We start from the raw sequence: 72,089 nt of genomic DNA, 5'->3' as shown, positions 1-72,089 counted from the left end.
GCCTGCAGTTGTAGCTCTGATTCAGCCCCTAGCCTTGGAACTTTCATATGCCATAGGCATGGCCCTAAAATTAAAAAAAAAAAAAAAAACGGGGTGGTTCTATATAAAAGTATGTATTTTTTTTTTTTCAGAGTAAAATTGTTCATTGGAGGTGAAAGGTTGAAGAATCAAAAGAAACCACGGTGCTACCCACTTTTTCTTTTAACCTTTTCAGGTTGAAATTGGATGTTTTCTACTAGTTTTATTGTGAGGACCCAAAGACAGACTGGCTTGTTTGTCAACTCAGCCTTCTGGCATTGTCTTGATCATTCTGAGCAATTGAAAATGGAGGCAAGAATACACAATGGAGAAAAGATAGCCTGTTCAATAAGTGGTGCTGGGAAGACTAATTTCATTCATGTAAAAGAATGAAATTAGAACACTCCTTAACGCCATACACAAAAAGAAACTCCAAATGGATGAAAGACCTAGATATAAGACCAGACACTATAAAACTCTTAGAGGAAAACATAGGCCAAACACTCTCCAACATAAACGACAGCAACATCTTCTCAGATCCACCTCTTAGAGTAATGACAGTAAACACAAAAATGAACAAATGGGACCTAATTAAACTTAAAAGTTTCTGCACAGCAAAGGAAATCCTAAACAAATGAAAAGACAACCCACAGAATGGGAGAAAATCTTTGCAAGTGAATCAACTGACTAGGGATTCATCTCCAAAATTTATAAACACCTTCTGCAGCTCAATACCAAAAAAAAAAAAAAAAAAAAAAAAAAACCCCATCAAAAAGCGGGCAGAAGATCTAAACAGACAGTTCTCCAACGAAGACATACAGATGGCCGAGAAACACATGAAAAGATGTGCAACATCACTCATTATTAGAGAAATGCAAATCAAAACCACTATAACGTACCACCTTACACCAGCCAGAATGGCCAGCATCCAAAAGTCTACAAACAATAAGTGCTGGAGAGGGTGTGGAGAAAAAGGAACCCTATGACACTGTTTTTGGGATTGTAAATTGGTGCAACCACTGTGGAAAACAGTATGGATAGTCCCCAGAAAACTAAAAATAGAACTACCATTTGATCCAGCCATCCCACTCCTGGGCATCTATCCAGAGAAAACCATGACTTGCAAAGACACATGTACTCCAATGTTCATTGCAGCACTATTTTCAATAGCCAAGACATGGAAACAACCTAAATGTCCATCGACAGAGAAGTGGAGCAAAAAGATGTGGTACAAAAAAAAAAAAAAAAAAAAAAAAGGTGTGGTACATATACATGATGGAGTATTACTCAGTCATTAAAAGGAATGAAATATTGGCATTTTAAGCAACATGGATGGACCTAGAAATTATCATGCTAAGTGAAGTCAGTGATACAATGAGATACCAACATCAAATGGTTTCACTGACACGTGGAATCTGAAAAAAGGACAGAATGAACTTCTTTGCAGAACAGATACTGACTCACAGACTTTGAAAAACTTATGGTTTCCAAAGGAGAAAGGTTGGGGGGTGGGGGGACATGCTGGGGGTGTGGGATGGAAATCCTATAAAACTGGATTGTGATGATCATTGTACAACTATAAATGTAATAAATTCGAGCAATAAAAAATTAAAATTAAAATAAAAAAAAGAAAAAGAAAATGAATTCCATATGGCCCTTACTTTATCTCCAGTCTTTACCCACCTGACTTGTTCCATGTCCAGCTGAAGAACCCTGCCTGTGCTAGCCATTCCTCATGAGGCAATTTGAGTAAGAGAATGATTGGATCACTACCAAATCACCTCTGTGGTTAGGACAAAAAAAAAAAAATTAAACATGCGCCATATTTGTCCTGAGTCAGCAGCTTCCTTTGAAGAGCAGGGTAATTTGGAAGAGCAGAGAAGGGAACTTAACGAGGAGGGCAACGATTTATTGCAACCTCCTTTTTAGTTTTCTCAGGTGAGATAATTCAGGTGCTATATATTTGAGTTTTGCTTTACCTAAATAGACAGTTCTTTCTCCCACACCCTATTGGACTAGTCATTCTTTCTTTTTTATAGCACAGTCTTCATTTTAAATTAGTTTTAGATTTACAGAAAAGTTGTAAAGAGAATACAAAGAGTTCTGTATGCCCCGCACTGTTTAGGCTGTTGTTAGCAACGCAACGTAACTGTGGTTCACTTGTCACAACTAAAGGAACAACACTGATACATTAATGTTAAGTAAGTTCTGTCCAGTATTTGCATTTTCTTAGCTTTTACCTAACGTCCACTCTTTGTCTCAGGTTTTCATCCAAGGCCCCACAATACACTTGGTGTTCATGACTCCTTAGTTTCCCCTGGACTGTGATAGTTTCTCAAATTTTCTGAGATTTTTATGATTTAGTCATTCTTTTTTGATCGATTAATTGGTCAAGAGGAAGAGGTGACCAAATAAAATAGGAAATGATATACACATATCAATGGAAAAGAAACAGAAAAGAATAAATTGATTTTCAAAAGGATTTGCAATACCCCTGGTTGACCTCTAGTATATCAAAACTTGGATTTTGGAGAAACTAGAGACAATGATCAGCATTCTCATTAATTTAGGTAGGTTCTGCACTGTTACTTAAAAATGGAATTTTCTGGTCCTCTGTATATACCCTTCCCATAGTAGATAAAAGTAGACACCATTTTTTCCCCTAACTAGTCTTCCAAACATATGATTTTCCTGGATCATCTTGAACTATACTTTATATTGATGATTCAACTATAAAGCCTGACCTTGAGAGATAGCATGTTCTTCTGCTTGAGAATAAGTTTTTATGGAAATAATCAACTAGTATGATATTAGCATTCTTGTTTAAATGCACATCTCAAAAAAGATAAAAAATAAAATAAAAGGAGTTCCTTCGTGGCTCAGCAATTAACAAACCCAATTAGGATCCATGAGGATGTAGATTCAATCCCTGGCCTTGCTCAGTGGGTTAAGGATCTGGCGCTGCTGTGAGCTGTGGTGTAGGTTGCAGATGCAGCTCAGATCCTGTGTTGCTGTGGCTGTGATATAGGCCAGCAGCTGTAGCTCCAATTTGATCCCTAGCCTGGGAACTTCCAAATGCTATAAGTGCGGCCCTAAAAAGCAAAAAAATAAAAAATAAAAATAAAAAATTGCACATCTCACTGTTGACTCAGTTGTTTTAGCAACCTCTTGAACCAGGGAAAATAAACATTATACTCAACTCTGTCAACATGTATTTGCATTTTAGGATCTAATATGGTGTTGATAACTTTGAAAGAAATGTTCAAATTGCTGTCTATGAGATAGCAGAGTTTTTTTTTTTTTTGTATTTTAACTTGATTTGCAAATGTAATTGATTATGTACCCACAAAAGCCATCTGTGGGTATAATCAAACAGAGTAAAGAGTAGAGACGAAAGTGAGCTTAGGCAACAGTTGTAATCTCTGCTGATTTCATGGTTTTGTTGCAAGCCCATCACAGGAAAAATGTTCTGAATTCAGATATTAGACGCTATAAGTCTCTCTGATTTTGAGATGCTCTTTGTAATTGAGCATGAATATCATCTCAGTCTTGTGTTTGATCCTTTATTTCTCTGAGTCTCCTTTATTATAAACCCCAAAGAGAGTTTCACATATCAGCCTCTCAGACCACGATGTATTATGGTGGACAGGAGAAAATATTTAGGACCATATAGACCCAAGTTCAAGTTCTACTTCTACTATTAGGTAGCTGTTGACTCACTGGAAACTTCTTGGATTCTGTTCAATATATTTTTTTTAAGTTTTATTGAAGAATAGTTGATTTACAAGGCTGTGATCATTTCTGCTGTACAGCAAAGTGATTCAGGAATATATATGATCCCTGTCTTGAAGGTATATAATATCTATTTGAAAAGGAAATACACTGAAGAAGGCATCACATGGTAATCACTCAAAATGCTTTTACTTTTTCTAGGAAAAAAATAAATCCAGTTTATCCAAATACATTCAAAGTAAAGTTATATATTCAATTTAAACAGCAAAATATATCATTTTATTTTATCTTATCAACTGAAGACCTGAAGGATGTTAGCACATTAGCCATAATATTTACTTAATCTGTTTCCAAGATGTGTATTTTATACATATGGGAATCCTCAATAAGACTTTAGATCTAATTTTCATGGATATGTTTGATCAGACTTTTCTTCTGGAACCAGAAGCATTATCACATATGCAAATGATGAAGTCCCAAGAAAACAAGCTTATGTGCCCCTCTGCTTGCCCCTCTGCCCCAAAACTTTAGCTCATGTCATGTCCAGTGCATGAATTATAAATGAAATGCATCCATATAATTGAAAAGTATCTTCAAATGCCCTTTATTAGCCATCATGTTAACTTTTTTCCTATTCTCCATCAACTCTCCAACTCGTAGCAACAATTTTCACTTTCCTTTGCAATGAGATGTCATCGTGGCAAGAGATGATGAATGATACTCAGAGAACTGTTCCCTGAAGTATTTTTGGAAAGGCCATGTGTTCAGCATAGTTTATGTCAAAAAGTACAGACCACAAATCCAGATTCTCTCCATATGCTTGAAGGTCAGACAATGGCAATGAACAGTAAAAGAAAGACACCTCTTGTCACTGCTTCTATTTATGATTCGTCCTTATGAAAAGCTCATTTTAGAGTGCTTTTCTGAGAAGAGTTTAGAGTAAAAAAGTAGAAGTCATCCGTTTTAAAGTGTTTTTCGGGTTGAAGAATAGCATTTGTCCTGTTCATTGGAGAAAGTTGCTTGTAAGTCAGGATAAGTTCATTTATTTTTTTTAATTGATTTACAATGTTGTGTTAACATATACATATATACATTCTTTTAAAAATATTCTTTTCCATGATGGTTTATCACAGTATATTGAATATCGTTCCCTGTGCTAAATAGTAGGACCTTGTTATTTATCTATTCTATATATATAATAGTTTACATCTGCTAACACCAACCTCCCACTCCACCCCTTCCCCACTTTTTATGTTTTAAGAGGAAAACTTCTTTTTTTCTTTCTCTTTTTGCCTTTTCTAGAGCCACTATCATGGCATATGGAGGTTCCCAGGCTAGGGGTCAAATCGGAGCTACACCTGCCAGCCTACACCACAGTCACAGCAACGTGGGATCTGAGCCGCGTCTGCGATCTACACCTGAGCTCCGGGCAACACTGGATCCTTAACCCACTACGCAAGGCCAGGCATCGAACCTGCAACCTCATGGTTCCTAGTTGGATTCATTAACCACTGAGCCACGACGGGAACTCCTAGAGGAAAACTCTTAACTCCAATTTTAGTTAGCTTAAATAAAAATCCTTGATCATTTAATAAATAGTGATATGTAGCTTTAAAATGTCCACATCTTAATTCTACTCGCCAGAGGCTCTTTCTATTTTGCATTACTTTCATAAGAACTGTTAACAGCATATTTATCAGAGTTCCTTTGTATATTTTTTAGAAGTACTAAAAAATTGATAGAGTGACAATTATGTAATACATATAATTTATGTCTATTTTTAATATGTCCTGGACTCTGACAATGTGCTAAATTGCATGGGTATCCCTTTAATCAAGACTCCAACCCTAAAATATGACTGATGGAAATTCAATCATAAGAACAAGTTACCTGAGAAATGAAGTCTGTGATCTCTATGCCCAGCTTATCACAACCCTCTCTGGAAACCATATGATGTGTGAGGACACTTAAGTGCCAAAAGCACTCAGAGGTGACTTTCTGGCCACCACACTGATCTCCTAGTAAGAAAACAAAGAGAGACTACTAACTATGAAAACCCCTCATGGAAGAGAGAGCTAACCATAGCACGATAGCTTGTGAGGACAAAAGCCTTCAGTCAAAAAGAAAGGAGGAGAAAGAGAAGAGAAGAAGTGGAGGAAGTTGTAGGTCAACCTTGAGCTTATATTTTATTTTCAGAAGATGAAAATAGTCTTTAGGAGCTGTGGGTTCGCCATTTGTCTTCAAACTGGTAGAACTGAAGTCTTTTTTTTTTTTTTTTTTTTTTTGCAATGCCATATTTCTTCTTGCTTTATGCCATACCATCTTCTTCCCCACAAAACATTCCAAGGTTTTGGTCAGTTTCTTTTTCCTAGTGTCCTGCCCCAGTGGATAGATCAATTTGTGTCTGTAGCTCTCCCTGCTACTGTTACGTGAAAGTTTGCTTCCCATTTGCTGCCTTTCCTTATGAACTTCATTGTCAATGACCCTCTCCTGCTTCCTGCCTTACCTCTGTCTTATAAAACCAAACTGAAATTCTTTTCATATTTTTTAATTCAGAAAACCAAAAAAACGTCTTAAAGCGTTCATTTACATTAGGTTAAAAGAGGCAGGAGACTCTGGGATGAAAAGAAACAAAAGCACCCTACGAAGTACATGGACGTGACCATAACTCAGTAGAGCAAATCCAGCACAGTCTATGCATTTTCCAAGCCTTGGGGAGTCTGATGCCTGGTGACCGACTATCTTGCTTCTTTTTCATGATAGTTGAATAACCTTAAATAGAGCTCATATGAAACAGTCTTAGCTGCACCACCACACCCCTGACCAAGTCTACCAGGAAGTTAGATTTTTTTCTCCCAAAGTAGAATTCCTCCCCAGTGTCCCCTGATCATCTGGGGGCAACACTCCACTTCTTGCTACCCTCTCCCTGATCGTTCAGATTACTTATTACCCGTCTGATAGCGTCTCTGCTAGTCTATCCATACTTCTTCTGGGCATAAACTTTCTTGGTCAAAACTATGCTGCTGGAGTTCCCATCATGACTTAGTGGAAACAACTAATATCCATGAGGATGTGGGTTCGATCCCTGGCCTTGCTCAGTGGGTTAAAGGATCCCACATTGCTGTGGCTGTGGTGTAGACCGGCAGCTGCAGCTCTGATTCAACCCATAGGCCGGGAACTTCCTTATGCCACAGACACAGCCCTAAAAAAAGACCAAAAAAAAAAAAAAAAAAAAAAAAAAGCCAAAACAAAAAACAACCAAAAAACTATACTGCTGATACAACAACAACTACTTTGCATGACGTGACACAGGGTATACATTAATACAAGTTGGTTAAAGAAAAACACAGAGAGTTCCCGTCATGGCGCAGTGGTTAACAAATCTGACTAGGAACCATGAGGTTGTGGGTTCCATCCCTGGCCTTGCTCAGTGGGTTAAGGATCCGGCGTTGCCGTGAGCTGTGGTGTAGGTTGCAGATGCGGCTCAGATCTTGCATTGCTGTGGCTCTGGCGTAAGCTGGCAGCTACAGCTCTGATTAGACCCCTAACCTGGGAACCCCCATATGCCACGGGAGCGGCCCAAAGAAATAGCAAAAAGACAAAAAGAAAAAAGAAAAAAGAAAAACACAGATGTATCTAGATAAAAAACGAAAGTACCAGTTGACACTGGTATAATATGTTTACTAGATCATAGACCCCCTACATTTTTTACCATTTTTAACATGTATTCCTTTATGTGTTTATGCATGTGTACAGCGTTCTATGCAGTTTTATCCCATGTATAGATTTGTGTCATTACCACCATAGTCAGGATACAGAGCTGTTCCTTCACCCCAAAGGAATACCCTGCCTTACCCCATTTATGTTTGTGCAAACATCTTCTTTCCTCCCCCAGCCTATTCCTGGCGTAGTCCCCTGGTAACCCCTAATTTGTTCTCCATCTGTATACTACTTTTGTCATTTTGAGAATGATAAATAAACGCAATCTTATAGTACGTAATCTTAAGAGACTGACTTCACTAAGCGTAATACCCGTGAGAGTCATCAAGATTGCTGCATGTTTCCTATTTTGTTCTCCTTTTTTGTTGACTAGAAATTCATTGTATGGGTGTACCAGCACTTATTAAACCATTCACCTGTTGAAGAACATTTGGGTTGTTTCAGGCTTTTGCTATTAGAAACAAAGCTGCTAGGCGCAGTTGTAAAAAAAAATAATAATCTTGCATATCAGATCAATCTCGCTGTCACTCTAAGGTAACCACTGTATAAAAAAATGCGTATACTTCTAGACATTAGAAATGTAAATATGGAGAGTTCCCACCGTGGCGCAGCAGAAACGGATTTGACTAGTATGCTAGTATCCATGAGGGTGTGGGTTCGATCCCTGGTCTCCCTCAGAGGGTTAAGATCTGACATTGCTGCAAGCTGTGGTGTAGGTCTCAGATGTGGCTTGGATCCCACATTGCTGTGGCTATGACACAGGCCTGCAGTTGCAGCTCCGATTCAACCCCTAGCCTGGGAACTTCCATATGCCATAGGTGTGGCCCTAAAAAGTGGAAAAAAAAAAGGTAAACATGTACATTATGCATATAGATTACATTACTGCTTGTTTAGAAATCAAATCATTGTATAGTCAGGTGATTTTATTTTTTCCTTTTTAAAGCCTCACCTGTGGCATATGAAAGCTCCAAGGCCGGGAGTCGGATAGGAGCTGTAGCTGTGACCTACACCACAGCTTGTGGCAATGCCAGATCCTTAACCCACTGAGTGAGGCCAGGGATTGAACCCACATCCTCACAGAGGCAACACTGAGTCTTTAACCCACTGAGCCATAATAGGAACTCCTTAGGTGATTTTTAAAATTAAAAGCATATCTGGGGTATTTTTACAAGTCAGAATGTATAGATTTACCTCATTTGTTTCTGTTTTATAATATACTATAGGGCCAACCCTATCGAACATCATTTTATGAACATTTATTAGGTTTTAAATATTTTATATTAAAAATAAAGATGTAGTGAACATTCTCCCTTTTGTTCACATATATTACATATTGTTAAATTGAGTCACCAAAGTGAAATTACCAGATTAATGCATTTGTGCTCTTTATAATTTAGTAGACATCAAGTTGCAAACCAAAAATATTGTACCAAGGTGAAATCCATTGATAGTAAATAGTAATTTCCACATATCTTTCTATCATTGACCAATACTGACCTTTTTAATATTATTAGTATTATTTTTTGCGTTTTAGGGCTGCACCTGCGGCATATGGAGGTTCCCAGGCTAGGGGTCGAATCCGAGCTATAGCTGCCAGCCTATACCACAGCTCACCGCAACACTGAATCCTTAACCCAGGGATCAAACCTACAACCTCATGGTTCCTAGTAGGATTCATTTCTGCTGTGCCACAACAGGAACTCCTAGTATTATTAAAGGATAAAAATACAACTCAGTGTTGTTTCTAAATGCACTTCTGAGAGTGATTTTAGAATCTTCCAATATATACTTAAAACTTTTTTTTCTGTCTCGAATTGTCCGTATCTTTTGCTTATCTTTTCATTGGTCTACTTGTCACAGAGTTTTTATCTAAGCTCCCAATTGTCTGCATGCATAGGTCTTTGTCTTTTTCCAGTAGAACCTGTTTTGTCCATAAAATAACTTCATGTTCTCAGGACAGTTTCCCCATTGAGTGTACCACTTAGTTTTTGGTCTTTTTTTTCAAAATATATGGCCATACAAAGTACAGAAGACTATCTCGATGTGCTATTTTTAATGTAAGAAAGAAAGGATTAGGAAAAAGGCCTTAATTCTATACATCCTGCTTCAGAACAATGTCTAACATGTAGCAGAGTTTCAGCAAACACCTGCTGAATGAATGAGTGAATAAATGGAGGCGGGCACTTGTGGAAATTAAATGAGACACAGGACTTGAAATCACTGAAAAAAATGAATGACTTTGCTGTAAATGCACATTACAGGAACAAATTACCAAAGTTCAAACACTTATGAGGAGTTCCTGTTGTGGCTCAGTGGAAATGAATCTGATTAGCATCCATGAGGACGCAGGTTCGATCCCTGGCCTTGCTCAGTGGGTTAAGGATCTGGCATTGCTGTGAACTGTGGTGTAGGTTGCAGACACAGCTTGGATCTGGCATTGCTGTGGCTGTGGTGTAGCTGGCAGTTACAGCTCCGATTTGACCCCTAGCCTGGGAACCTCCATTTGCCATGGGTTTGGCCCTAAAAAACAAAAAGATTTAAAAAAATAATAAAACACTTATAAGATAGTCAGGGTTTGCCCATATTTTTCTTTTAATTTTAGGAATATCAGAAGAATTCGCTGGGGAGAAGAGGGATATGAGAGCCCAGAACTCCCTTTCTTCGCCTCTAGATTTAAGTACATTTATCTTTTGTATACTAGGTTTCCCATAGACTTCAAAAAAGGGGAGGGAGTCAGTTGTTAAACATGCACAGCTTCATAATGAGGACAGGAATAAAAAAAACACAACTCCCAAGAAGTAAACACCGTATAAGAAATAAATATGGTTGTAGTTTAGACTTAAATCAGACTAGAAACCTGCCATCCAAGCAGAGGTCTCGATGTCTGAAATCGCTGAAGGAATCGAATCCAAAGGAGGGTGTTCATCCAAGTACCGTTGTCAGAATCAGGTCAAACAAGGGAGTTTCTGTTGTGGCACAGCGGAAATGAATCCGACTAGTATCCATGAGGACGCAGGTTCGATCCCTGGCCTCGCTCAGTGGGTTAAGGATCTGGCGTTGCTGTGAGCTGTAGTATAGGTTGCAGATGTGGCTCAGATCTGGCATTGCTGTGGCTGTGGTGTAGGCCAAAAGCTACAGCTCTGATTTGACCCCTAGCCTGGGAACTTCCACATGCTTCAGGTGTGGCCCTAAAAAGCAAAAAAAAAAGAATCAGGTAATCAAGTCAAACAAAAGGGATGATGTTCAAAATTAAGCATCAGCTACACAAACCAATTAGTGACCAGGCTGTCCTAGATCTCAAAATGCAGGATGATTTTTTGGTAAGACCTGGGTAAATAGGAACCAGGCAGTGTGCAGAAAGCGAATGAGCAGGACAAATGAAGCAGAGAAATAGACGTAAGTCACTGGTAAGAAGGAAGCACACTGACAACGGAGGCAGAGAGTTGCCTTGGCTTCTGGGCTTTGGTGTCTGTCCTAGGAGGAATCAATTCTAGCCTGGTGGCTCTTGGGCAAGAGGATGATTGGGAAGGACTGTTTGGGGTTGTGTGGTGTGGGTAGAAGCAGGCAGGGTTTGACATCAAACAGATCATACGACATGGACAAAAAGACCAATTTGTGGCTCTCGCAGAATTGAATTTTTCTAAACTTTTCTTACTTGATCCAGGTCTGAACAGCTGCACAACTTGAAAATAGACATCCTTTTTTGACCATGCCTGCAACATGTGGAAGCTCCCAGGCTAGGGATTGAAGCTGTGTCACAGCAGCCATTCCACACAAGTAACAATGCCAGATCCTTAACCTGTTGCACCACAAGGGAACTCTGAGAATTTCTGAGTTTTTGTTCATGTCATGCTAATAACTCTCTAAGGTAGATAGATTTTGTGTGTGTGTGTGTGTGTATTTAAAGGTGGGTGAAATGTGAATACAGTCGTGTGTCTGCATGTTTACTTATTAATTTCATTTATTTATTTATTTTGTCTGCACCCTTTGGCATATGGAAGTTCCCAGGCCAGGGACTGAACTTGTGCCCAAGAGTGAGAATGCCAGATTCTTGACCCACTGAGCCATCAGGGAACTCCTTTTTAAAAAATATAATACTTATAACATAAATATTATATACAACTTATATATATGTGTATATATACATATTTACATATATTATCTTTACTTCAAATTTGGAAAATGAGGCACAGAAATGTTAAATCACATCCTGAAATTCACACAGCTAGAAAGCAATTGAGATAGAATTCAAGCAGAGGATTCAGGCAGGAGAACAACAAGTGTAAAAGCAAGTGTAACAAGCATACAGTCTCAGGAAATGGAAGGAAGGTCAGTGTGGTGGGAGCCGAACTCAGGCGGGCAGAGCACTAGGAGACCAGATGGGTGCTCGTTCTTTTAAATGGACTTGGAGAATAGACTTGTGGTTGCCAAGGGGGAGGGGGAGGGAGTGGGATGGATGGGGTGCTTGGGGTTAATAGATGCCTTTGGAATGGATTAGTAATAAGATCCTGCTGTGTAGCACTGGGAACTATGTCTAGTCACTTACGATGGAACATGATAATGTGAGAAAAAAGAATGTATGTGTAACTGGGTCACCGTGCTGTACAGTAGAAAATTTACAGAACACTGTAAACCAGCTATAATGGAAAAAAATAAAAATATTTAGGGAGTTCCTGTCGTGGCGCAGTGGTTAACGAATCCGACTAGGAACCATGAGGTTGCGGGTTCGGTCCCTGCCCTTGCTCAGTGGGTTAACGATCCAGCATTGCCGTGAGCTGTGGTGTAGGTTGCAGACGTGGCTCGGATCCCGTGTTGCTGTGGCTCTGGCGTAGGCCGGTGGCTACAGCTCTGATTCGACCCCTAGCCCTGGGACTTCCATATGCTGTGGGAGCGGCCCAAAGAAATAGCAAAAAGACAAAAAAAAAAAAAAAAAAAAAAAAAAAAATTTATACATACAAAAAACCTCCATGTAGTTTATTTCCTTATTTTTGCTTTGAAGAAACTGACCAATCAGCAAGGGATTTAAATGCCTTTACACAAGAACTGATCAGGCACAGCTCCACAACCCAAAGGTTTTCCAAACATGAGTGTATCCTTTTCCATGTTAATGCACGCTTATGCTGTTTTACATTCCATCCCTCCAAAAATACTGTCTGTATAGATAAGTCCTAAGGAACTTTCCTCTGGATTTCACTTCTACATGACTTTCACTGAATGTTGAAAATTGAAAGTTCACTCATCCCCTCCAATTAGTTTCTCTCAAACTTGACATTATTTGATCTTCCTTTTAGGTTCTTTCAACAGCCCCCTTTCCGTGATGTCATTATTGTTCTAGTATAGGACATAACTCTTTTTCTTTTTTACCATTTCTTCAATCTCTTCTATCTAATTGTTATTTAATCTTTCTTTTTTTTTCCTTCTGAAATGCACCTTCAGTTTTAGTTAGCACAGACTTAAGTATTTCCTTACCACTTGAGGCAGTGATCATGAAAAGCTGGCTTCTCACTCAGCCTCATGGTAGTAAGTCCATTTGCCTCTGTCCTTTCCTTCCCTTCCAAGCTCACCCTGGATCTTCTTGCCAGAATCATCCTTCTTAGTGGTCAGTTGCTCTAGTATGATATATATTTGCATCAGCCCACTGAACACAAACATCTAAATGTCTGAACTGCTATATCACTAGGACTACTCTATATGAGAAAGCATACATTCTGCTCTATGGTTCATCATTACCTATTGTGATAATGAGATTTCTCATGTATAGCAGTGGCAGTAGATTCAATGTTTATGGTTAGACATGTTTAAGGATCAAGATGATTTGCTTGAAAATACTTCCTTAATAATAAATCAGCAAAAAACCCACAGTTATTAGTGAGGCTTTTCAAAAGGCTAATCCTTTGAGACAGAGATTATTGCTTCATATCTTGGTATCTACTCTTCCCCCCTCCCTGGCTAACTGCACAATCCATCCCAGGTGTCAGAGCCTATCTCCCTCTAAGGCTGAAAATCCCTGGCCCATTCTTTCCCAGCTTCCTATGCAGCCAGCTCAGGTGCATATGATACTGTCTTGGCCAAATGGAACTGGTAAGAAAATCTGCAAAAGAAAGGGATGCCGGAAAAGCGTTTCTTTCTCAACAAAGGAGAACTGTGCAAAGCTAATATGACCCCCTTTGGTTTCTGTCTTCAGATGATGTGTGAAGATGGGGTACCTGAGACGGTGGTTGGTACTCATCTTGCAAATGAGACTGAGGATGATGAAAAAGAACAAAGAATGGAACTGGGTCTTGGAGGATATATAGTAGCTAGTATCATCCCTCCTACTGCTCTGCATTGAGACATTTTTTCATATAAAAATATGTCTGCGCAGTTTTTTAACACTTAAATATTCTGTTACTTAAATATTCAATTGAAAACTCCCTATTTGCAACATATTTCTACTGCATTCTTAATGGCGCCTACCGCTGTTTTATGCATTTAATAAATTATAGTTGCTTGAGTAGTAATTATATTATTCTTTAAGATGTTTCTTCGTAAAATAATGGAACAACCAGCATTCTCCTTGAACAGGCCAAAAAGAAGAGTCACATAAGGTGAAAAAGCATTAACAAATGGACATAACTATGCACATTAGCAGAACTCCACAGGGCTAAGGCTTGAATAAACAAGACTTAAAATTACAGCGCTAATGCTATAGGCAACGAGGAACTTCAGTAACATCTAAAATTATGATGTAGTACCCAACTGTGATATGACACAAAAACAAAGTAAAATTCCACAGCTTCATGCTTAATATCTCATTGCCTTATTATTAATACTGTTCGATTTTTTTCCTACTTGTTTTCCCTCTGCTGGAGTGTCACTGTATTACAAATTAAATCTAGAAACAATGGTCTGGAATACTTTAGAAATACTGAAACACACGAGTGAATAACCCATGATGATCCTAAAGAACAGCCCTTAGAAAATGTGGGACCTGTTATTATAAACTCGTATCATCAAAAGAAAACTACTCTGTCATCCTATGAAAATGTTTCAGTCTATGACCCTAGTAAAAATAGCATCAAATATATTTCACCAGGTCAGAAATAGTTTCTGAAGCATTGCTTTTCACTATTTTACAGGCCTGCTTTTTAGCGCTCAGCAAAGTGTAAAATTGTTGTTTTTTTCTTTTTGACCATTTGATAAAAGACCCTCTCATAGGATTGCACTAAATTTGGCTAAGGTGCTGGTGGAAAAGCTGATTCTGTGGCTAAAATAATTTTGAAAACCACAAAACTGCTTAGGAGCATAGAAGTTGTCTGCATTATAAGACCAAACTGAAGTCCCAATTTGCAAACGCAGCTGGAAATCTTTGAAAGCAGCTTCCAGATGTCATGACAGAGCTCTTGCCAGATTTTGAACAGTTCCAGTCAAAATGATAACGGAGAGTGAAGCACAAACACTGTATGATCTCATGCTACACAGAAAAGTTGTAAAGAGAGGGAATCATGAATTCTCATCACAAAGGGACAACTATTTTCCTTTATCCTTTTCTTCTTTCTTTTCTTTTTATTGTATCTCTGAGAAGATGGATGCCAGCTGCACCTGTAGTAGTCATCATTTCACAGTACATATAAAGCAAACCATCATACTGCAAGCCTTAAAATTAGACAGTGATGGGTAGCGGTTGTTTCTCAATAAAACTGGAGAAAAATATTCAATAAACCTCAAGATTAAAAAGAGTGCATGCAAAAAGCTAGTAAAACCTGCAGAAGAAAAAAAAAAAAAAAGACAGTTGGGAAACAGATACTGTGCCTGTGGGAAATTGAGTTTATCTTATTTCATAGCTTGTTCAGAGGTCTCATAACTCAGGGCAGAGGCTTATAATTATCTATTTGTATTTGGCGATCATTCTGGATTTTACAGATTCTCCTGATTCTCATTATTGCAATGGCTCTCTTACGTATAAACGTTATTTGAGAAATTCCTTGGCACACAGAGATCTAAGATTCCGCTTCAGAGAATTGAATAAGTAGGTGTCCAAGTGGAGAAAGACATCTTCAAGGTTCCCCCCACTCCCACCCCAGCCTCTGAGGAGGCTTAACCCAGGCCCTGAGTTCTCAGAGACCCAGGAATAAAGGCTCCAGGGCAGGGCTGTTTGTGGAGAGTGGGAAGGGCCAGAAGGGCCTGAATCTCTCCCTGAGCCCTTCAGAGACTGTTGCGCTCCAAGTCTGGTGCAGGGAGGCCTCCAGGAAAAGCCTTTGCCATTGCCATAGGGTCTGGCATGAAAAGATTATCTATGGGTTTTCAGTCCAAGAAAGACAGGACAGCATAGAGGGAGTGGCTAGGTGAAGGCGTGAATGCAGAGGGAGAGAAGTCTGGTCGCTTCTGACCAGTAAAGAACTTAAGTCAGACCTCCTTCAGGTATATATGATTATCAGCTCTCCAACAAGAGCTAATTAAATACTGTTTACTTTCTTTTTTTCTTTTGTCTTTTTAGGGCCCCATCTGAGGCATATGGAGGTTCCCAGGCTAGGGGTAGAATTGGAGCTGTAGCTGCCGGCCTATGCCACAGCCACAGGAACACAGGATCTGAGCCACGGCTTCGACCTACCCACAGCTCAAGGCAACGCCAGATCCTTAACCCCCTGAGCAAGGCCAGGGATCGAACCTGCGTCTTCATGGATACAAGTCAGATTTGTTTCTGCTGAGCCATGATGGGAACTCCTACTTTTTTTTTTCCAATGGCTGCACCTAAGCTGAAGCAACACGGAACCTTAACCTACTCCACCAGGCCAGGGATGGAACCCAAGCCTCCGCAGTGACCCAAGTTGCTGCAGTCAGATTCTTAACGCATGGTGCCACAGTGGGAACTCCTATTTGCTCTTTAAAATTGTGTATTTCTTCTTGAACTATTATTAACCATTCTAAAAAAGATAACATCAGCAAGATATAGGTGACAATTCTGTTAATAAAGAAAGGTAAGAAATTAGGCAGAATTGTACAGAAAGAAAACTGAACGATCAAATTATCAGTTGCTTTGGGTGAAAGGATAAGCCTCTAGTCATTTCCAGCACAGTAACTGATCCAAGACAAACTACCGCTAAAATTCTGATGCACTCCAAGAAAGACACAAGGGGTGCGACTCTCTCCCTGGCTCTCCATTTATCTAAGTATAGTTTTCTTAGAGAGGGATAGATATAACATGGTCTGACAGCAAAAACTGCATTTCCTTCCCTTTTTTTTTTTTAAAGCAAGTGCTCTTTGCAGTAACTCTGGGTAGAAAGATGACAGCTCCATATTGAGTTTCTGGCATAATTATGTCTTGTGAATTCTACAAAAATCTGTAGTTTAAAAAACATAAATGATAAAATGAATTGTTTTATTTGTGCATTCCTTTTAATTGAATATTGTAATGCAATTGAATTTCCTAAGAAATAAATCTGTTTGTCTTCTACCCTAGGTAAGGAAAGTATTTCGGTACAGTAGCTTGAAGTTTTCTGATGAACGTAGATTCAGATTTGTATTAGAGGATTTGAGACTCTGGTCTCTGAGACAGGATCTGGGCCAATGCAGCTACTGTATTTATGGTTCCTAAGGGCTCAATCCTAAGTGTCACCAAAGCCAGTGCTCTTCCTATTTTGCAATGACCAAGATGGCCTCAAAGTGCCCTTCAACTTGACTACACTTTAGACAGGCTTCTTCCTGACATTTAGCCCTTTTTTTTCCCCGAACATTTACTTTAGAAAACTTGCAATTGTACATTCTTTCTCTGCCCCTTGAGATGTAAATCTTCGCCCACACTCTTCCCACTTTCACAGCCCAGGAATATCTTTTGCAGGGACCTAGTCATGATCCCTTTGAAATATAATCATCAAGAAAGATAGCATTCCTTTTCCTCGGGCTCTGTGGGAGGGCAGGAGACTAACTTCAGAAGAAACAATTAGCAATACAGATAGCCTCATCCATTGACCCTCCTCCTCCCTGTCACCCTCCGTACTTTTCCATTAGCTCATCCCTGTGCTTAAAAACACAACCCCCTTTGTTTCACTGGAGTCAAATTCTCTCCTCTATTACAACAGTCTTGCATGAAGTCTCCCTAACCTGTTTAACTCTGCCTGGTGCAATTTTTCCTTGACATCACATGGTCTTCACTTTTCAAATACATCTTCCCCTATATTTTGATGTTGGTTATATAAATGTACCAGTCATCATTAATTATTCTTAATAATAATTCAGACCCATAATAAGAAAAAAATTAAAATAATCCAAAGGGAGAAAACTGTTCTCATGTTTAAACTTTTATCTATCTTTTAATAACTCCATTAATTATATATATGTGTGTGTATTTCAAATACGTTAGTGATATTTTTCCAAAAAAACTTTTAAGAAATGATGATGAGGCATGGAGAGGAAATGGGACTGACACTTGTGATCAAGCATCATATTCAAATGCCATAATCAGAGGAAATTTCTCCTGTGTGATCCATGGCAAGCAATCATTAGAAATTTCTACGGAAAAAGAAACTAAAATTCGGTTGTGCCAACTCACTAGAGATGTGTGTGATGATAAAGAAAAGACAATGGCCAGGGAACAGCTGTGTATTCAATTGAATATCTTCCGAGCATTCTTCCTATCTAGCAATCTCATTAAAATTTCTAGAAAGCGTTGACTAAAGGGTCACCTTTTCTCCTAGGCACTAGGGTTTACGCACGGTAACCTAAATCTAGGTTGCCTTCAGGGATAGGAGAGTTAATCTGACCTAAGAAAAGGATTACGCTGAGCTGGGGCGGGGGGAAGGAGAGACAAAAGGTGGAGTAAGGCTCAGAGATGCAGTTGGTTTAGGTCTGAGATTATAACAAGGCACGGCAGCTTAGCCAGACCGGAGGTATCAGGGGTTGGTGAGAAGAGATGGCAATGTCCCCTGTTAGAAGTGGGAATTGACCTGTACAGCTTTTTTGGATAGACAGGAGTTTCCTGCAAGTGATGCTTGCTGTTTTCATCACACTACTTCTCTTCCTTCTTAGTAATGCACTCCATATTGTCTTTGAGAAGTTGTTCTTCTACCTTTATCAACAGAATGATCTTTTTATGAAGTTTTGGGGTAAATTATAGTTGGTTCAGACTAACTATGCCCTATTTCAAGAATGGCTATGCAAATTCTACTGTTTCAAAAATAACTGGAAGTCAGAAACAAACTTTTACTCCAAACATTTAAGGTTTGCCAGGAGGAGTGAAATAGAGGTACTGGGGACGAAGAGTCGGAGAGTGAGAATGGAGCCAAGAAACAGACATGGGTAGAGTTGCCAGATCTAGTTCTGCTTAGATGTTACATCTCCTTTGCTACCATTATTCTATTTAGACACTAACTCCATTTTTATTTAAGGGAGTTTGATGTATCTGCTATTTGGACATGAAAAGTGACTTTGCCCAATGCTGATTCATTAAAAAGCCAGATTATATGGATTGAAAAGAGCCCTCTTCAGAGAAAACTCACCATGAGTGAAGAATATTTCCATTAGGGTCAAGCAGGATTTGCTTCAGAGCTGGGGTGTTGAAATGAATAGGTAGGACAGAGGTCAGTGAGATTATAGTTCACACTCCGTGTGTGTGTGTGTGTGTGTGTGTGTGTGTGTGTGTGTGTGTGTGTGCACCTCAAAGATGATCATGGTAACAATGAAACAGAGTATGTGGGCTGCAGCTGAATGAAACAATGTATTTTCTTTCCTTTCTTTCTTTTTTTTTTCTCTCTCTCTTTCTTTTTCTGTTACCCTTGGTACTAAATGTTCCAACTAGGGCTTAAAGTTTGAGTTTCTGCAATAGCAACAGAGGAAAACATACTTCCACGTAGGGCGGTGTCCAAGCACACAACCATTTCTGTGCTCACATTGTTCGTAAGCCTCTCTGGGTTCTTGAAAGGATTTAGAAGAAAAATCCCTAGAAATGGCAAGTTTAATAATTAATCTAATGGTAAGGGCACATATTCAACAGCTGATGAAGGGGTTTGGGATAGAATCACGCAAGGGTCTCCAGGCATACTCCTTGCTTACCCTTCACGAGTCCAGGGATTTCAGTCTCTAGTTGATAAGACGCTATACCTTCAGTTGTAAGATCCCTGAAATATGCAATTATTAAATGGATTAAGTAATTTGAATTTTGTTATTGCCAACTGCAGCAGGGGGAACTGCAGCAACTTGGCAGTCACGTAACCTAAATTGTATGCCTGAATCTGAATTTTAGATTCTCTGGTGTCAATATATTAATTTTTAAAATGAGAAGCTTGGACACCTGATTTTATGAAGTTTGTTTTTTTTTTCCTCAGTTATAATAAGTAAAAAAATAACCTCTGGCAGCAGCTGATGTAATATTCCATACTGATTCAAATCTTGAGCAGCATCACTGCTAGACATGCTGATTTGGCAAAGGAGAGAAAATACATCTAGTCAACCATGCAAGATGTAATATTTTTGCATAAGTCCTAATCAGCAGGTCCTGCAGAAATCCTACCACTCTGATGGACGACTCCTTATTTTGGAATAAAAATGAATAATTTTCCAACTAAGTTTTAGACTACAAATGAATAGTTTTCCAAGACAGGTGTTTCTAGAGCAGCAACCTCCTACACTGTAGATTCATTTATTGATTTAAGTGCCGCCCTGGCCCAGGTGGTATGTGTGCAGAGTTATTAGAAAATTTCTGCACTTGTTGGATCTTATCACTGATTTTTTTTTCTCTTCACATACCAATTTTCTCTGTGTACCAACTGTCAAATAAGTTTTTAACAAGAATGTGGTGAAAAATTATAAGACCACATTTTAATGGAAAATAGTTTATTACATTTGTATAGATTAAATATTAACAGCTTACTATTGGGATTACATATTTTTATTCCCTCAAAATACTTTTCTACAAAACATTTTCCTACAATATTTTTGTTTTTACCCAAAGATTCTGTAGCATTATATATTGTTCTTTTTTCCTTTTTTTTTTTTAAATGGCCACACCAGAGGCATATAAAGTTCCTGGGTCTGATTGCACTGCAACTGAAGCCTGCACCACAGCCACAGCAACAATGAATCTGAGCCACATCTGCAACCTATGCCACAGTTTGCAGGAATGCTGGATCCTTAAGCCACTGAACCACAAGGGAGCTCCAAAAGCTAACATAATATTTATTGACTCTTCATAGTTACTCTTGGTATGACTCTTTTCAGAAAAAAATACTGAAAATATGGAAGACTGTTTACTCATTTTATTTTTTGTAATTTTTTTGCTTTTTAGGGCCACATCTGTGGCATATGGAAGTTCCCAGGCTAGGGGTCGAATCAGAGCTACAGTTGCTGGCTTACACCACAGCTTCAGCAACACGGGATCCAAGCTGCATCTGCGACCTACACCACAGTTCACGGCAATGCCAGATCCCTGACCCACTAAGTGAGGCCAAGGATCGAACCCACATCCTCATGGATATTAGTTGGATTCATTTCTGCTGCATCACAATGGGAACTCCCTGTTTACTCATTTTAGAATGCAGGAATACAAATTTTATTCTCCTAGCCTTTAGTAATCACTTTATTGCTCCTATTGTCCATTTCTCAGACACAAATTACTACATGGTATCAAGCTCCTAGTGAAATCATCAACTGCCTTTAAAGTTTGATCTCAAATTTAAAAGCTACTATAATGCAGAAAGGGAATAAAAGGATTCTCTTAATTTGTGTGGATCAGTGTTCATCAAAATACACTGGTTTAAGTACCAGTGTTGTCAAATATTCTTGGGAAAAAGAGTTCTATTATTAAATACTTTTGGGAAACATTGTTCACCTTATTCTTCTCTAAGAAGGAGATAATATCACTGTGAGGGTTCTGATAAGTCCTGCAGTAAACACTCCATTTATCTTTCTTTAACCCAGTTTTTTCCCAAATGTATCTGACCTTAAAAACCTTTCTCTGGGAGTTCCCGTTGTGGTGCAGTGGTTAACGAATCCGATTAAGAACCATGAGGTTGCGGATTCGATCCCTGGCCTTGCTCAGTGGGTTAACAATCCGGCCCGTGAGCTGTGGTGTGGGTTGCAGATGCGGCTCAGATCCTGTGTTGTTGTGGCTCTGGCATAGGCCAGGGCTCCGATTCAACCCCTAGCCTGGGAACCTCCATATGCCGCGGGAGCGGCCCAAGAAATGACAAAAACAAAACAAAACAAAACAAAAACCTTTCTCTGAAAATAATACATATTAAAAATATGTTTAAAAACTATTTTTAAAAAAACCTGCAGAATGATATTTGTAAAAATGTGTCCTAGATAATACTTGTACTGAAATTCTTGGGGGTTTACACAGCTGACCTATGTAAAATATCTGTATTATCCTAGAATTTCTATAATGCATTTGATTGTACCAACAGTACCTCTTAGCTTTGGCTCTATGTTCTCTGATGGAAGGTTTTAGAGTGTGTTTATGTGCTCTTGACCCGTATCTTTAGCCATAAAATTAATTCCAGGGACCTTTTTTCTTTTCTTTTTCAGCCACACCCACAGCATATGTAAGTTTCAAGGCTGGGGGTCAAATCCGAGCTGTCACTGAGACCTATGCCACAGCTGCAGCAACACCACTGTGCCACAGTGAGAACTCCTCCAGCGACATTTTTAAACAGAAAAACAAACACTCTGGAAATACAAGATTAGTGAATCTAGGGTCATTCTAGACTGCACTAGGGTCTCATTTCCAAGAGTAGCAGATGGGCTTGATATCACATAATACTTTATTCTCTTTGTCTCAACTTAATTCTATTTTACACCAGGGGGTTTGTGCAGAAAATAATACACTTCACACCATTGTATTTGATTGTAAGTTATACTCTTTAACATAACTTCGTCCATAAAAAAATTTCCATTTACTTTCAAAAACCCCCAAACATTATATCAGAAGAGAAAAGGCTGATAGTAAATTCACCAAGTTTGATATTTTCCCTCTATTCACTCTGTGTATTGAACGCTGACCTTGAGATAATAAAGAATATTTTTCAGCTTCAGTTTGATGATTTCCTCAAATTCAAATGTCTATCATTATTTAAAGTCACAAAAGAAACTCTTTAAATGTTCCAGTACTCAAATCAACATCGACAGACCACCCTAATGTATTTCATTGCTCCAGAATTGTTAAGCGTATAATTTATTTCTCAAAGAACAAGGGACACTATCAACTTCTGAATCTTATAGCCTATTAATTAATTTCCCTTTTGATGTATTAACAGCACTGGAAAGTGTGTTGCGTCTTCCCTATTAGAGAATTTATGGTTTTACTATTTATGAGGTGAAATTAGTAATTCATACTATTAGTAATGCAAGTGTGAATTCAACTAGTAATTCATACTTGAAAAAACCGTTATAATATCCCCAAAGAACTTTCACATTATAGTATCAATGTGAAATACAGTTCCTAATTTTGTGACTTAACTAAATACAGTGATGTTATCTGAGAGATGGCTGAAGGCCACCTCACCATGTTCTGGGTTATTACCACACCAACTCACAGGAAAACACAATGACAGGTAAGGCTTATCTATAAAATAATAGAAAAAAAAGCATGTATTTGTTAACCAAAATGTACCTCACACAAGTTGTGGGAACTGTAAAAGCTGTAGGTTTTCTGGTGGTTTGACAGTAGGAAACATACAGTCCTTGGAAGACTGTGTCATGTTTAATAAAGACAGTTGGTGTGAGTTTATCAGCGGTGGGTCAGTGGGCATTCTGCCTTCCTCTCATGTACCTGTAAATACACACATATACGTATTTTAAATAAATGGGCTCATGTTATGCACTTAGTTGGTAATTTTTTGATGTAACTGTATTTTGGAGCACTTTCCAAGAAAGCACATCTAAGCCTTTTTAATACCTGCCTAATTTCCCATAATATAGCTTTATTATTCTTACATTATCACTCTTTCAGAATGGTTTTTTTATGTCAATTTCAGCTTTTTCTATTCCAAAGTTGCAATGAACAGCCTTAAAAATAAACCTTTACATTTTAATATGACTATTTCATTAAGGTGGAATTAAAAGCATTGTAACAGAGGCGCATCTTATTTTTTGACGTCTACTGTCCATCTAATTGCCCTCCAACCCATGTTTCACAGATGTGTCTGTCTCCCAGCAGTTATGCCACAGGCTCCTTTCTCGCATCCTTACTGGCACAAGGCATTTTCCAACATCTACATTGCTGACAGATGATTCTATAGATTTTGAGATATTTTCTTCCATTAGATAAATAAAGGGGCTCAAATTCAAAGCCTTTCTGAATCAAGCAAATAAATGTATATTTGAAACTGACTAAAAAATAAAGAGTCGTATAGAGCTTGGCAAATGGGAAAGGATGCTCCCTGCAGCATTAGATATTGAAATTTATACTTTTTTTGGAAAATACCCTGTTCACCAAAAAAAGAAAATTGTGGCTTGAGGACCATCGGTTAGAGATCTAGCTCTAAAGGAAGAAACCACCGGGGAGAAGATAGTCAGGTGCAGGTTCACGATTCACCCATAGCAGAGTCTGCCCCTCCCATGCATCTCAAGGTCGGCCCTTATCAACATGTAGACTCAGAAATCCATATGTGAGGGAATCACTCTATTTCATACTCTGTGGAAAAGTCATTTATCACAGCCAGAGTCAGAACGATAAAAGATAAAGCATTTGTAACAGACACCTTTTTTTTTTTTTTGCTATTTGCATGCAAAATATGTAATTTGCTGCAACAGCTTAACTTTTAAAAAGCACCAATTACCTTTCCAGTGAAACCATAAAGTCTAGGCTTTCGCTCTGTCTCCTACTGCCTGTCTGTTCATTTTATCGGACACGTTGCTAAGATTTGTATAGCTGTAAAGTTATATCCAAAAACAACTTTAAAAATTTTTTGATAGACATTTGACTTTATATATTTTCAGTGGCAAGGCTTTGCTATATTCAATGCATTGTCATGGAATGGAATGAAAAGGCAGGGTTTTGTTGTTATCTAAAAAAAACTCTAAGTATGTTTGTATATATATATATACATATATATTTTTTTAAAGTGGTAAAATTCCCCTTCTATTCTTACAATATTTATATGGCAAGGCTCTAAGTAGTGACATATCTTATGGCCACTGGCTTAAAGATTATTACTTTTTTCTTTTTAAAGTATTTCTATCTTACAGCCAAAGGCCAACTCTAATATTCATGAAGTCCTGTGTTCATGAGGCTTTGAAAACTGTCATAGTTTTCATGGGCAAAGTTGCTTTTCCAAATTTAGCTTACCTCTGTTTTATTTTATTTTATTTCTTTTGTCTTTTCTAGAGCCACACCCGAGTCATATGGAGGTTCCCAGGCTAGGTAGGGGTCTAATCGAAGCTGCAGCCACCGGCCTACACCAGAGCCACAGCAACACGGGATCCAAGCCGTGTCTGTGACCTACACTACAGCTCATGGCAACACCGGATCCCTAGAGCGAGGCCAGGGATCAAACCCGCAACCTCATGGTTCCTAGTCAGATTCATTAACCACTGAGCCACGGTGGGAACTCCCATCGTGTTTTAAAAGCACTCCTTTGATTGCTCACTACCGTAGCGTTCCCCCGGCTTACCGACATGTGAATGTGAAAAAATTCTTGCAGAATGGATTTTAAGTTTCAAGACGAAGGCAGGCCCTGGCCAAGGGGTAAAGTAAGGCAACTTAGATGAAGACGGCTATCTAGAAAATCGCTATGAATGCCAGAATCAGAAATAGCTGATGTGGGCCCCCAATTTGAAACTTTTCTAGGGTGAATTCATGGGACAATTACTAGCATGGGCAAAACCTGTTGTTCCTAAGAAGTTGGACTGTGAAAAGCAACAGCCCTCCTCCTGCGTGTCTTTCTCTTTTACTTGCACACAGAACACTTCGCTCCTGACACTCCTGTGGACTTCCCATCCCCCACCCGCCCTGCACCAGGCAGTTCTTGGATGCCAGCTGGGTGTCCTGCCATTTAACTCAGTTCTGACGCTATCTACTGGAGACGGCATCAGACTCCACGGGTCAAGGGCTCAGTCCCGTGAGACTGCCCCCACTTTGGATGTCACCCCCGGTCACCCATAACTTCCATCTGACTTCCCCCCCACCATCTCCTGTCACCCACACCTTCCATCTGACTTGCCTACAAATCAGAGATTCCTATGACCTCTTCCCTCTCAGACTTGGTTATTTGCTTGAGTGGCTCACAGACCTCAGAAAAATTCTGATGCTTATCAGTTGATTACAGGATACAGGTTAACAGCCAGAGGAAGAGACAGACATGGCGAGGTCAGGGAGGGTCCCTGGTGCAGGTGCCTCTGTCCTCGTAGACTTGGGATGCATCACCCTCCCTGTATGTGGATGCATACAGTCTAGAAACTCTCTGTATCCCTTCTGTAGGATTTTAGGAAGGCTTTCTCATGTAGGCATGATCAATTATTAAGTCCATGTACAGCCCTCTTACCTCTCTGGGGGTAGGGCTGAAAATTCTAAGCTTCTAATCATGGTTTGATCTTCCTGCTGACCAACCCCCCAACCAGGAGCCCACCCAGAGTCACCTCAATAGAACAAAGAGCACCTCCTAGTGCTCTTACCACTTAGAAAATTACCAGGGCTTTAGGATCTCTGAGTTGCAAGAGGGGTCAAAGATTAAATATTAGACTAAGAGATGCTCTTATCACTTAGGAAGTTACAAGGGTTTTACGAGTTCTGTGCCAGGAACTGGGGAAGAAACCAAGACATATTTTTCTATTGTCTCATGTAGGTGAAGTGGTCCCAATAACACCTAGGTTGTGTGTATTAGCCAAGGTGAGGTCTGTAAAACACAGAACACTATGCCAGCTCTAGTCTCTCAGTGAATGTCATCAACTGAGAATAAGCATCTGCTAATTATTTCCTGCATCCCACCTTCCTCATGGACAACTAGAGTTGGTTCAGTTGTTCTGGCCCATTAGGCAGATGCTCCTTTTCTCCCTGGACTTCTGATGTTGCATGATGTCCTGCTCAAAAGGATGACCTGTCCCAATACAGAAAATCTATATTTATCTAAAGGGCAGAAGCTGCCACCCCCCACCCTGCCCCAGCTTTCCTTAGGAGGAAAGTGTCTTTAGCACTTCCTTCCTGATGTTCATTACCTCACACCCCCATCCACCAAATACTCTCTCATCGTCCACCTCCAACCTTTGGACTCTAGACAGATACCTTTACATCCATTGCTTCATGTCATTCAATAAATTACAAAAGTATTTTCCAACCTTGCTCCTGCCTTTTTCTTCAAACCACATCTCTGTGCTCAATTCTTGTCATTCTGCATCTTTCATTGTCCAAAAATTCATCTCCAATCTGCTCCTTTGACTCATTATCTCAAAATCTTGCATCTCTCTTTTTTCCTCCCTCTTCCCAACTGCAGCTTCTAAATTGGTTTATTTCATTCCTTTCCACCCAACCATGAATGCTTGTTTACGCCTCTGCTCAGGAAACTTTAATTCCTCTCATTCTCTACCTGGACCTAGAGATCCATTTTTCCTTCTAATGTCTTCCATGTTTTTCATGACTATCTTTTTTAAAAGGTATATTTTTAGTTCAGATTTTGGTTTGCATATGTGTGTACGTGCACTTGTGTGCATGTGTGTGTCAAAGAGAAAGAGAGAGGTACTTTTACCCAACCTTTATATTACTTAGTTTGAAACACTAGTTCTGATAAATATTCTATGTTTCAGGAGGCTATAGTAATGATTTTGTAACAGATTAGTTGAAAATAATTCTGCTGAGCTGACCAAATATATAGCAGTACTTATAAAACCTTTCATGCAGTATAACGATCATTTGATATATTAAGGCTTCAGCTTAAACAGAATGTATAATGTCTGCATCTATAGTATTCTAAGCAGGATCCCTATAGACTGAATATCTGTCAAATATATGAGGCTCATTATTTTATTAATTAACTTGTCATTGCAATGTCAGCATAATTTGGTATTATATGAATGACTGCCTTCTCCCCGCAAGTACTGATAATTTGTTTTGGATAACCCTACATGTAACCCCAAATTTCTATACACCTCTCGTGATGATTCAAAGGTAGGTATCTCTTTCCCTAAAAGTTTAGTTATTTTTAAAAAACATTATCATTGAGCATTAGTATGGTACATAATTGTGATCCTGTGACTTACAATAAGAAATATAGCTTTGGTCTGTCTGACTGTCTGTCTGTCTATCTATCTATCTATCTATATATATATATATATTTTTTTTTTTTTGCTTTTTAGGGCCATATGGAAGTTCCCAGGGACAGAGGTCGAATCTAAGCTGCAGCTGCTGGCTATGCCACAGCCACGGCCACAGTGACGCCAGATCTGAGCTACATCTGTGACCTACATGGCAGCTTGTGGCAACGCTGGATCTTTAACTCACTGGGCAAGGCTAGGGATGGAACCCAAAACCTCATGGACACTATGCAGGGTTCTTAACCCACTGAGCCATGATGGGACTCCTCTAGCTTTGGTCTTTATCCATAGTTCCTGGCTCACATATCCCCAAAGCTTTGGAATTTCCCGAAGGATAAGAGCCATGGGAATATTTTTTGTCACAATACTCAGTCTCTTGTCCTCAGTTTTTGAAATCAATTCAGAGTCTTAAAGGTGAAGTGGGTGTCTTATTATTTATAACAAGCTCCTTCTACCATTACTGGGTCTGTATTAATGAAGAGACTTTTGCAAAGCTGCTAATGATGAGGGCTGGTTGCCAGGGGAAACAAATAGGAATAGAGAGTTGGAACTTTCAGTCCCAACCCCTGATTTCTGGGGAGAAGGGGAAGCTGGAGATTGAATCAGTCACCGATGCCGAATGACTCAATCAATTATATCTACATAATAAAGCCTCCATAAAAATCCAAAAGAAGAGGGGTAAGCACATGGAGATTTGAGGAGCATTGAACACATGGAAAAGGCTCTGTGCCCCTTTCCACATACTTCATCCTATGTGTCTCTTCCATCTGGCTGTTTCTGAATTATATCACTTTATAATAAACTGGTAATCTCCTAAGTAAAATGTCGAACCTAAAGGGGGGGGGTCATTGGAACCCCTGATCTATAGTTAATTGATCAGAAGCACAGGTGACAACCTGGACTTGCGATTGGCATCTGAAGAGGGCTGCGGGTGAAGCATTCCTGCAGGACTGAGGTCTTAACCTGTGGGATGTGATGCTCTCTCTAGGTAGGTAGTGTCGGAATTGAGTTCAATTACAGGACTTCCTGCTGGTGTCTGGAGAATTGCTTGGTGGTGTCATGAAACAGTCCCCCATCCCCAGTGGAAATGGGTGCAGAACTCTTAAAGTTTACTATGTAAAAAGCACAAGATTAATACCCTAGGGGACATTGCCTTTATAATTAAACGTTGTTGCTCTCCAGCTGGCTGAGAAATAGGCCATGTCAAGGCCACCTGACTATCCATCCACCTGGCTCCCTACCTTTTAGCTGTCACTGCGTACAATCAATTCTCCTGGGATTTCCAAGAAGCATTTGCATTGCTAATGACAGGACAGATAGGAAAAGCAGCTGAAATCTGCACATGTGCGTAGATGTGTACTGAGATGGAGCAAAACTTGAACTACAGTTGCTATTCATCAAAAAGTATGTAAGGCAAGTCAGCCACAACCACAGAAAACACCTTTCTAACTCTTTGACTTACGTATGCTTAGAAATCCATCAGGAGGTTATCTACTCATTGTTAGAAAACTCAGTGTCAGTCATCATCCAGTAATGGATTCTGCACGATTATATGATTCCAAATCCAAAAACCATAAGGAAGCAACAACTCAGGAACTGGGCTGGCATTACAGGGATAGGATTTTCTTATCTATCATGGATTTAGGACCTAAAATAAACCGACTTGTGAACCAACTCTACACTGTTAAGAAAAAAGAATGTCAGATAAATTAAAAAGTTGAGACGATAGATCATTATAAAAGATAAGATTATTTGTTCTCCCCTGAACATACATATTGCCTGATTAAACACATATATACTACTAAAGTTTTAAAGTTATATGGAAAAGATCTTTTTCTAAAATAATTTATTGATGTACCTTAATCTCTGAAGCTCAACCTAATATTCGGAAGCAATAATAATTAATAAATCCACAAGGATTTATTCAGAATATAACAGCATGGAGCCATATATTAGACTCACTGGAGAGCTTTTTAAAAAATACCTATTAATGAACTCTGCCACAAACCAATTTCTAAAAAAAAAAAAAAATGTGGTTTAGAGGCACACATTAGCAGTTGCTGCTGTTTCTGTTTTTTAAGCTCCTCAGATGATTTAATGTGCAAGGGAGTTTGAAAAACACTAATGTATACTGTTCAGCGCTAGTAATTTTCCATTGAACTAGAGTTTGCAATGATTTCTGGTATGGTATTTGATAAATGCATTGATTTGGAATTGCTCCAAGTAGCAGGTAACAGAAATGAAGCAAAGATCCTCAGCTAACATGATTTTCAAAGGTCAAGGACTAAATTAGTCACTGCCCAAGCTAATCAATGCCATAGGTTCCTTTAACTTTTTTTTTTCTTTTAAACAACTGACAGGGTTTTTCTTCCAGCCTCTGCTGTTTTTCTGGGAAAGAATAAGAATTACCAATCAGGTAGGAGAGGTTGCATGATAAAAAGGTTTTTTTAATCTAGAAACTCCCAACTGACTTTGTGTCCAGAACTTCAGCCATGAAAGAAGCTGAGAAATTCTGGGATATACCGTCTTTTTCTATTTTTATGAACACCAGTACGATTGTTAGCTTGCATCCCCAAAGTATGCATACCATTTTGATACTCTTGGTTGGCTTAAAATATTCTTGTAAGAAGACAGCAATGCTTTGTTGGAGAGACACATTTCTCATCTAATAAATAAAACATAACACATATAAAGTCTCATTGGGGTCCCTTTCCAGAAGAACTGTTTTCCGTGAAAAGAGTGCTAGATAATGTACTTAATGGCATTGCCAAACATATGTGACCAAACTGTACTACCAAAAAAATTATATTAAGTACCATGAACCAGCCTTTACAATTTGCGATTTGATGAAAGCTCTTTTTCCTTGGCTGAAAAATCATCTCAATCATTTATAAGTGTTTAAAAATTCAGATGGCGTGTACTTGGTCTTGTATTCTATATCTAAAGAGAACAGCTGTATTTTCACCCTCAAGTTCAATTATAAATATAGTTGCTCTAGACATTAACTACACAGTTGCATGTCCAGCCTTTAATTTTCATTGCTTGATGAATTCCTTTGGGATATTATTTCAGAAAAAGAATATATTAAGAGACACACTTTTCAGGTTGATAAAATCCACTTAGTAATACAGAGGACATGGAAAGAGTTTCTCTACCAGTCAGGATCCAATCAGGTGACAGAAATCACATAGTAATTTGAAAAGGGATTGTTTAAACATTCACTCAAAGATCCTATATACTATATTGATGCCATACTCAGCAGCGAGCTGTTATATCCATTTTGAGAAATCTCCATAATTTTCAATTTGTAAGCGTTTTATGACTTTCCTGGTTTGTTACACGTGTGTGACTTGAGTGGTGTTATCAATGTTTTTGTAAATATTTACTACGTTTTTCTTTTTGGCTTAATTCCAGCAATTTTGCCCTTTAATAAAAGGCTGTGAACAGGGCACACACACACCCAAAGAATTGTTAATGATAACGAGAGATTTATCGAAAGGAGTAAAGAAGAGTGATCTGAAGAATTCCTATCCTGGGGCTGAGGGAGAGAACCCAAGGAAGAGATAAATCCAAAGCTTGGATTTGGACCTCACTGGAGAAGGTCTGACTGCAGACCTTTGATGGCTGAGAACGTGATGGGGTAACCCAGATCAGAGGATGGCCACAATTGTTGAGAAAGCAGGAAAACCCTCTCCAGATGCAAACGAAGAAAACTGTGGCTGGTACTGACAAACAGGAAATAGGCTTTTGAATTGCAGGCAGTACGAAGCTGGGAATCCACCTCAGGCACATTTAGGAGCCTCATCGGAAATTCACTTGAAATCACCAGTTTCAAACTACAAAACCCACCACTGAATCTCAATGGGAAGCAGCTTGAGAGGCTGTGACTGAAACTTGATGAAGGTGGTGTAGACGGCTACCTTCTTCCTATGTCCTCACAGGATGGAAGGGGTAAGGGAGCTCCCTGGGGCTTCTATTTTATTTTTACATTTTTTTAAAAAAAATATTACTTATTTATATGCCGAGAGTGCAGCCCTAAAAAGAAAAAAAAAAAAATTTGTTTTTTTACTTATTTAATTCTTTGGCTGTGCCTGCAGCATGTGGAAGTTCTCAGGCCAGGGATCAAACCCATGGCCTAGCAGCAACCATTAGCTGTCCAGCAGTGACAATGCTGGATCTCTAACCCATGAAGCCACCTGGGAATTCCTCCCTGGGCCTTCTTTTATAGGGACACTAATCACATTCATGAGGACGCCGCCTTCACGACTTAATCATCTCCTACAGGCCACATCTCCAAGTACCACCACATTGGGAATAGATTTCAACATATGAATTTTGGAAGGATGCAAACATCCAGTCTATAGTATTCTGCTCCTGGCCCTTGAAAATGCATGTCCTCCTTACATACAAAACACATTCATTCCACCCCAATAGCCCCAGAAGCCTTAACACATTCCAGCATCAACTTTAAAGTCGAAGTCCAAAGTCTCATTTAAATATCATCAGAGTAAGATATGGATGAGACTCAAGGCATGATTAATCCTGAAACAATATCCTCTCCAACTGTGAACCTGTGAAATCGAACATGTCATGTGCTTCCAAAATGTAAAGGTGGAATAGGCATAGGATAGACATCTCCTTTCCAAGAGGGAAAAACAGGAAGGAAGAAAGGAGTAATAGGTTCTGAGAAAATCTAAAACCCAGCAGGGCAAATGCTATGAGACCTTAAGCCTTAAGAATCATCTGCTTTGGCTTGATGCTCTGTCCTCCGGGCCACTGGGGCAGATGTTTGCAAACCAGACCCACTAGGGTGGTGGTCCTGCCCTTGCTGCTTTGCCAGGAAGGGGTTGGGCCCCCAAGGCTCTAGATGGTCCTGTCCTACAGCTTGGCTGGACGGCACCACAGGGGGCCTCTAAGTGTCCTTTGAGAAGGACCTTAAGTGTCCTTAGAAATTAAGGTGGAGGCAGCTCCACCACCATAGCTTGTGCACACTGCACGCTGGCAGAGATGGACAGTGTGGATATTGCCAAAGTTTTCTGCTTGTGCCTCTTGTAAGCTTGGCCCACCTAGGAAGTTCTCCAGTGTGTGGAGAGAGGGGAGCCCTCTGGGCCAGGTGTGCCAGACAGCAAGCTGAGGTCCTGCAGGTACTGGCGATAACTTTCATAGCAACAATTTCATGTGGTTCGACCTAAACTAGGATTGATAGATGGGTTTTGAAAGATCTCAAATACAAGGTAAATATAGCAAAACAAAAACAAATTCAGAAACATCCCCACAAAACACTGTATTTTTTAGATCTAGTAAAAAAAAATAGAAAATAAAATGAATATTTCTATGAGCAGTGGTCTTGTAAACATTACATGCCTAGGAATAAACCTGAAGACTTTCAGACCTCTAAAACTTATAAACATAGCCCTGAAGTAGTTAAGTAAAATCTCACCAAATGGTTCCAATATGCCATGGTCATGGATTGGAAGACTCAGTATTAAAGAGATGTCAATTTTTCCCAAGTTGATGAATACTGTAAATGAAAAACTAATTATATCCCAACATTTTTTGGCTGATAAAGCCACTTTTAAATTTTACATAAAAGGACACTCTTGAGGAAAAATATATCAACTTGATACATAAAGACTTACTACAAAGAGGCAGATCAACGAAGACGTATAGAGGATCCAGAAACAGAAGCACACATATATGGTCATTTAGTCTATGGTAAAGGTGCCGCTGCAAGTCAGTGGGGAAAAGGTGATTCTTTTTAAAATGTGCTTAATACAATCTATATGTTTCAAAAAAAAAAAAAAACAAAAAAAACAAACCCAACTTGACTCCCTATGTCAAACTAAGTCAATGTCAAGTGAATAATATACTTGAATATGAAACAAAAAATAATTAAAAATTTAGAAGACTATTAAAAGATGATCTTCATGGCCCTGGGAGAGTTAATATTTCTTAAGAGAGACACAAAAGCCTTAATCATATAGGGAAAGATTGACAACAGAACTACATTAAGAATAAATCTTTTGTTTATCAAAAGGCATAACAGAGCAAAAGGAAGACCATTAGATAAAGAAGACATTTGCAAAACATATATCAGATTAAAAACTCATACAAAGAATATATAAGAATTCTTCCAAATTGTTAATGAAGGCATCCAATTATACTGTCAAAAGACCTGAGCAATAACCTCATAAAAGAATAAAACTGAATTGCCATGAGACTTACAAAAAACCAAACCAAACCAAAAGCTCAATGTCACTATCATTATTCATTAAGGAAATTAGCCTTAAAATCCCAATAAAATCCCAATAGACTTTTGTCAGAATATCTAAATTAAAAAAAAAAAACGACAATACCACATATTCGCAAGAAAAGTGGAATAAGGAGACTACTCATCCAGTGCTGGAGGGTGTATGCATTTGTGCAAACATTTTCAGAATTGTTTAGCACTCTCCATGGCTAAGTACTTACCACTAATTCCATTCCTAGTCACAACCCCAATAGTGAGGTACCCCTTGACACAACTAGATTTGTAAAGGTTACCAGCAACATTTCTCATAAAAGTTGAAAATTGAAAACAAACCAAGTGCGCTTCAACATTTCAGTACAAAAAGAGATAGTGGAGTTCCCATTGTGGTTCAGTGGGTTAAGAACCTGGCACAGCGTCTGTGAGGATGCAGGTTTGATCCCTGGCCTCACACAGTGAGATGAGGATCCAGCGTTGCCACGAGCTGCCGTATAGATCGAAGATGCAGCTCGGATCTGGGATGGCGTAGGCCTCAGCTGCAGCTCTGATTCAATCTCTAGTCTGGAAACGTCCATATGCCACAGGTGCTGTGGTAAAAAGGAAAAAAAGAGAGTGATAGATATTGGTATATTCATGTGGTGTGATAAGCAGTCTTATGCAATAAAATATCCAATTGTAACTACGTGAATTACCATGGATGGATCTCCTAGTCATATCATTGACTGAACAAAGCAATTATTCCTATATTTGCCCATTTTTACAAAATTAAAAAATAAAAACCTATGATGACAGAAGTCAGAACAATGTTGTTTAGGGGGAAGTTAAGGATAGGGTAACATCATGAGAGATTTGAGGGTCTGGGTAGACATTATTTGGATATGTTTGTTTTGTGAAAAACTTACTAATCTGATGCTTAAACTTTGTACCCATAACTGTATATATATATGTATTTAGCATTAAATTTTGAGAAAATTTAAACATGGTTTGAAGTGAAACAAAAATAGAACATTTTGGGAGAAAGAAGAAAACCAAACAAAATCTTGGCTCCTCTTTTACCCTCAATCCTTCCATCACTGGTCCTCAAGTGTTCCTTTGGCTTCCTATGGCTCTGTCAACACAGGATGCCAACCTACGGATTGGGTTAAATCCTTTCATTTTACTAAGAACACTGAAATCCAGAACTATTAAATGTTGGAGTCATTCTCTCATGGAATGCCAAGGTCCCTAAATTTAAAATTTTCTTTCCCAATCTGTACCTCAGAGATTAAACACTCCTTGTTCACTATCCTTATTTTTACACTTAAAGAGGATGTTTTAATTTTTTGACAAACACTCTTTTTTTTTTTTTTTTTTTTTTTTTTTTTTTGGTCTTTTTAGGGCCGCATCCTCAGCATGTGGAAGTTCCCAGGCTAGAGGTCGAATCAGAGCTGCAGCCGCTGGCCTATGCCACAGCCACGCCAGATCCGCCAGATTCAAGCTGCATCTGAGACCTACATCACAGCTCACGGCAACACCGGATCCCCCACCCACTGATCAAGGCCAGGGATCAAAACTGCGTCCTTGTGGATATTAGTTAGATTCATTTCTGCTGAGCCGTGATGGGACTCCCTGATAAACATTCTTAACCTCATCACTTTCTCCTCAGAGTTTCTACCTTGACTTGCTGATTAGTTAGCACTGGCCATAGCCTCCTGCCATAGAAGAATATCTTTTAAGACATATTTAGAAATAATACAACAGAATATGGAATGTTATTTTTAACTTGGGTGCAAAAGATGTCGTGATTTAAACACTTTTGAGTTGAACATTTGGGGGAGCCCTTGATATAGATACAATTTTTATCTTCCACTTCTTTTTTCACCTTTTGTCTATTTTTCCCACTAGATTCGGAGAAAAAAAAATTAAAAAATTATGTCCGAATGTCGGTATCATCTTGAGTTCCCCAGGATGGCAGCTCAAAGCATTTTCATAGTCTTAGATTAGACTATTCAGAGTATCACTGGTGATATATTTTCAGAGGTTCTGTGAGTTTTGATTCTTTTCAGATGTGAAACTGTGAGTTTTGACTAAAGGGTAGAGAACAAAAATTTAAAAAAAACTTCCTCATTAACCCCATGTGAGCTCTATGTCTTCAGGGAGAAATCTCCTCTCTAACCTGCCAAACTGTCAGACAGTAATCTTATTTAGAGCCCTCTGCTGAATGGTAATCAGTTGAAAAGGATAGTTTAATGATCTTTAACATGGAAGGTATTTGGGATTTGTGTGGTTTGAAAAAGTGACTTGAGGCCATGACATAATGCTGATTTTTAGCAGCAATCCCAGGGCTGCTGCTATGCGCTTAAGCATGTCTATGTGATACGTAGACAGAGGATTAAGAAAAATAATTATCTGATATTTTATTGATTTCTCCACTGTGAGTTCTATTATAACCACATTTCTGATAGGTATAGAAACATTGGAAATAATTGTTTTCCCAATCATCTCCTATAAATTATGATTCTCTTTTTAGGTAGTATCTTTGATTTTGGTCTTAGGGTGATGGTGGCTTCATAGAATGTCTTTGGGAGGGTTCCTTCTTCTTCAAACTTTTGGAAAAGTCTTAGAATCTCCTGTAAATTATGCATTACAGCACCTGTGAAATGTGGAATCTTAGTGTATTTGGTTGCTATCTGTGCAAATGGATACAATTTAGTATACATATATGATTGTTTCATTAAGATACCAATTCTCCCTAAATTCTTCTCTCCACTATGCCCACTACTGTCCCCAGTGGGGAAGAACAAACCTGCAACATAATTTGCTTTTGCGGCTCTGTTTGATTGTCCTTTATGACCAGGTATAATTTTCCCCTCTTTCACTTTCCCATACCCAAGCAGATGCCTCTTCTGTACCAGTCCTCAAAATGTTAAGATAGTATTTGTCAGGAGTTCCCGTTGTGATGCAGCGGTAATGAATCCCACTAGTATCCATGAGGTTTGGGGTTGGATCCCAGGCCTTACTCAGTGGGTTAAGGATCCTGCATTGACAAGAGCTGTGGTGTAGGTCACAGACTTGGCTCGGATCTGGCATTGCTGTGGCTATGTCATAGGCCAGCAGCTGCAGCTCCGATTCAACCCCTAGCCTGGGAACCTCCATATGCTGTGGGTGTGGACCCTCCCCCCAAAAAACGATAATATTGGTCAGTGAGATACTATTTATAAGGAATCAAGGCAGTATTTCCAAAAGATAAACATAAACATTATTAAGGTACAGATTCCTGGGTCCCAAATTGGAGACTTTGCTTATTTTAGGAACCTCCAGTTTTAACAAGCTGTAATTTCTGGAAAAATCACATATACAGGGGATCCCTTAGACCAAGTCTTTAAGATCTGACAGTTACATGGTCTAAGATCTCCTTCTTCAAATACTGTAAGCCACTGCCTCTCTGCTTCCTCCCAAGGCCAGCCAGCCCTCTTCTCAGTACCTCCCTCATTAAGCCATAAATGTTAGGAGATGCTTTTGTAGTTATCTACTCCCATGTATTCTAAGAAACACTCATTCATTCAGTAATAGTGAGTCCCTACTATGTGCAAGCTACTCTAGTTATTTGGGTTACATCGGTAAATTGAACATCACAACTCTTAACACCATGGATACTTCTTTCAGGAAGGAGGGAGAGCCAATAAACAGAGCATACTAAATAAGTAAATTCTATACTATGTTATATAAGTGCCATGGAAAAAAGGAAAAGGAGAGCGAAGTAAGGAGGCTGAGGAATGTGAGGATGGTGGGACATGACAAAATTGTCAACAGCATGGTAAGAGTAAGCCCCGTTGAGAGAGTGACATTTAAACAGAGCTTTGTAAGGAGTTCCCATGGCGGCTCAGTGGTTAACCAATCTGATTAGGAACCATGAGGTTGCGGGTTCCATCCCCCAATCAGTGGGTTAAGGATCTGGTGTTGCCGTGAGCTGTGGTATAGGTTGCAGATGCGGCTCAGATCTGGCGTTGCTGTGGCTCTGGCTTGGCTGGCGATTGGACCCTTAACCTGGGAACCTCCATATGCCGCGGGTGCAGCCCCAGAAAAGACAAAATAAAAAATAAAAAAAATAAAGCTTTGTAAGAGGCAAGGGAGGATGTGGATATGTGGGAAAGAGCATTCCAGGAAGAAGGACGAGTAAGTGCATACACCTTAAAGTAGCACGTGTCTGCAGTAAAGGAATGCCAGGATGGTTGGTGCGTCTGGTGTGGACCAGGTGAGGAGGGCAGTAGCTGTAAGGACTTTAGCAAAGAACCGGGAAGCAGATCCTGTAAGGTCTTTTGATCTATTGTAAGAACTTGACATTTCCTCTCAATGATATTGAGGCCCATTAAAATGCTTTAGGCAGAGGAGTGACGCTATCTGTCTTAATTTTTGAAAAGATCACTCTGGCTGCTGTGTCAAGAGGAAATGTGAGAAGGGCAAAGGGGGAAGCAGGCAGAGATCATTTATGCAGCTGTTTTCAGGCAAGAGATGATGGTGGCTTCAATCAGGGTGATTGCAATGGAGATGCTGAGAGATTGTTGGATTACATTTTATGCATTTTGAAGCTAGAACCCACGATAATTCATTAAAAAATAAATGTGGAATGTGAGCGAAAGAAAAGAGAAAAATATGACCCTATTATGTTGTTGTAGTTCAAAACTGGAAGGATAGAGCAGCAACTAAAACACGTTTGATGGGGATAAATAAGGAATTCACTCCTGGAGTTCCTGAGGTTTGAGATATCTGTTAATTTCAAAGTGGTCGTTTTAGGAACACAGTGGCTATAACTATCTACATTTTGGAAGAGAGTTCTCAACTAAAAATACAAACATGGGATTGCTTCCTATTCAGAGAGCACTTAGAGGTCTAAAAGTAGATGTGAACACAACAGACGGGGAGTTCACACAGAGAAGAAAGGAGTAAGACTGAATCCTGAGGCATTACTGAATAAGATCATCAAGGGGCTATGCTCAGTGGCTGACCTGAGAACTGGACTCAGGTAATCACAGGCTCCTCACCTGCTCCCCTGTCCTTGGAATGGACCTTCTGCCCTCCATTCCTGCAGTGGGAGCTGTTTTCAAGGACGCAGCCTTGAGAGAGCAAGGCATCGTTGAGGACATCTGGGTGGTGCACAAGACTGAGTCCAGTTAAGTCCTCTACGTAAACTTTTTTTATATTACTCAATGAACTTATTATATTTATAGTTGTACAATGATCATCACAACCCAATTTTGTAATATTTCCATCCCAAACCCCCTCATCCCCCCACCCCCCAACCTCTCTCCTTTGGAAACCATAAGTTTTTCATAAACTTTTAAGATTCCGGCCAGCAGGTGTGGAGAGTCACTCGTCTTGCAACCACCCAAGACAAACCTCATCTGTAACTTTCCCTGCTTATTCAATTGCTACTTACAAATCTGGAGTGAGTGGTCTTCTTTCTTTGGTCTCTTCTTGGCACCAGTGAGTATGGGATGGGGGATCTCTTTGCAAACCAATAGGTACTCTGGTATTAAGACAAAGGGGAAGAGGAAATACCAGCAAAAGAAAGTGAGGAAGAGTGGCCAGAGGGGTAGGAGTAAAACCAAAAAAGAACCACGTCTTAGAAACCAAGTAGGTGAAAAAAATCTTGGAAGACATGGTTGATAACTGAAAGAAAACAAAGACTGAAAAATGGCCCCTGGTTCTCAAACTGAGGAATGAGGTGGTACTGGAAAGTTGGACAAGAGCAGTTTTGGTGGAATGATGAGGGAAAAAGCATGAGTGGGTTGTGTTTAAAGGAGAGGGAATTTCCGATTGGACCCCTGGCCTGAGAACCTCCATATGCCGTAGGACCAGCCCTAGAAAAGGCAAAAACAAAACAAAACAAAACAAAACAAAAAACCCAAAAAACAAAAAAGACATAAAGGAGAGGGAATTGAGGTGAGGATAGAGACAATCTTTGGAGGAGTTTTACTGTAATGAAAGATAGGTGTTAGGGAACATGGAAATAAGAGAATACCTTTTTCGGTTTTGTTTAATCTTTTTAAATTTATTTTTTGTCTTTTTTTTTTTTTTTTAATTGTCTTTCTAGGGACGCTCCCGTGGCATATGGAGGTTCCCAGGCTAGGGTTCGTACTGGAGCCATAGCCACCAGCCTACACCACAGCCACAGCAACACCAGATCCAAGCAGAGTCTGCAACCTACACCACATCTCACAGCAACGCCAGATCCTTAACTCCCTGAGCGAGACCAGGGATTGAACCTGCATCCTCTTGAATGCTGGTTAGATTTGTTTCTGCTGAGCCAAACGGGAACTCCTAGTTTTGATTTATTTTTAAGATAGGAGAAATAAGTGGTGTGATGTGAATAACTGAACAATTAAAAATTATTGATGTAGATAACAGAAAGGAGAATTGCTGAAGTCATGTCCTTTAAGGTAGGAGAGGGGTAGAATCTAGTGTGAAAGTGAATGGATTGATTTAATTGATTGATTTCACGGATGAATATTTATTGAACTGTCCAAAAGTACACGGTTTTGAACTTAATGATCACAGAATGCACTGGGGGAGGGACAAGGAGAGGGAAGCAAGGGAATAGGTTTGGGGGAGGTTCCCCTGTTTCATGAGAAAACTAGTTTGGCAGGAACGGCCAGTTGCATCTCGTTGCAGAGATGAATCCTAAGCAGGGGTGGGGGTTAAAGCCAGGCACCATAATGGTAATGGATGTAATCACTAGAGAAACCTGAGGATTCTGGGGACGTGTCCCTCCCACTCTGGGCTCCAACCAGGCCAGATGGTACCCAGAGCACATCATCATAATAGGTGCAGGTATCTTCCAGCTCAGATTGGAGCAATATTATTAGAGTTGACTGGAACAGTGACTTGGAAAAATAAGAATTGATGACCAGTAAAAATGAGGCTATGGAGTGGTTGTAATTATCTGTAGTGTCAAGGTCTAATATAAGATTATGAGAGCAAGTGGGTGCGGGACAGTGAGGGACAGAGTCATGGGGGGAGAAGATTTCAAAGAATTGAGAGGTCAAGTGTTAGAGTGATCATCTATAAGCTAAGATAAAGATGAGTTTTGGAGAAAATAACAATGATATTGAAGTTAAGACTCTTATCAAGAATTGAAAAGCAATACCCTGTAGACCAGCAGATGGCATCATATTTAAACTTAGGTATTAACTGAGGGTGTGATGGAGATTGCCCAAGAATGAGAATATCTGACCCTCAGGCTTAGAAGTGGAAAAGGCTTCCCACAGTTTCTAGTTGCTAGGTACCTCCCTATTTCCTAATAACTCTATCAATCCTGTTCATGCCTCTGCAGTAAAATTTGTTAAGTTTTTTGAGGGAGTTCCCATTGTGGCACAGCGGAAATGAATCTGACTAGTATCCATGAGGATGCAAGTTTGATCCCTGGCCTTGTGCAGTGGGTTAAGGATCTGGCATTGCTGCGAGCTATGGTGTAAATTGCAGACGTGGCTCAAACCCTGCATTGCTGTGGCCGTGGTGTGGGCCGGCAGCTGTAGCTCTGATTCGACTCCTAGCCTGGGAACTTCCACATTGCTGCAGGTACAGCATAAAAAGTGGGGAAAAAAAAAAAGCAAACAAAAAAACCTGTTTTTTGAATATTCTCTTTCTTTCTGCTGTCTTAAACTATAAAATTTCAGAGGCTAATTTGTGAAGTAGTAAGCTCTTTTAATTGAAATCTTTCAAATGGAAAATTAAGAATTATTTGTCCATGATACAGGGGAAATAGTCTCTCTGTTGGGTTGGAAGTTGGTTTGAATGTCCTTCAATTTTCTTTCCAATTTTAAGACTGTGAATATAAATTGGATACATTCCAGGAAGCAGAAAATTAAGTGAATCAGACCTACATCGGGGTATTGTATAAGCCCCATTTTTTTAGCTATATTTCTGCTACTGAAAATTAGAGGTCCCTCATCTTTAATTCTATGGATTTGTGACATGCTTGGGGTGCAGTTTCTCCCAACTAACATTCCTTGAATAGTTTATTTATCTTAAAAGATCTCAGTGATGTTCATCTTGACCTTCATAGCATCAATGAACTTCAGCAACGTCAATCTGCTTGCTGATTTTTGTCCTTTATTTCCTAGGACAGTTTATTGAATGCACCCTGAGAATCTCTAAATATTGTTGTATATTTATAAAACACATATATGACATCCATAAACATTCAACGCATTAGTCTTAGTTTCAATTTTTGGCATTTTTCTTTAGCATTATTATTCATCTATTATTAATCAACCATTACGGATTAAGACTAGTAGAATACCAAGTAAATGTAAGAAAGAGAGGACCCTGTATTGAAGGAACACCATACACTGCTGACCATGCTTATCTTGGATGAGTAGACTATCCACAATTTTGGCTAAAATCATTGACCATATGGTGGGGAGTAATGCTCATCAGTAGAGAGTGGAGAACACCATCTGCTTTACACATTCTCATTGGCTGGAAGCTGATGATAGCCCCTCTCACCATCAGAAAATGTACTTAACAATAATGTAGTAATGGATTTTTTTCCCCTATGTGTGTATTTGGGTCTACGAGAAAATATAAATGCCAAGTGATTAGTCTTAATAAATGAGGTATGCATATTATGATTTATTACTATACCTACTTATCAAGGAGGAGGAAATGTAATAAGGGAAAAAATAAAAATTGGCTGAGCACCTACTCTATGCCAGATACTATGTAATACACACATGTGTCTTCTGTGTCTCTTGATTTTGCAAAATTCCCGCATGGCAGATATATATTTGTTTCTACTTCACGGGTAAGAAAAATAACTAAAAAATATTATGTAATATGCTAAAGGTGCATTAGAGACTGATTTGAAAATTAAACCTAGGTCCTTCTAAATCCAGATCCCATACTTCTTTCATGAAAGTCATGTGAGTTGTTTTGTGGGATGACTGTCGCTAAAGGTAGCTCTCACTGGAGACATTAGAAAACACAGGGGAGTCCTGAATTTGGAATCTCTTATTCACAGGAAGAAGGAATAAACCTACTCAGGCCATCAGCCAATATCAGGAAGGACTAGTGAAAAGAACTGGAGGCAGAGGCTTAAACTAGGACTCCTGCAACCAAGATAGGAACGCAGATATTAGCCAGTGGCTGAGTTTCTGGCAATGAGGAATAAGGTGAGGATCCAGGTCCAGCAACTAAGCTGAAGATCAAAGAGTGACCTATAGCAAAGTTGATGATAAATGAGTCACTGGACAGCAGGATGAAAGCTCCTTGGATTCACTCTCAAAGCGAAAGATTGGTTCCACAGCTCGACAAAGAACTTGGCACACCTTGAAGGCTCAAAGGTGCAGGTTAACGGATGTAAGAACAACACACGGGGCTAATCACAAATTTTCTCATGGCTCAAGCTGATTCCACCAGACAGTCCCTTGTTACAATCTCAATTAACTCAAAAGACACTTTAAAAAACTAAAATTTTAGCAAGATTCGACAAATGGAGATTTAAGGAAATTTCATCATGAGGCATTTGTGCAGAAATCCACACATTTGGTAGGAGGGACGTAGGAGAAAAAGTACTAAGCAGTGATATAAACTTTTGCTTTTCTGCAAGCTTTCATGGTTAGCTCTTCTATTTAAACACTTTAGGATTTATGGGCCTTTCCAAGATGATATTTCTGTTCAAATGTAGTTCAAGTTTTGTTTCAGAAAAAGCACCATGATACTAGCTTTTACATCTTGCCTACCTTTCTAAATTTTTAACTTTTTAATTCTTTAAACCTTTTATTTTTAAATTTTATTATTATTATTATTATTATTTTGCAGTCACACTTGCAGTATCTGGAAGTCCCCAGGGTAGGGGTTGAATCAGAGCTGCTGCTGCCAGCCTATGCCACAGCCACAGTGACGCGAGATCCAAGCCACACCCGCAACCTATATAGCACAGCTTGTGGCAACGCTGGGTCCTTAACCCAGTGAGTGAGTCAGGGATTGAATCCAAATCCTCACGGATACTATGCTAGGTCCTTAACCCACTGAACCACAACAGGAACTCCACTACCTTTTTTTTTTTTTTTAAAATTTGAAAAGACTGTCAAGATTGCTCAAATATGAAGATAAGTAGTATTCCCACTACTAAAAAAAGTAAAAATAAATCACATTCAAGAGAGATTTGTTGGTTAGTGATGCTATGTGAACTGAGAATTTCTGAAGTGGTTTTTCCCAGGAGAGTCTTGGAAATCTGTATACTGAGCTGTGGACCACACTGTAAGACGTAGGCAGATGAGGTAGCACTTCGAAATTCATCAAGGAGTTAGGTGAAACACAGTTTGGAGGCTTGTGAGACTAAAATGGTTCCTATTTCATAATGGCATCAACACAGATCTTCAGTTCTTCACTGAACCTGGGCTACTAAGGATCAAAGTCAGGGTAAATAACCAACTCTGGCAATAATCTGTCTTCTGCATATATAAAACCCCCTGCTGAAAAGGCAATGGAAGGTAAAAATTTTACTTTTTTTTTTTTTTCAGATATGCCAAAGAAGCAAAAGCATTGTGAACGCTGTCCCCATTTTGTTTAGTTTTCTTTTTTAAAAAGACCTTGCAGAATTTCAGTCACATGCCTCTGGAAGATCTCCAACACACTTGTTCAAGGAAACGACAGGCATCTAGAATGATTTCCCCCTAAAGAACAATAAAAGTTATTTCTTTAGTGTCATCAAGTAAGATGTTGATTCCTCACAGAGTTCGATGTCAAGAGAGAGCAAGTTTGCTATCTCCTTCTAACCCTCCTAAGATAAGCCATGTTTTCTCTTTCATGTTTAATAGGAAATTACCTGAGAACCTTGAAAGGCATCCTGGTTATTAGATTGTGCTTTGCAGCAGATCCAGAAAGGCGAAGCCAATTCTAGGAAAGAAGAGGCTTATTTATGCTTGAATGTCAGATATTATGATTTTCCAGTGAAGGTTATAAGAAAGGCATTAACTGAAATAACTTTTTTTTTTTTTTTTTTTTTTTTGTCTTTTTGCTATTTCTTGGGCCGCTCCCGCGGCATATGGAGGTTCCCAAGCTAGGTGTCTAATCGGAGCTGTAGCCACCTGCCTATGCCAGAGCCACAGCAACGCGGGATCCAAGCCACGTCTGCAACCTACACCACAGCTCACGGCAACCCCAGATCGTTAACCCACTGAGCAAGGCCAGGGACCGAACCTGCAACCTCATGGTTCCTAGTCGGATTCGTTAACCACTGCACCACAACGGGAACTCCTGAAATAACTTTTTTTAGGTACGTGACTTTGGTATGCTTATGTACTTTTAACATATCATCTTCTTATTTTTCAGTTATATGGAGGTTTGACCCTCTGCTTCTGAAATCATTCAACAGCTCCTTTTTGTATTTCTTTTTTCTTTTCTAGATATCTGGAAATAATGATGGTAAGGGATGGCAAATGTGCACTATGTACCAAACGCCATTAAGGTGTTTTTCATACATCTGATTTTTTGTTCTTAAGCCCCATCACTTACAGAAAGGAGAGAGAGCTCAGGGGTGTTAAAAGATTGCCTGAATTGCTATAGCTGTTAAAATGGAATCCACTTTTCACATCCTACCTTGAAAAGTAAAAGCACATTTCCTCTCTAATCACACAGCTTCTGCGTGTGTCTGGATCTTTGCTACAAAATCAAACAACTCATTTCGAAGTCTTAATTAATTGCTGAAAAAAATGTAGTGCCTCACGCTTGAGGCGGAATTTAGTTAGCTGATTTGATTCCATGCAAACTGTAACATATTTTTGTTTGTTTGTAATCTGCCAAATCCACAAGCTCTCTGGAAAAAAAAAAAAATTACCCCAAACTATCAAACAGGTTATTTGGAACCACATACATTAAGCAACTAGATTTACCCCTTGTGGTCCTTATTGTTTTTCTTGCTTTGCTGTTATTGCTTTCTTTTGAACCAGTTATTTTGCTATTGGGTCAAATATGGTCATGTGTTCCAATCTTTCAGAAAGATGTTAAAAGAGTCATTAGCATTTTATAAATAGAGAGTGTTGTGGTGGAGAAAACTGAAGAGATCTACTTAACATTGTTGACTGGAATAAAAATGTACAGCGTAAGACTTGTGGTTTTATTCAGGGACTTTACTGAGGACGATAGCCTGGGAAACAGCCTCTCAATAGCTCTGAGGGGGCTGCTCCAAAGAGCATGAGAGGAGCCAGAATATATTTGGATTTTTTTTTTTTTCTGGAAAAAATGCATGTCACTAAGCATACATATTGGCAAAGGATCATTGCCAGTGACAAAGAACAGATATTTCAAGTTAATGATTTTCGTTCTTTTCTATGTATGGGAAGATGCAAAAATCTGAGGTTTAACTGTCTAGGGGCCCGTCTATCTGAGGCACAGAATTCTCCATCCTGTTTTCCCCATCCTGAGTTCTCCTCAGGGTGCACTGTTTGTGGATAACTGCAGCGGGCTGTGACCAAATCCTTTGTTGTAAGTGACCAGTCTTTGTTCTTTTTGTTTATAACATTATACAGCAAAAGAATCAGAAAAAGGATATAGTATCTAATGTCTTTGACTAAGTTTTTTTCTTTTTCTTTTTTCTTTTTAGGCCAGTTCACGGCATGTGTAGTTCCTAGGCCAATGATCAGATCTGAGCCACAGCTGCAACCTACACTACAGCTGCAGCAATGCCATATCCTTTAACCCACTGTGCAGGGCCAGGGATCGAACCTGTGTCCTGGCTTTGCAGAGACACCACCTATTCTGTTGTGCCACAGTAGGAACTTAGCTAAATTTTATGAAGAGAACTATCCTCATCTGTTCTCTACAATGGAAAAACTTTGCCTTAATGGTGATTTCTTTTCTTTTTTTTTTTTTTTTTTTGTCTTTTTGCTATTTCTTGGGCCACTCCCGCGGCATATGGAGGTTCCCAGGCTAGGGGTCTAATTGGAGCTGTAGCCACCGGCCTACGCCAGAGCCACAGCAACGCGGGATCCGAGCCGTGTCTGCAACCTACACCACAGCTCACAGCAACGCCGGATCGTTAACCCACTGAGCAAGGGCAGGGACCGAACCCGCAACCTCATGGTTCCTAGTCGGATTCGTTAACCACTGCGCCACAATGGGAACTCCTAATGGTGATTTCTTTACCAAGTGTTATGTATGAAGGAAAAGTAACTTTCTTGAGAAGCATGATTTCTCCTTTCAAAGAAAATCCTCATGTTATTACTTCCAAGAAATGAATCCAAGTACTTTTCAAATCATGTTCGTTTAGGGCTACTAATGGTGTTTTGGAACAAGACATTCCATTTGGCAAATAAGAGAGGTGAGAGGCAAATCTTAATACAAACATCTTTTTGTTGATACAGTTGCAAGACATTGGGTTTGTAGGCTACCTTGTAACTTGTGACTACTGTATCCATCAGAATATTTTAATGGATACATCTTCTTAAATAGAGGTTCTTCTAAGAAGTTTTTCTGCAATAACATGGCAAGGCTTTCGATGTTTTATTATGCATCCTCTTGGGAAGGAAGAATTTCTTCTAACTTTCTAGGTTTTTATGGCTGGTCTAAGAATTAAATTGAAATGGATCAGATTAACAGGAGAAAATCAAACAAAAGTTTAATATGTACACATAAGAGAGACTCAGAAAAAAACTATGCAACTCACCAAAACGAACAAAGACTTTACCTTAAAAATCATCTTCAGCTAAAGACAAAGAGGATACTGGGGGTAGTGGTTTGGGACTTCAAAGGAGAGGTAGGCGGTTGACATGGAGATGGAAAAGCAAATGTTTGGTAAATAAATGTTTACTGAGACAGGCAGAGACAATGGGACTCAGAGAGGAATTTTAACAAACAGACTCAGCTGTGTTTCTCCCCATCTGTACACCTAGTTCACATGATAGTTATCTATGATGACAGCTCCCTTTTTGAACAGGTCCTCTAGCTAAACTTAGGGGGAAGGTCAAAGTTTCTTCTTGAGTCTTTTAGGCTGTGACTGTTTTCAGCTTAAAACAATGCACATGCCAGAGACATTTTGGAAGGTCAAGTTTTGCTCCCCTACAAACCTCACTGAATGTGTTGCTCATACACTAGATCCATTACTAAAATGTTGGCAGAGAAGGATCCATTGGCAGAGAAGGATCTCCTTTTAGAAAAAAATAGGCTTTTTTGTTGTTGTTGTTGTTGTTGTTGTTTTCCCTTTTTAGGGCTGAACCCATGGCATATGGAAGTTCCCAGGTTGGGGTCAAACCAGAGCTGCAGCTAGCAGCCTACAACACAGCCACAGCAATGCCAGACCTGAACCGCATCTGCAACCTACACCACAGCTCAGGGCAACCCAGGATCCTTTAACCCACTGAGTGGGGCCAGGGATCAAACCCTCATCCTCATGGATACTAGCTGGGTTCGTTACCACTAAGCCACAATGGAAATTCCAGAAAAAAATAGTTTTATAAAGGAAAGGATAAGAATATGTAAAATGGATTGCGGCAAGGTGAGAGAAGTGAACTAAAATAGCAATAAAGGCTGTAGGGGAGGGAAAATAGGAGGTCCAATGTGAGCTAAGCAGGTACCTTACACCATGCCACACAGCTGCATCATTTGCTCTAGATTAAACTAGAAAGGACACAATTTTTTTTAAAGGTACTGTCTTCTGACTGGAAATGCTGTAGACAAAGTGCCACGGCCCTCTCTACAAAACATTAGAAAATAATTTTGCTAAATGTGACAAGTTTAGTATCTAAGATGACCACAGTGACCTGGTTTATTTGCAAAAAATCTTAAATATTGATACTAATATCAGAAATAACTTATTCTGTTTCTTGCTCAGAACTAGCATGAAAGTACCCATCTCCATCCCTGAAGAGTCGTAGCTGTGTTTGAGCTTAGGAAGCAGGAATGAGAAAAGGCAAGAAAGGCAGTCTGGGGGCAAAAGATCTGACTTCTTCTGACTCTCCTAACTTTGATTCAAATTGTGTCCCTTTGTACCTCAGTCTTCTCATCTGAAATCTGTAGAGTTGAACCAGTTGAACTCAGAAGTTCTCTCAAACTCTGACACTTTCCCAAATGTCTTTGATTTGACACTTGTAGATGGAGGAGCCTGGCTTCTATTTTTCTTCTGTTACTGCTGCCATGGAGCTCAGGAACAGAGATATCTCTGCTTTTTTTTTTTTTTTTTTGCCTTTTCTAGGGCTGCTCCCCCAGCATATGGAGGTTCCCAGGCTAGGCGTCTAATCGGAGCTGTAGCCACCAGCCTACGCCAGAGCCACAGCAATTTGGGATCCGAGCCGTGTCTGCGACCTACACCACAGCTCATGGCAACGCCAGATCCCCAACCCACTGAGCAAGGCCAGGGATCGAACCTGCAACCTCATGGTTCCTAGTCAGATTCGTTAACCACTGCGCCACGACGGGAACTCCCTCTGCTTTTTTGAACTAATCTTCAAGTTCACTATCCATTAAGATTCTATGATTCTCAGTAGCAGGCTGGGATTCTGAATACTCTACATGGAAGAGATGCTTACTGTAAGTATCTTTTTTTCCTCTGAATACTGACATTGGATGATGATGGTAGAACATCTGAGAAAAACAAGAGTTGAATAAAGTTTTCTAACTAGAGGAGCAGTAAGATAGACACACACACACCTACACACACACACTCAGTGAAAAGCAAAAGAAAGCAAGAGTGAAAGAGAAAGAAAAAGTGGATCCAGAAATAATCTTAAAGAAGAAATTGGGTTTAAGTTCTACCTCATAAGTGCTAAGGATCTGAGGATTTGCTTAGATACTATTTATTTCAACTTCCTTTGAGTGTGCTGTTAAACTTACATTTTCTAGACTCCCTTGCAATTACAGTTCTGGCCAGAATTTGTTTCACTTTTTTTTTTTTTTGCTTTTTAGGGCTGTACCCACAACATATGGTTCCCAGGCTAGGGGTGTAATTGGAGGTACAGCTGCCAGCCTACACCACAGCCACAGCAATGCCAGATCCAAGCCATGTCTATGACCTATACACTATACCACAGCTCACGGCAATGCCGGATCCTTAACCCACTGAACGAGGCCAGGGATCAAACCCGAAACCTCATGGTTCCTACTCAGATTCATTTCTGCTGCGCCACGACGGGAACTCCTGTTTCACCTTTAAATACACTTACATGAAAGGAATCAAAAGTAATGTAGGGAGAGAAGCAAAGCATGAGGCTTTATTTTGTATACACAGGTGGGGTGAGGTTTTGATGCCAACAACTCTAGAGTTACTTCCTTATTGAGGAAGCAGGTTGAATAGTGAATAGTCAGCTTCCATGTCTTGGCAGAAACATCATCTCCATGATAACCCAGTTTGGAATGTCCCATGTGGGATTCAGGAAATGAAAGACACATGCATTAGAACTGAAGACGTAAAACTATTTTTATTCACAGATCACCTGATCTTATATGAAGACAATCCTAAGCAATCTATGTTTTTATACAAATAACTCTTTGAACTAAAAAGTCTGTTTAGCAAGGTCTCAGATTAAGGAGCAAGCTACAGAAATCAATTACACTTTTATGACAACCAATTACAAATATAATATGAAATTCACAAAACAAGCATCAAGAAGATTAAAATAAATGGTGAGATAAAATATGTTCATGAGACAGACCTGTTAAGATGTCAATTTTCACCAAAAATACCTAGAGAGTCAATGTAATTTCTGTCAATATCATGGAAGCCCCCTGTTTTAAATTGACATAAATAACGTGAGAGTGAAAAAGACCTAGAATAATAAGCTCACTTTTGAAAAAGGAGAACAAAGGTAAAGGTCTTAAATTCCCTGATTCAAACATTTACTATAAAGTAAATAATCAAGATAGTGTGGTAAGAAAAGGCATGATCCATAGAACAGAAATGAGAGTCCAGAAATAAACCCTCATATTTAGGGTCAAATGATTTTTCAACAATAGAACCATATTAATTCAATATGCATAGGATTGCCTTTTTAACAAATGGTGATGGGATACTTGGATACTCATATGCGAAAGAAAGAAAAAGAAGAAAGAAAGGAAATAAAATCTGAAAGTAAATGAACTAGGCTTCTAAATAAAGAAATTAGAAAAAATACATAAATGAAGCAAATATAAGAAAGGAAATAATGCGAATGTTAATTTATTCAAGAATGAAACTACATTTGAGAATATATAACAAATTGTGGCTTTTTGAAAAGACTCTAAAAAAGAAAAAAAATTGCCTAGATAAAGGAGAAGCTACAAATAAAATGCATATAGAGAATTTATATGTGCTCATTAATATTTATGAAATATTTCACAATTAAAAAAACAGAGAAAAGAAGAAAAAATTATCTGTTTCACAGTGGGACTCTTGGAAAAATGTGAACTCAACTGAAATGCAGTGGAAGGATTTTGTTATTTTCAATGTTGTTGTTTTAATTATAGCAGGTACACCTAAGACTGAAAATGATCCAATCTACCCTCTTTGCAGACTAAAGGACTAAAGGCTAAAGGACTCTGAAAAAATTATCCAGTCCAAGAAATCAATAATACTTAGGTTAACCCACAAATTTGTATTCTTACATTATATATTTTTCTATCAATCATAGAGTTTGTATCATCAACATTTTTTAAAATCAATACATGAGCCACAGCAGTATGGAGACAATTTTTTTTTTTTTTTAGCAAAATTAATGAGTAGGAAGCATGGAAGGGAAAACAATGAGAAAGCTGAAAACACAAACAAGTTATAGGATAAAACAAGGTCAAGGATAAAGGCAGGTGCATAAATATCAAAGACACAGAGTTCAGAATTTTACCAAAGGAACTGAAAAAAGTATCCTAGAAAAGGCATAAATCATGTTACAAATGCATGTAATAAATGCAATCAAATTATTTTTAAATATTTTTGTTTGGTTTGACATTGAGATCTCTGACATTTCAATGTGAGTAATGATGTGAGGAGAATAAATAAACTACACTCAGAAGTAATGTCACCAGAAGGGAGAAATAAAAGACTGTGATCTCTCCTAGTTATTTCAGAAAATAATTGTCATAGGCTGATCAGACGGCTAGCCTTCCAAAGATAATTCACACAGATCAGGCAGACTTCCTCTTCCCCAGGCAGAGATGATATTTTAAACATAAAAGAAGATTAATTTTTTTTTTTCCAGAGATGTCACCCAATTGAACTATTCAGTGAAGTAGTGAGGGGCTTCAGCCTGTGAATGGAATTTGTTGCCATTTGTTGCTGGGTCTGTGGGGGCATGTATTCCTCCTACTGTTAACCTTCCTTTCTTGTCTCACCATCTGGGTTCTACATCCACACCGCTGATATCATAGACTTAAAACTGTCATATATATTTTTAAATGATGATAAAATACCACACCTAGATAACAGGTAATGTGTGGATCTAAACTTCAGGTTGTATTCAGCAGAGATTCTAGCAAGTGAGCAAGCATACTGTGAGTGTGTGTGTTTGAGAGAGAGAGAGGTAGACAGAATAATACAAAGAAAATTGAATGACTGATTATGACTGTAAACTATGGGTGCAGTGAGTGAACACTCCTCCAGCACGCCCTCCCCAACACTGAAATATTCATTGCCGCAGCTGCAAGAGTGATGGTAGCTGATAGCTGTCAGCTGAGTCTTTCTCTGGTACTTGAACTTGGCTGAACAGAGCTGTTTCACTTCAAGGTTATAACTGGTAGCTGCAGGGGAATAAAGTCTCAGTCCCATTTCTCCCATTTTGGACAATTCCAAAGAGCCATCTCAGCCCCCCGTCATCCCCATGTAATCCTCTGAGGGTTTTGTTTCAACTTTATCACAATCCAATTTTCACTTCTTCATGGATCTGTTTCCTTCATGCCCTCAAATGTGTGGATCTCAGGAGCGTTACCTAATAAACTTATTTCCAATCTTTAGCTAAGAGTTTGCCTCCTAGGAAAATTAGGACACCTCCTAGGGGACAAATGGTACCAGAAATAGTCCACGAAAGCAGCCCTGAAGATAGGCTATTGAAGGTGATCCACCACCAACACATGAGCAATGAGGACCGCACCACTGGTGACCCAGAGCAGCTGGCAGCGCTGCAGTTTTATGTCCTCACAGGGAAGCTTACTGGGACAAGGTATGCACTGGAAAGAATAAAATGAACATGAACTGTATCAGATGTTTGAGAAATATGAGAGAAACCGCAATGATAAAGCATGTGGAACTGGAGCAGTTGGTATGTTAGAGACTTAAACTAAAAGGCTCAGGATACTCAACAAATTAAAGACTAAGGGTCTCCTACACAGCATATAAACAAACTTCTGCCATCAGAAGATAGAAAATGCTTGGGATATACCCTCATAGTTAACTATAAAAGCAGCAGCTCTCGCCAAGTATTTAAATTCTTAAACTTCAGCTTCTATCAGACCAAAGCAATCTCTGATTAAGAAAATGTGGACCCCTGAGACATGGAAATGTGACACTAACCACAGTGCAACCTTTGATCTTGAGGAAGTTGTCCCATTTATTCCCAGTAAAGGCTTGAATTTTTCATCTGTTTGAAAACAAAGCTGAGATTTGTCTTTTTATTTTATTTTTTATTTATTTATTTATTTTTTGGTCAGGTCCATCCTTGGCCCAGCAGAGTGGGTTAAAGGATCTGGTCTTGCTGCAGCTGCAGTTGCAGCGAAGATTGCAGCTGGGGCTTGGATTCAATCCTTGGCCTAGGGACATCCGTATACTGTGGGTGTAGCTATAAAGAAAAAAACAAACAAAACAAACAAACAAAAAACTAAAAAACAAAAACAAAAACAGAAGCAAACCAAAACCAAAACCAAACAAAAGAACCTATTGGGAAAATTTTTAAAAAATTAAACTATAAATTGAAAGAATACACTTCATACTATAAATGGACTATAAACACAGAAAGATCAATAGCCGAACATATTCTTATAAAATTAATGAACTTTAAAAAAAAATCTAGGCAAAAAGAGAAAACTTCTAAGGGGAAGAAAACTGGATTGTCATCAGATATTTTTCTACTAACTCTTGAGGCCAAAATAAAATGAAAATACAAATGAAAGAAAACATGAGCCAAGAATTTTATATCAGAAAAAGAGATACTCAGTATTAAGAGCACCAACAAGCAAATTGCTATTCTCATCCAAGAACTCAAGGAATATAACTTCCTTAAATACCTCCTGAGAAATCAACAACAGAATAAGCTGCACACAACTAAAGTTACTAGAGAAATATCAGTTTAAAATTCTAGGCATGGAGATTCAGTAAAAATGATACCTAGAATGAAACTACACGAGGGTTAAAAAAACAGTATTGTTTGTACTGGTCCCATGTTCAGACAATGCAGATAAAATACAACTATTAAAATACAGGGAGAGATGGGAAGAGCATGTGAAAAGAAAGTGTAAGTTTTTTCACTAACTATATTGGCATTGATGATATCATTATTCTCATGCTATTGTGTGTGTTTAATGTGTGATGAAGTAGACAGGCTATGCTTTCATTTCCAAGTCAGGATTACCTTTGCAGAAGGAAGTATATATACAGATATCATAGGCAAGAAGTAAAAAACTCTCTAGTCCTGAATTTTAACTGGTAGCCTAATTTTATGAGTTTTTTTTTTTAAGAATACATTTTAATACATAAAGATTTAGGTATTTTATATGTAAAAATATGTTTTACTTTTATAGTATACTTATTTAAGTATACTTATGAATAAGTACTTATTTATTTAATCCATTTCGTAGACCTCTAAGATGGACTCCCAGTGATTCCAGCCTTCTGGTATTTATGGCCTGGTGTAACCCCTACTCTTGCATAATTTGCTTCTAACAAATAAGATGGCAACAATGAGGGCTGTTGTTCCTGTGATTATGATAGAAAAGTTTATAACTTCCATCCTCTCGGGAGACTATACAGCTTTCTCAGCTTTTATGTTTTGATAAAGTGAGCTGCCTTGCTGACAAGGCAAGAAATTTAGGGCAGCTTCCATCCAAAGGTGAGCTAAGAGTCAAGATCCTTGCTCTTGGCCTCAGTATCATCTTCTGAGCAACCTCTGTGCCCTGAGAGAGAAGTGAAGGAAAAAGTGAATGCACAGGCTGAAGCACAAAAAAAGAAAGATGCAGCAGAGGTCCAAGTGGATTTGTATACCCATTAAAGCCACAAGAACAGAAACAAGGAAAGCCCGGAGGCCAGGGATGCTGGTACAATTTGCTGGACTGCCCACCTTCTTCTAGAACTTGTCTCAATGCATCTAGAACATCTTTTGCCATTCTGATTGCCTCCACCTCTTTGAGACCCACTTTACTTGCATCAAAACAATCCCTTTGGGTTCTTTTTCCCTGGACCAGTGGCATTCTGGACTACTGTTCTCAGTTTGGCTGAATGTAACACGTGTACAATAAATCATCTGCTGTCTTAAAAAAAAAAAGAATCGAGATCCTCAGTCCAGTGCACGAGGAACTGAACTCTGCCAGTAACAACATGAGCCTGGAAGTGGATCCTCCCCAGTTGAGTCTTCAGATGGGACCCTAGCCCTGGACAGCACTTTGATTATAGTTAAGAGATCCTGAATATATTGTCCCTAAGGTCCAATACTGGTTAATATGAAGTAAATATGTTTGACGTGAGTGAACATATTAGAGCACATTTTTAGGAAAAATAGACAATGTAAAGAATTATTCAATTGCAATTTAAGATTATGTTAATAGGGTTTTAAGTTTCTAAGAGAAAATTAAAACAATTGTTTTTTTTTTCATTCTGTGAGAGTTAACTGTACTCCAGAAATTATCAGATGTAGCTTTTACATCAAAAACAAAATTCCTGGGAGTTCCCATTGTGGCGCAGCGGAAACGAATCCAACTATGAACCATGAGGTTGTGGGTTCAATCCTTGGCATGGCTCAGTGGGTTAAGGATCCAGTGTTGCTGTGAGCTGTGGTGTAGGTCAGACACAGCTCAGATTGGGCTTTGCTGCAGCTCAGGCACAGACTGGTGGCTACAGCTCCAATTAGACCCCTGGCCTGGGAACCTCCATATGCCTCCTAAGAGGACAAAAGACAAAAGATCAAAAAAAAGGAGCTCCCGTCGTGGCGCAGTGGTTAACGAATCCGACTAGGAACCATGAGGTTGCGGGTTCGGTCCCTGCCCTTGCTCAGTGGGTTAACGATCCGGCGATGCCTTGAGCTGTGGCGTAGGTTGCAGATGTGGCTCGGATCCCGCGTTGCTGTGGCTCTGGCGTAGGCCAGAGGCTACAGCTCCGATTCGATCCCTAGCTTGGGAACCTCCATATGCCGCAGAAGCGGCCCAAAGAAATAGCAAAAAGACAAAAAAAAAAAAAAAAAATTTCCTATAATTATTGGACCGATAAAATGATTGTCCAGGGAGTTCCCATTGTGGCGCAGTGGTTAACGAATCTGACTAGGAACCATGAGGTTGCGGGTTCGGTCCCTGCCCTTGCTCAGTGGGTTAACGATCCGGCGTTGCAGTGAGCTGTGGTGTAGGTTGCAGACGTGGCTCGGATCCCACGTTGCTGTGGCTCTGGTGTAGGCCGGAGGCTACAGCTCTGATTGGACCCCTAGCCTGGGAACCTCCATATGCTGCAGGAGCAGCCCAAGAAATAGCTAAAAAAAAAAAAAAAATTTAGTAAGATACAGATGAACATACCTACAGAAAAACAAGCAAGGGGTTATAGAAAAAAACATTAAAAAAAAAAAAAAATGATTGTCCAGAGAACTGGGTTGGCTGGTGAGAGCTTTCAGCCACCTATGTCACCAAGAATTCCTTTCATATTTGTGAATTCATTTCATATTCATATGGCTCTTGGTATGGAGCCATTTCTAACTATAAGGCACTTGAATACATTGACTGCTCACCAATTAGTTTGAAAGGTGCTCAGAAGCTGAGAAGTGAAACTGAGAGAAGTATTGTTAACAGATGATCAGCTGTAGATAGAGCACACAATTCAGCCCATACCAAACCCCAAGGGGCTTAGTTTTCTAAATGAATTGAGATGTAATGTGAACTATGGAGATACTATGAGTTTAATACAGTAAATTTTCCTCATTAGTAGGACTAGAACTACAGTCATTGCTGCATTGAACCCTAGTTTTTCTTTTCCTACCCAGAGTGGTCAGTGATTGAAAAGCAACTTCGACAAATACCAGGAAGTATTTGAAGATTGTGGTATTAGAAATGGAAGCTTTCTTAGTGAAGGATTAAGGGATTTACAAATAAAAGTAAAAAGTGTATGGCAATTTCTCCTAGTGAAAGACAGACATGTTTTCTTTTAACCCAATTTAATTAAGAGTTTAACTCTTCAAAAATATGTTTTATATCTCCCAAAATTTAGATGCTATTGACTTTAAGAGATTTCTAAGAAAAGCATGTTGCGATTTATAATGGCAATACACAAATAAGCGTAAAACGCTTCTGGATTTCAGAGATGATAAAATGCAGAAATATGTGAGTTGTGAGATATTGTATGAGTTACTAAGTCATTGGGCTGTGGATATGAACTTGGATATTTCAGGGGACACATGAAAGAAGGTCTTGTTTTCTGTTTATGTTTGATGCAGCTCGTTTGATGATCTTCCGGGTGCAATCCAAAAAAACACTCATTCATTTTGCTTTAGCAATTAGAAAATATTAAGTGCAATATTATCTTTTTTTTTTCCACTAAAAATGTCTGTCCTCTCAATTTTTAATGCAACTCCAGGTCCCAAGGATATAATCTGATGGTAAATGATGGGGAAAGCTATTATCAACTTACACATGCCTCATGCAGACTACTGTTTTCACAAAGCTGTAGGGAGATATATCCTGTCTAAGGGGGAATAAATGCTCATGAGATCCATGTGTTTTTGTCTTCTGAAGGAAGAAGGAAGAAGGATGAGCCCATCTTGACCTCTCCTATATGTCCCTACACCAAGTGTAAGACGGATAGAAATTCTAGGCATTCACAAAATTTTAGTGATCCTTGAGACATGGGCATGAGTGAAATTTTCCCACTAAATCCAAATTTTAACGTAGTCTTTGGCAAATGAGGTTATAATAAAGTGCACTTAAAGGGTCATAGGGATTGTTATAAGGGGTAGGTTTTCATCAAGAAAAGGTCCCGAAGGTCTGTCCCTTAAGGAGGGCAGATAAACTGTAGTACTTTGCTGACTTCGAAGCCTGCATCAGTTCTCCAAGGCTGCCATAACAAAGTAACACAGATTGGGTGGCTTAAACAACAGAAATGTATTTTCTTATGATTCTGAAGGCTAGATGTTCAAGATCAAGGTGTCAGCTAGGATGGATTCTTTTTAGCGTTTTTCTCTTTGGTTTGTAGATGGTTGTCTTCTCTCTCTGCCTTCACGTGAGCTTCCCTATGTGTATGTCTGTTTCCTAATCTCTTCTTATAAGGACGGGAGACATATGGAATTAGTGCCCATGAAAAGACTTCATTTTACCTGAATTACCTCTTTAAGGCACTGTCTCCAAATACAGCCACATTCTGAGGTACTCGGGGTAGGGGCTTCATGTATGAATGAGGGAGGCTTCAGTCTATAGCAAACCCCAAGGGATTTAGTGTTCTCAATGAATTTAGAATTAAACCGCTAGTAATTCCATTGCTTTGGGCCTGGTCTTTGATGTTATAAGTTCAAGTGATTAGAATGCTGGTCTCTTTGACGTTAACTTCGGAGCTTTTGAACCTAAGTGTTCTGGGCTTAGACATGGGGTAAAACAAGTGGGCCTAATGCTCTGCAAGGCAGTTCTAGGAATCCTTGGGTATCTTCTGTATTCATTAAATAATAACACATAGGGCTATAGGATATATTATTCTATCCTAGTGCCCAGACTCTGGCTGCTAAATTTATAAATGCACCAAGAGATTTGGTGGTAGCAAAGTGGACACAGATGTAAAATCAAATCAATCCAGTGTCACATAAATATGTGGTTTGTTCTTTTCCACTGAATATTCAATTCAGATGAAAGCAGCTGCCCAGCTGCTTGATTTCAAAAGGGCAGTTGCTCGGTAAGTTCATAGAAAAGAGAGCAAGGAAAACCTAAGAAAATGAATAAGAAGATAAATGATGGGAAGCTCCAAAAATATTTAACTGTATGTTTAAATTTTCTCTTTTGGGATTTGAGTGCCTAAACAGTAGTGTAATACTTAATTATTAAAAAAAAAAAAAACACTTAGTAAAGGAGCTAGTAATTATTAGGGCAACAAATTCCTGATTACCATAAATCAGCTATACGGAAGTCTACAGGAATTAAAGTTCTAAAGCATGCATGCCATTAGTAGCAATTCCATATAACAGATTTATTTCAAAATTCTGAAAGGGAATGCTGATATCGAAGATCTTCTTTGAAATACAGGACTCCCTACCTTTCTGAGTTATTATTCCTTGATACATTAAAGGCAGAATAGGTCTGCCATATTTATCCTATTCCACCTGATTTTTCAATACCACAGAAAATAAAGAGTGCCTAGAAAATAGAGCTGCCCTGCTTCGTTTTTGCTCTAAATTTTAATTTACATTTCTATTAGTACCCCTGATGAAAGACTGCTCTTGTGATTACTATTTTCATTTCTGACCCTTGAGTGCTTTTATTTAGATGAAATAACAATTGACGGTCTAAGCAATAACAGCCTTTTCTTTCTTTCTTTCTTTTTTTTTTTTTGTCTTTTTAGGGCCACATCCATGGCATATGGAGGTTCCTAGGCTAGGGGTCCAATTGGAGCTGTAGCCACCACAGCCACAGCAACACTGGATCCGAGCCATGTCTGCAACCTACACCACAGCTCATGACACCACCGGATCCTTAACCCACTGAGTGAGGCCAGGGATTGAATCCGCAACCTCATGGTTCCTAGTCGGATTTGTTTCCACTGTGCCACGACGGGAACTCCAATATCTGTCTTTTTAAAAAAGCTAACCCTATAGCCTTTTTTCATCATCAGGCTTTCCCACTTCAGAAGCTTTCTTTACTTATAACTTAAAATCATACAATTACCCTGATCCTTTGAAGAAAAGAAATACTGTGAAATAGAGGCATTGGGAAGATTTAGTTAGAAGGAAATTTCAAGGGGATACTGTTCAGCTCAGTAGAATGTAACATCCCAAGGCCAATTAGATTTTATATATAAAATTATAACTCTAGTTGCAATCAGAAAATGCTATTATTAGAAAAGATTCTATTTAATAGATGAGAAAACTGAGGTCTAGAGAGATGATGGCTTACGCAATTAAGTGACTTTGAGATTTTTATGGTAGGAAACTGCACATTATGAGTTCTTTTCTCTGCTTCCTTCCTCTCTCCCTCCATCCCTCCCTTCCTTCTTTCCTTCCTTTTTTTGCTTTTTAGGGCTGCGCCTGTGGCATATGGAAGTTCTTGGGTGAGAGGTGGAATCGGACCTGCAGCTGCTGGCCTACATCACAGCAGTGTGGGATCAGAGCTGCATCTGTGACCTACACCACAGTTCACAGCAACACCGGATCCTTAACCCACTAAGCGAGGCCAGGGATCAAACCCTCATCCTCACAGATACTAGTCAGGTCCATAACCCACAAAGCCACCACGGGGAACTCCTGTTAGCTCTTTTTATAGGTACATTACTCTTTCACTTAAGGAAAAAAACCCTCCAGCTAATAGAAAAAAAGTTTTATTTCCTTTGGATTAAAAATATCAGGATAAACAACAACAACAACAACAACAACAACAACAAAAAAAGACAAAAAAATGTATTTAAAAATATCAGGATAATTATTTGGAAGATGTGAATATGTGGTTCAGTGTAGTCTGGGTAAAAATACATGTAAAATATTAATTTTAAAAAATATTTGAATTACTTTTCTTTTAGACTGTTATTAAAAAAATCACTTGTAACTATAATCTCTCCAAGGACATAAGGACTGCTTTGTGGATTTATTTTTGGCCTGTGTCTTTGCTGCAGTTTCCATGTAGTAAAGTGAATTTATAATTGCTCCTATGTGAACCCATTAGAGCAAACTCAAAATCAGGATGTAAAAACACTGCTAATAATTCTGTTCTGTGATATATTTTAATAGCTCATTTATCCTCTGCAATTGGATCAAGAGGGTATTTGTTCTGCTCTATAACTCAGGAAATACCACCTCCACTCCCACCAAATAATATGAACATGCATTCCTAGTACTCTTTTCTACCAGAACAAAAGACATGGAATTGTTTCCCATGTGTTTGGTAGGGGGAAGAAAGAGAACAAATGAATATGTGAAATGAGCATGAATACATGAAAAAGGATAAGTAAAAGTTGTAGGTGACTAAAGGGTATTACATTAGGGGGTGTCATGTATAGAACTCGTCTTTTCCCCAACTGTGAATTATGTAAAGGAGAACTTTTAATCGATCGAGATGAAACAATGGCCTGTATTAATGATAAAGCTCATACTTAATTGCTAATTGCACCTTAAGGATGTCATCCCAGTACCTCTCTTGATTCTAAACCCCAGAATTTTTCAGAATAATGAACCAGATGCAGATTACAATAGAGAACCTCAGGCTTTACAATGAGCAGGAGGGGAGAGAGTTGGTCAGATGAGAACTGTTTGCTCTGTCTCGGGTTGGCTTCCAAAAATAAGGGAAGAGAAAGGGGATCTGATCTGCACGTGCTAATTTCTACTCCCAAACCATTGGAATTCAGCAGAAAGAGGGAAGTGAGCGAACAGGGACATAACTGGTCAAGGTCTCTTGACATAGAAAATAAGAGGCAGAGTTAGATATCCTTCTGAGAGAGAGAGAAAGAGAGAAAGCTAGTGGTAAGAAAAAGGCCTGTAAAAGTTAAACATATCCTGGGTGTCCACAGCATCTAGCTCACGGCAAATTGTTGGTTCAATTAAAGATAACTCACTAATGACAAGACTTCATCCCTACCTTTGATGTTGCTCTCCTAACATTTTTTTTGGTATTTTAGTAGAGAATTGAAATCCCTGAAGATATTTCAAATTTATAAGGTTGATTTTATAATGATTACAATCTTAGAAATAGTACTAGCTTCCATTAAAAAAAGGCAAAATTGAAAAACTGAAAAAATCAAGACATTAAAAAGATATATATTAGAAAATAAATTCATCTATATTTTCAAACACTGTCATATCATTAAGTATTATTCTGTGTATTTCCAATTTTTTTCTCTGAGAATACACGGTTTATATTCAGAAAAATTATATATATATATACACATATATAAAACTAAGCATAACTATGGGTAGACAAATAGATACACATTTATGTAGGTATGGTTACAGATTGTGTATCTTCACCATTTTCAACGAGGTCTATATTCCATTTATGCTTGATGTGTTTTAGAATCCTAATAAGTTATAGGCCATCATAATTAAGAAATATTTATTTTTAATTCAACACGTACCAGAGCCTGTGTTACCCAGTGACACTGGCAATAGCAAAAAAATAAAATAAAATAAAATAGAAGTCACAATTTTTGCTATGAAAGAGATTATAACTTAGGGGGAGAGAACAAACATATATTTGAAAACAAAAATTCATATAGAAAGCAGGGGGTAGTTCATGTCAAATGAGAGGCAAAATAAGTGTAAAAAATTTAGAAGAAAATAGAAAGTGTCCTGTAGGCCAGAATGGTCTAGCAAAGCTTTGTGGCAGGGGCAGGGTTTAAACACAGCCCTGGAAGATTACTATGGCTAAGGTAAGGGAGCAGCAGTACAGAGAATCCAAATAAGAAAGACTGACATTGGAGTTCCCATCGTGGCACAGCGGAAACGAATCCGTTTAGGAACCATGAGGTTGGGAGTTCGATCACTGGCCTTGCTCAGTGGGTTAAGGATCCGACGTTGCCATGAACTGTGGTGTAGGTCACAGATGGGGCTCAGATCCTGTGTTGCTGTGGCTGTGGTATAGGCTGGCAGCTATAGCTCTGATTAGACCCCTTGCCTGGGAACCTCCATATGCCACGGGTGTGGCCCTAAAAAGACAAAAGCCAAAACAAAAACAAAAACAAAAAAACAGTACACAATGATTCTCTCTTTGTGGTAAATATCTAGTAGACCTGCTTGATTAGAAGAAGGAAGGACACAAGAAGGAATGTACTGAAAAACTATATATATGTTATGTTCATCCATCCATCTGTCCATCCACCCATCCATCATCTACCAAGCACATAGTTAGGGAACTAGTTAAGGGCAGAGCTAGGATTTAAGCAAGAGTTGCTGTGCATCCAAACTTCTATTCTTTTTACAAGACATTTTTAATACGTCTTTCAAGTTGGAGATGTAGAGATAGTGAATTTCTCTGTAATTCTTTTCCAAGAATTATCTTGATAGGTTTAACAGGTGTAGGTCAAGAAAACACTGTTAAAGAGAGAGATGTGAGCACATTCCTTTAGTATGTTGTGCTAATGGGGCACATAGCAAGCAAGGGAGATACCAGCAAGATCATTATGTCGCAAATGACACTAAACCAGAGGTTTCAAGCTAGTTATTTGTCAAGTATGAGCCACTCAGTGAATGAACACCACCTCGATGGTGCCTTCCCTGGAAAAGCAACCCTTGCCTTTATTCCATAGAGGCCTCATGCATAACTAGACCTAGAGAGCTGCTCAGCTTCCAAAGGCTCTGTGACACATCAATGCTGGCAGTGGGGTTTAGTAGCTTGAAACACACTCAAAACGTGTTTTCCATTCTGGAAAGGGATGATTTCATGTGAAACGGTGCTCCCTTCACTAGAGTGGAAATGTAGCATATAGACAGGTAGAGCAACAACTGCACCAATAAATCACACAAAGGACAACGCACATGCGGATTCTAGCAGGCTACTCACAAAGTGTATTCCACTTCCTGAAAGAACACCAGCCCCACTGTTGCTTTCCTGTGGTGGGAAAAGTTGCCTTTATTCCACATAGGCTTCATGTGTAACTAGTACTAGAGAGCAGCTCAGCTTCCAAAGGCTCTCTGAGACAGAGGTGCTTGCAGGGGGCTTGTAGTATATGTGTTTGAGTCTGTGTACACAAGAGAAAAATGTCATTCAGCCATTAAGTTAATTGCATCCATGTCAAAAGAAGTAATGAACTGTCCCCTTCAGCACTGCATTTGCTTCCTGATTTGCACAAAATTCTCCTATCTCATTAGTCCTTTGAAATATTGCTCACCTGGGAGATTATAAGGTGGGAAGAGAGCGAGTATGAATGAACGCATGACCAATCCCCACCATGACAGGAACAGCTCTGAGCACACTTCATGCTGGGGGCAGATGGCGTAATGGAGACGGAGGTTGTACATGTGTTCAAATTTTCAGAGTATCATGTTCTTTTAGAGAGTCTTTTAAAAAGTCATATACGTACTCTATGTCTAAGCATGGACATCTGTAACATTACCTAGTGACTGAGGAAGAGGATAATGAGATTACATGCAAATTACATATAGTATTTAAAAGTTGTATTTATAGTATTTAAAAGTATTCAGTAAAGAGTAGTTAAAAGTTGATTGATTTGGAGGGGAAAGTCTCATTTTTGCGTATAAAAAATTATACATTTTTATTTGTCTAGATCTACATGATGATGGAGATGTTCAGGATGGATAGATTGTAGGAAGAAAATAAAGGGCATGTGAGTACAGCTTTATTCATATATCACAGGTAAAAATAAGAACAAGAAACACACATGCATCATTACGGTTTCAATCGTTAATGTGACAATAGTGCAGAGACTGGCACATTGGTTCTGTTTTAGATTTCTAAAAGGTTCTATTTTTGCTCTGGTGGGTTGCAATCCTCCTTCTCCACTCCCACGAAACAATTATAGTACATTAAATGATCCTTTTGTTTATTTACTTATTTACTTATTTTTGTCTTTTTAGGGTTGCACTTGAGGCCTATAGAGGTTTCCAGGCTAGGGGTCAAATTGGAGCTGAAGCCAGAGCCACAGCAATGCAGGATCTGAGCCATGTCTGCGACCTACACCACAGCTCATGGCAACACCAGATCATTAACCCACTGAGTGAAGCCAGGGATCGAACCTGCCTCCTCAAGGATGCTAGTCAGATTTGTTTCCACTGAGCCATGACAGGAACTCCTAAATGATCCTTTTAAAGGTGTTATATGGGAAACCAAGGTGAAATTGATAAAAACGTCAAATTTCCCTACTCCTTTACTACTCCAAAAATAAGGAAATAAGATCAGGTCATATAAAAAAAAATAGATTTTTATGGTAACCTACATACTCAGACTGTTTCGTTATGCTCAGCCATGTATTAAAAAATAATTAGGGGAGTTCCCATCCTGACACAGCAAAAACAAATCCGACTAGGAACCATGAGGTTGCAGGTTTGATCCCTGGCCTCACTCAGTGGATTAAGGATCCGGCATTGGCGTTGCCGTGAGCTGTGGTGTAGGTCACAGATGCGGCTCAGATCCCGCATTGCTGTGGCTGTGATGTAGGCCGGCAGCTGTAGCTCTGATTAGACCGCTAGCCTGGGAACCTCCATATGCCACAGGTGCGGCCCTAGAAAAGACAAAAAAAAAAAATAAATAAATAAATAAATAAATAAATAAATAAAAAATAATTAGACAACTCATATGTATCTCCAACTTACATTATACGTACATTAGTTTTTGTGATATGTGGGATTGCCAGCCATTGTGATGTTATCAAGTTAAACTTTCTTTTGAAATTGGCATTTGACTGCATTGGAAAAGATAAGTAATTTCAAAATTCTTCAATAACAGTTATGAATATGATCAAAGAAAGCCAAGATGCAATTCACCTCACCACTGGTGAATTTATGAGGTACAATCCATAGTTAAACAAATCCACATTGATCCAAAGGTGTTTTACCAGCCCTCAGCAATGCTAGCAATTTAATTTCACTTAAGATTCAATAAAAGGTAGACTTTATTCACCAAAATGTTTTTAAAGGCTATTTTTCTTTGCCTTTTTTTTTTAACACTTTAGTAAATTGGAGCCTTTAAGGCTTTCCAAGAGTTAACTACTTTCAACTACAAGTGACTCAATATCTGCTGATGAAAATAATCTTTAAAAATGAATATCACTTAATATTTAAAAGCTCTGAAATAATAAATTATCTCCTAGATTTTTGTGTTTAAAATAGGCCATCAGTGTTAAATACAATTAAAATTAAAACCAAATGCTTGATGACTTTTAAACAATATACTCTAATTATTAGAGATTTAATCTTCTCAGTTTATAGTTGACAGAAAAAAACAGACCTATTGTCTCTGATTTTCTTGGGAAAGTCAGTAGTATTTTTTAAGCCTTTCTTTGATATTTTACTAAAAGCACAGCAAAAATCCAAGTTTTTTCTTTTTTAGATGGTGGGAAAGAATCAGGTCTTAAGGCACTGTTGGAGAATTTTTTTTGTTTATTAGTTCTGAACTTTAGTACTTTGAAATGTACTAAACTTAAGAACTAACTTGAGTATGAAGTAATAGTTTTGAGATATTTTTGAAATCTAATTTTTCTCCTTTGCATCTTGATATAATCTGATGGTTTGAGTAAATAAGCTGATGATCTCCTATTTCTATTTATAGTGTTTCCAAGATCCAAATTTATATCACAAGTTGGAATGAAATCACAATGTTTTGTTTGTTGACTATGCTTATCTAGTTTGCTTTTTAAGGTCCCCTCCCCTTTTGCTCATGTTTACTGTCATTTTAGGCAATCTTTAGTTTACTATCTGGTTTAGAAGAGTTTGCTTCTGTATTCTTTTAAGAGAGAATAGTTATAACAATTTGGGAGTCCACACTTTATCACGGAGACTAGGCAGTTTTGAGAAGCCAGGCCTACTGATCTTTGGCTTTCCTAATGCCAAGTTAGTTTTACTTTCCCAACAACTTCAGTTTTGCAAAGGACCAAAAAGACTGTGCTTTCATTCTTTTTTTTTTTTTTAATTAAAATACATTTGACATATAACACGTTGTAAATTTAAGGGATACAACATGTTAATTTTATGCATTTTTGTATTGTAATATGATTGCCCTTGTGCAATAGTTAGCACCTCCATCATGATTATCTTTTTTTTTTGGTAGTTGGAATAATTAAGTTCCAGTTGATAATTAGAATACAATAGTGTTGTCTATTTCGGTATACTGTGCATTAGACCTCTAGGGCTTAGTTACTACTCATTGCAAGTTTGTACCTTAGCATCAGTCTTGTTCCCCCCCACCCCCATCCTCTGGTGACCACTGTTTCATTCTCTCTCTCTTTTTTTTTTTAACCAACGTGACCTTTTTATTTTATTTTATTTTTTTGTTTAATTGTACAGTTGTATTATTTAATTATAATTATCATAAATTCTTTGATGGAGAGGAAATCAGAATCAGATGTAAGAAGACTTCAGCATTCCAAGAATGATGTCAAATGACCCCCTTCATGGTGGATTATGCACTTATTTACTATGATATATTTCTTCTTCAGAGATTCCTTGTTTGTGTATCAATTGTAGATTTCTGGTTTGCAGTTATTCTGAAGTTTTGATATAAGAGTCTATATGTATACAAGATTGTTTTAAGTTGTTGTTCTCTTAATTGCAAGTTCATCTCCAGTGTCCTGCATTTGTACCCACCTCTTCTCATGATTTCTGATTTTGGTGGTATAATCGTGCATGGATGATTTCGTATCTTTATTGTATATATATTATACCTTTACTGGTGAGCCTTGTCAGTTGTGGTATTTTTGTTTCCTGTTGCTGTCAACTTGACCTTTTTAGATTCCACACATAAGTGATATCATACAGTACATGCCTTTCTCTTTCAGAGAAAGACTTAACTCTAGACTCTCTTTTCTGAAGATCAATACTTCGAGAAAGACTGAAATGCTTTCACATCAGAAGGGGAAATACCAAAGCATTTTCCCATTTCTTAATATCAATTAATGAGGAATTCAATACTTGTCTTTCCTCTTGAAGCCTCCCTTCACCTCTGCTTCTGAAAATTTCAGTGTTTTTTTTTTTTCCCTCTGTAAGAGACTTTTTTCCCCCAGAGCCTTTCTGATATGGGGGAATTAATATTTCATCATACAATTATAGGCGCTTGCCTTGGCAGAAACTTTTCTGTCCATTGTTAACATGACTCTTGGGGTAGCCTCTTTAAATAAGGCTTTCTAGAGAGTGGAGAGCAGCTTTTAACAAGGAGATGGCACACGATGATGGAATCTAAATGTACATGCACCATTCAAATTAAAGTTCTTGTCAGAAAAAATTGGACTTGCAGGGGAAAAATGTATATCTCTTTAGAGTTTATGCAGTACTTTCATTATCCCAAGGGCTTTTACATATAAGACTTAAGGAATCTTTCTATAAGGTATACTTGCTATTCTGCAGGGAAAGAAATAATTACAAACAACTTCCTTCACAAAAAGAGAGTGGCAAATGAATTTCCACATGCATGTCAAAATCAAGAGCAATTCCAGATTTTTATGGTGTGGATGCATGGTGGTTAAAAACCCCAAATATACCTGGTTTAAATTCCTAATAGTCCAAGTAAGTGCTTTGTATCATGAGCAAGAGAGTTAGCTATAGTGTTCCTGTTCCTCATTTTAAAACAGAGATGATACTAGTACACTTGTCCTTCGGTTGTGGTGAGGAGTAAAGAAAATACGGCACAACAGAAGGATTAGCTATGACTATCTGTTATTGTTATTAATTCAGCTCTTTACTTTCATAATGAAATAAAATAATTGCTGTTTCTACTTTCACACTCCTTAATACAATGTCAAATCTCTGCTTTCTTCCCACTGCTCTTTTCATTTCATAAAACTGCTTTATTCCAGGTCATTAATGACTTCCCATTTGCTGAATAATTGGGCCTTTTTTGACCTGATTCTCCCCTCACTGAAGCTTCTGGCAGTTCACTACTGCTTTTGTCTTGAAACTCCGATTTTGCCTTCTCAATTGACTAAAGAACACAGAGAAAGCTCAAAGTGTAGGCTTTCTCTCTCAACTTCCTGCCTGGCTACTAAAGAACTCTGTTGTTTCGAGTATGTGCCTTATGCTCTGTGCCCTAGATGCCACTAACACTTTTGTCTTTCTCTCCAGACTATACAGGTTGACTTTTCCAATGTGAGTTTTTCAAAAGTAAAGGTAGCAAATTTATATACTTGCAACTTAAGATGAGATGCAATTTGTCAAAACCGAGACACTATTTGAATAAAAACCATGCTTATAACAACAGGCATACAATTGTAGGTCCTGGCTGTAGTTTGATAGATTTTTCTTTGTTCCCTTAGTGCATTATCGTCTGATCACTGGGGTCCAGATATTTTGGATATGGACTTTGGCTTTAAGAAATAAGCCAAAAAAGGAACCATGGCTGGGAATCTGTTGGTGAGGTAGGGATGTTTAATATGGTCCCTGGTGCCTTTTTTTTTTTTTTTTTAATTGGAAATCAGGGATAATTGCCAGGTCAATCAGAAATCAATGATTAAGAGACAGAAGCTATTAAAACATGAAGCAGCAAGAATAGTCTGGATACTGTTGCTGCTATTTTAACACAAACAGGCAAGACAGGCACCAGGAAAAGAAGAGTAAATATTTCAACAGCAAGAAAAAGTCTAGGTTAACGGTTCTCAAATTTTAATGCACATGAGGATCATCTGGGTTTTTAGAAGCACAGAACCTTAATCTCTATATATTTGGGGAAGTTTTTAGAGAACATCTTATATGTGCCCTCAGAGCAAGCCTCCCCTGCTGACTGCTGTGTTACCCTCCTGCCGAGGCGGCAGGGCATCTGACGAGTCCACCGGCAATCCATCTGCTCTGTCTCTGAGCATCATGGGCTATACCTCTGCTCTGCTCCTTCTCCTCTCAGAAAATGCTGCTCTGCCAGGATGCTGTTTCCCAAGGACCAAGAAAACCCTAGCTACCAACACCCCTGAGATTTTAAAACGCTCCTGTCTTTTCTGTGGTTCTCTCTGGCTGGAGTCTGGTCTTACAATGCTCTGTACAGGGACAGGGAATACACTGTTACCCATCAATCCCCAGCCTGTGGACTCAATACCCATGTTCTTGCAAGAAACTCAACCCTCTTATCCCTCCTTCTTCCTCATACAAATCATGCAGCATATGCATGTCCTAGTGGTTACTGGCTGCTTATATACAGTCTTGTTTCAAGCCCATTGTGAACACAGCACCAAGATTCTTGTCTGAATTTCTTTTTTCTTTTCTTTTTTTTTAAGGGCCATGCCCATGGCATATGGACATTCCCAGGCTAGGTGTCCAATCAGAGCTATAGCTGCCAGCCTATGCCAGAGCCACGTCTGTGACCTACACCACAACTCATGGCAATGCTGGATCCTTAACCCACTGAGCGAGGCCAGGAATCGAACTCAAAACCTCATGGTCCCTAGTCAGATTCGTTTCTGCTACTTGATGACGGGAACTTCACTTGTCTGAATTTTTACAGGAGTCTTTTTGCTGACATCTCTGCCTCTTGTCTCACTCCTTCTGGTTCATTGTTTCTCTAATTCAAACCTCATCACATCACTCTTTGGCTTAACATGAGTGATACATGTTGCTTTCAGGATGCAGCTAATTCAAACAACCAATATTCTGTAATCATCCAGGCTTCATTCTCACTGCTTGCCTCTACACTCCACGCCTGTCCTCCAAACATTATTGCCCATAGTCTCAGTCTTGGCAGAAACTAGCATGAGCAACTTCTTTTCTCCATTTACTGGCTCTATCCTTTTTAACCCAATAACACTATAAAGTCATTTTGACCAGGGACCATTTCTTTTTCTTTCATATTTCCATGTTCCCTAGCACAGAACTTGGATACAGTTGCTAAAGGAATTTAGAAAAGCAGGTATTACAGATGGCCAGCAAACACATGAAAAAATGCTCAACATCCCTGATTATAAGAGAAATGCAAATCAAAACTACCATGAGATACCACCTCACACCAGTCAGAATGGCCATCATTAATAAATCCACAAATAACAAGTGCTGGAGGGGCTGTGGAGAAAAGGGAACCCTCCTGCACTGCTGGTGGGAATGTAAACTGGTACAGCCACTATGGAGAACAGTTTGGAGATACCTTAGAAATCTATACATAGAACTTCCATATGACCCTGCAATCCCACTCTTGGGCATCTATCCGGACAAAGCTCTACTTAAAAGAGACACATGCACCCGCATGTTCATTGCAGCACTATTCACAATAGCCAGGACATGGAAACAATCCAAATGTCCATCGACAGAGGATTGGATTCGGAAGATGTGGTATATATACACAATGGAATACTACTCAGCCATAAAAAGGATGACATCATGCCATTTGCAGCAACATGGATGGAACTAGAGAATCTCATACTGAGTGAAATGAGCCAGAAAGATAAAGACAAATACCATATGATATCACTTATAACTGGAATCTAATATCCAGCACAAATGAACATCTCCTCAGAAGAGAAAATCATGGACTTGGAGAAGAGACTTGTGGTTGCCTGATGGGAGGGGGAGGGAGTGGGAGGGATCGGGAGCTTGGGCTTATCAGACACAACCTAGAATAGATTTACAAGGAGATCCCGCTGAATAGCATTGAGAACTATGTCTAGATACTCATGTTGCAACAGAAGAAATGGTGGGGGAAAAACTGTAATTGTAATGTATACATGTAAGGATAACCTGACCCCCTTGCTGTACAGTGGGAAAATAAAATTAAAAAAAAAGAAAAAAAAAAAAAAAAAAAAAGAAAAGCAGGTATTAAGAAAACATGGGGGAGTTCCCGTCATGGCTCAGTGGTTAATGAATCCAACCAGGAACCATGAGGTTTGGGGTCCGATCCCTGGTCTCGCTCAGTGAGTTAAGGATCCGGCATTGCTGTGAGCTGTGGTGTAGATTGCAGACACGGCTCGGATCTGGCGTTGCTGTGGCTGTGGTGTAGGCTGGCGGCTACAGCTCCGATTAGACCCCTAGCCTGGGAACCTCCACCTGCCGCAGGAGCGGCCCTAGAAAAGGCAAAAAGACCAAAAAAAAAAAAAAAAGTGTTTCTACTATAGAAACCAAACTAACATAAAGTAATATGCTTAATACGCTATTTCTTCTTGGTTCTCATTGCTCAGTGCTACCACTTCTCCCTTCCTCTCAGGCACACAGCCCTGATGTGACCATCCCTCCACTCTGCTGCTTATTAAGTGGGAATCAATAGAATGCCT

Source organism: Sus scrofa, chromosome 7, assembly GCF_000003025.6.
Source record: "Sus scrofa isolate TJ Tabasco breed Duroc chromosome 7, Sscrofa11.1, whole genome shotgun sequence".
In the NCBI taxonomy this organism is placed as follows: Eukaryota; Metazoa; Chordata; class Mammalia; order Artiodactyla; family Suidae; genus Sus; species Sus scrofa.
This window is presented reverse-complemented; position numbering follows the sequence as displayed.